Genomic DNA, 72,089 nt, shown 5'->3' with positions numbered 1-72,089 from the left:
CTCCATGTGTGTGATTTACTTGGGAGCTGGGTGGCGTGACCCCCCCCCCAAAAAAAAAGAGCAAAAATAAACAACAACAGATGAAAATTCATTCTTGCAGCTGGCTCCAACCTCCAAGACTAGGCAGAGACTGATGAAGTCAGCTGTGGTCATTGTTGACATCCTGTCTACAGACTTTCTGTAAAGTATGCTGAATATGCAGGTCAGTAACATCTCTCTCTTGGTTAGCACCCAGAACCCTGCCGAGGGTCTCAGTTTCAGCTCTGTGCTTTGTGTTTTTACTTTCTTGTTTGAATTGTTACTCTGGGTGGAAAATAAAAGTTCCTCATACTTTCCTCTCCTTAAGTTCAACAAGGAAAGTCTGAGGAAAAAGAGGAGTTGAGGGGTTGAGTTACTGCAGTGGGCCAGAAAGGGGTGTAGTGGGGTGAGGTCCACATTGGGATAGGAGTATGGAAGCTGAACAAGTCTTCTACATGTCTGGAGGAAAATGAGCATGTATGAATTTATACAATGGAATCCATATTCATGGTGCTTTAAATAAATTCCCTTTTATGCTGAAGCCATGCAAAAGGAGAGGTTGTGGGAGGCAGTGCTTCTATTGATCGGTTAATTGATACTCTTAAAAAACTTTTTCTTAACTGCTAATTGGTATAGGAGGCCCACACCTGCTGTGGGCCAGGGCTGTAAAAGAAAAGAAGCAACCCAGATGAGGCAAGCCAGTAACCAGCATTCCTCAATGCTCTCTGCTTAGGTTCCTACCTCTAGGTTCCAGCCTTGTGTTCCTGCCCTGCCCTTCCTCAGTATAAACTGTTACCTTGGGGGTGTAAGACAAAATAAATCCTCCCCAAATTGCTTTTGGCCATGATGTTTATCCCAGCAACAGGAAGCAAACAGGAAAACCTTTTATGCCAGATGTCTTTCACTTTATCTGTCTCTGCTCCTATCTCTCTCACACACACACTATCTCAATCATTTCCTATCTTCCTGACAGGTTATACATTTATTATTATTTTTCCAGTCTGACTGTGATCTCGGCAGGAGTCTCTCTCGCCTGTGTTGAACACTTTTGCAATACCACAGCAAAACTCTGTTTGGTGTACAGTAAGTATTAATAAACACTCATTGAATGAACAAACTAGTGATTTAAATTGAGCTTTCAAAACGTTCCTCCCTGCAGGTGGATATTCTCGAAATGTGAAAAGTTTCAGCTTAATTTACCCAGCTTTTAATGTTTGCATGCACTACTTTGCCTTAGGTCACTGAAAAAAAAATCATTTTTGCATTTAAAGTTTGTTGTTAACATTTGAACTATTGTATATTTTTAGATGCAGCAGAAGATTTTGAGCTCAGAAGCAGACTTTTCTTCTTGCAGCAATCAGGAACTATGATTATAGAAGGACGCAGGGAATTGGGCAGTAAAGGAAAACACAGGTCATAATTAGCTGTCTGTCTGACCTGAACATTTGGGGATGGGAATGTTTCCATAACTCTGGACACTAACTAAACCGAGTATGTTGGACATGTTTAGCATGTTGGGTTCAGTTTCCAAATCTAGCAATAAAGAGTCAGTCATATATATATATTTATACTTCTGTTTAAAATATTTTTATAAATTGATACAAATATAAAATAATATCTGTCATAATATATGTATGTTTTACTTCTGTTTAGAATATTTTGTATATTGATACAAATTAAGGATATTTTTGTCATATTACACTTTACATTTCCACCTCTGATTAAGATAAATTTTGTATATTATCACATATTCATGGCCATTGTTTTTATTCTGTACATCTATTTACAGATTGTTTTTTTTATATGTGAAGCCTTAGTCTTTAAGCTATATACATTGATAAGAATTACAGATTAATAGTCACCCATATTTGTCAAACTTACAGTCATGTTAGTTAGGTTTTCTAGATAAACAGAGATATATTTCAGATGGATAGTTAATCTTCAAACACTTCAAAGACCCAGAGAATGTGGCATTTAAATGTTTTTTTATTAAGATTTTTTTCACTCATTTTATAGATCAATCAAAGATCCCCCTCTTCCCTCCTTCCACCACCCCCAGATTCCCCCTCCTAACCTACCCCCTACTCCCCACCCCATGAAGGCAAGGGCCTCCTATGGGGAGGCACATCCAGTAGAGGGAAGCCCAGACCTTCCCCCTGCCTCAAGGCTGCACGAGGTGTCTCATCATAGGTAGTGGGCTCCAAAAAGCCTGCTCATGCCAAACCAAACTAGTGGGAACTCATTAAAGTTGGATCAATGGCTGTGGAGCCTGCATGGGACTGGACTAGGCCCTCTGCATTTAAATGTTTTTAATAAACTTAGGATTCTGTTGATGTGAGACACAATTGCTCCTGGCAGCACCGATCTACTCCTGAGAGGACGATGGGCATCAAAGACACTTCATATGGAGTTTGTCTTCTTCTTGGCAAACTGGCTGATTGGGCACAGAACTGCCCTTGCCTTGACTGCTGATAGAAAGCACACTGTCCAATCTGGACAATCAGGACACAAGGAAGAGCAACTATTAAACCTTGTCAAGCCAGGTAAGACAGCCTTTTAAACTTTCCTGCTTCTGATAATGGTCTCTCAGATATTCTAGGCCATCAGCCAAAGTAGGATGCCCCAACATTTCAGAGAAACATTGGATGACGATCCAGGCAGCTAGCTGTTTCCATCATTTCTTGCATTTTCAGAAGTTGCTTGCTTGTACTTTCTGCTTACTCAGGTATTATTATTTTCCTTCTCCTGTCTTTGATGGAGTTGAAGACTAGATAGCTATAGTTACAGACTTCTTGAACATGTCAGGTACAAGACTTAGATTCTTCAGGATAGGACAGCTATTAGAGTAATCTCTATAATTTGCCAATTACCTATGTCTGGACATTTAGTATGTGTTTCTTGCTTGATGTTGTTCTTATAGTTCCATTTTTGTTTATGTTAATACCTTTTCTTCTGGGCAATACTTGATAATTGTTCTTTTTATACATAGCTTTCTGTTAGGATTAGAACCCTTTAATTTAGACAAAAAGGGGAAGTGCTGTGGGAATTCCTTCTGTTCAGCCAATGGCTTTGGGGGTAGAAAGCCCTAGGACATGGTACTGTCTGTGTATGTGACCACTTAGGAGCAGAGGAATGGGGGTCATACACTCTCTTGTGTGGTCAGAGGAGAAGCAAAGCTTGCAATTCTGCACCTGGGGCAGAATGACAGGACAGCAGCAGCCGGAGCAGCAGAATCAGCAGTGGCATCTTCTTGTTCTGTATTAATGAGTCTGTATTTCCATTGCACCCCTTAATTATTAAATAGACTTTTGTGGGTTCACACATAAACATGGGACTGTTTTATCTTCTCTGCTAACATCGAATTCTTGGACATCTCTATTTAGGAACACAGGTCTACATCCTCTGGGAAGACTGCCTACTTTCCATGTAAACTCTTCTAAAATGAGAAGTCTCCCACATCAGACAAGAGATCATTACTGTCCTCAAAAGATGTGTGTCTTTCTAGAGCAATGGATGTCGATAGGTGACACCATTGTTCCCCATACAGTGCCACTTGAAGATGACCTTCCTAGTTGTCATTGTGTAGAGCAGTCAGGGGCTTCTCCTTTCTCACTTTCCCAGGAAGAAGGAGGTGATGGAAGGTTCTGCTGTGTGGACCAACAGGCAGACTAGCTTTTTTGTGTTGCTCCCCCTGCCCTCTTAGGGTCTGGTGACACCCAGGCCCTGTCTCTCCACTGATCTGGTGCTGTCTAAATCACATCTACTGCACACATATCTCATGGCTGCTGTCTCTGTCCTATATCAGCTACTAAGACTTTAGATCACCATGGACTATTTCTTCCTTTTCTCTCTTGTTCCTCTAATCTAAGGAAAACTAAAGCAAAACCTAAACCAGAACACTGGAAGAATCAAGAAATCAAAACTGTAGATTATCCTAAAACATAGGCTTCAAAGTATGTTCCATGATAAAACAGCTTTTTGGGATATTAATAGGAGCTAAATAAAGATAGGATCAAATATTAATAGTGGTTACACAGAGATAAGGCCAATGTGTAGGAGACCAGAATCGGGCTAACTTACTTAGCATCAGACACCCGCAGGTGTAGTAAGTCCTGCAGAGAACTGCAGGTGGAAGCAGTTTCCAAACCTACTTCCTCCCTGAGAGCAACTGATTTCTAAAAATCCCCCAAATGCCTTCTGACTACTGTTATTGTCAAAAACAGTAAGCTGGATAAACTCTGTACCAGAGGACAACACACACCTGATTTAATAAAAACTTAGGCCTTTTATATAAATTAGCCTTAAAACGTCTTTCATTTGGGAAGGATATTTAATCAGCTGGGGAAAATGACAAAGACTTAGGTAGGTTCAATGGGAAATTGTTCTCTTTAATAAGAATTGTCAGCCTTGTCCAGTCATCATTAGAGGGGCCTCCTAGGGCATAAGATTGGAGCAGATGCAGAGACCCACAGCCAGACATTATTCTAAGAGTCTACATTGGAGGTCTTCATAGGGTCCCTCCCCTCAGAGCTTGGGGAACTCTGTGGAAAACAGGGAGGAAACACTGTAGGTGTCAGGGGATGGAAGACACCAGGAGAACATGCTCCACTGAACCAACTAAGTAGGGCTCACATGGACTCACAGAAACTGAATCAGCAAGCACCAGGACTACATGGGTCTGTACCAGGTCCTCTGCATATATGTTAATGTCTGTTAGCTTGGTGTTTGTGGGACTCCTAATAGTGGGAGTGGGTGTATTTCTGACGTTTTTGCCTGCTCTTGGGACCCTTCTCCTCCTATTGGGTTGCCTTACCCAGCATTGATAAGAAGGCTTTTGCCTTATTTCATTGTATTGTATTTTGTCATGTTTGGTTGTTGTCTCTTGGAGGGCTGATATTTTCTGAAGGTAAGTGGGAGGAGAATGAATGGGGGACAGGGAGAAGAAGGGGGAGATATGAGGACTGGAGGAAGGGGAAATTGTGGCTGGGATTTACTGTATGAGAGAAGAATCTATTTTCAGTAATAATAATAATAATGATAATAGTAATAATAATAATAATAATAATAATAATGGAAAATAATGGAATTATCAGTCCTTATAAGGTCCTGAATCTCAAGAAGAGATCAGTTAATGATACTGCCTCATTCAAAATCAATATTTTTTTCCTGTTCCCTGGTTTATAAACTTGAGATGCCAGAAGACACTGACTAGCCTTTTTGAGTACTTAATGAAGATGAAGATGATAAAACCCAATAGTAAAGACACACAGAGGCAGAGAATGAGCAAGGACTTTACCTCTTCAATTCAAGGTAAGCAGATTATTGGCCCCTGATGCATGATAACTCTATCTCTTCTTAGCAAGTAAGAGTGAGTTTGATGGGACCCCATTGGAAGCAGCAACTGAAACCTCAAAGCAGAAACAAATAGATAAATAAACAATCAGGGTTAGGCGGGTTAGAGAAAGCTGCTCATAATCTGTTCATATGGGAATGGATGATGAGAATTTCCCATCTGTGACACCTTGTTATGCTTAAAAATATATTCTTGGTGTCTTAGAGAGGGTTTATTGCTGTCAAGAGACACCAAAACCATGACAGCTCTTATAAAGGAAAACATTTAATTGGGGGTTGATTACAGTTTCAGAGGCTTTGTCCATTATCATGATGTCCAGAAGCATGGCAATGTGCAGGCAGACATGGTGCTAGAGAAGGAACTGAGAGTTCTACAACTGGATTGGCAGTCAGCAGGAAGCAAACTGGCTTGAGCTTCTGAGACCTCAAAGTCCACCCCTAGTGACACACTTCCTCCAACAAAGCCACACCTACTCTAACAAGACCACACCTCCTAATAGTGCCACTCCCTATGGGCCTATGGGAGCCATTTTTATTCAAACCACTACATTTGGTATGATGTTAATGAAGAGATTGCATACATGGCTGACTTTGATACTTTCTATGTGAGGCAGGTGGTGAATTTATCATCTCTCAGCAGGAAGCAACTCTGAGAGTAAACATGATAGCCCTCAACACAACAAAAAGGGAAATGTTAAAAGTCTTCTAACAATATGTGACCTTAGATTGATGAAAAGTGAGTCTGTTCATAGTAAATTTCTTAACCCAGGGCCTTTTTTATACTGTGTTTCAAGTTTCATAACTTTTAGAATTTGATCAAAATATAGAACAGGACTTTTTTCTTCTGTATTTGATGAGCAAATTTATAATTAGCCTCCAAGGTGAAGCTAGTATTGTCATCAACAGCTCATCCTGTAAGTCCTGTCTTTGTTCTTAATTTCCTAAAGGTCAACAGAACCCACTTCAGCAGTGCTTCCAGAGTCTCTAACGTTGAAGGTATGGTCATTTAATCTTTCTGCTATAGTGGCTTCTAATAATTTTCATAACCAAAGTTTTCCAACATCTACAAAATAATATTAGGACTATTTTATTTTTGAATCATAGTGATGAAAGTTTATAATGGGATTTTCTTAAAGATGATCATATTTTTACAATTTACCATTGAGAAGAATGAAGTGTCACTGTGTCCAGACCATGGGACTGCAGTAGAATATTATTTTAAGGTGTGTTACTTTTGTTTATGTTGCATTTGTTTAACAGCTTTGTGAAGCTGTGTTACTATGCCTGTGCAAAACACCTGATTCTTAATAAAGAACTGAGTGGCCAATAGCAAGGCAGGAGAAAGGATAGGGAGGGCTGGGAGGCAGAGATAATATATAGAGGGAGAAATCTGGGAGAAGAGAGTGAGGAGCCAGAGAAGGAGGAGGACATCAGTGGCCAGTCACCCAGTTACACAGCAAGCCATAGAGTAAGAGTAAGATTTACAGAAATAAGAGAACAGGAAAAGCCCAGAGGCAAAAGATAGATGGGATAATTTAAAGTTAAGAAAAACCAGCTAGAAACTAGGCCAAGCTAAGGCCCGGCATTTATCATTAAGAATAAGACTCCATGTGTGATTTACTTGGGAGCTCAGTGGCAGACCCCCCACAAAAGAGCAAAACCAACAACAATATGGGACCTTGTTTGTGGGGTTCCCAAAAGTTGAATCTCTTCTTTCTCCAAAGGCTGCTTCAACTGCTGTGTCTGCTTCTCTCATGGACCTTTCTAATCCTCATACCCACTAGGCTTTGGATAGCAGTAGCTGCAGTAGCCTCATGCCTTTTCTTCATGAAGTCTGAATCAATCCATTCTTAGATGTCTTTATTTCAATATTTTATAAGAAAATGTTAATTGCATATAATTATGGACTTAATTTTCATATATGTACATAATATATTTTAATCATGTTCACCCCTGCCCATACACTCTTTTGTCTCCCTCTAATGCTTACAGATATCTTCTTCCTAACTAGTCCACCTTCTACATTCATGTCTTTAAAAAAAATTGACTCGATGAATTTTATTTTGCTTAGTGGAGCAGAGGCGAAAGTTTGTTTACAGGACTATAGGTACCTTACCAGTGAATATACCACTGAAGAAAATGTCTCTCTCACCCAGGTCAACCTTTACTACATATCAGCACTCAGGGAGTGATGGGGAGCCATGAAAAACCTCTTACTCTACTATGGGATATTGATGACCTAATATTATACAGATGTTGTGAAGTTAATCATAGATGCTATGAGTTTAAGTATGTAATAACAAAGTCATGCTCAGAAGCCATCGCTCTATGCTGTCCCAACCCACCTGCACCTTCTTCTAGTTCTTAAATTCTTCCCTCTCCTTCCATGATATTTGTTGAGACTTGTAGAAAGTGATATCTGCTAATAGAACTAAGTACAGAACAATAACTTATTCTCAGGACTTTGACCAGTTATGAGTCTTTGCAGTTACTGATAACCACTCCACAAGAGAAGCTATTAGTACCAAAGTTGACAACAACTAATCTGTGAACATAAACATAGTTATTTACAATGAAATGTAATGGGCATGCATCAACTTACCAGAGCATCTCCTCTTATGGCAACCCAAGCTGTTAGCCTTTGATCAGGTTTAGAGTACCAGATGCAAATTCCCTCATGTGGATAGGACCTTCAATCCAATCAGAAAGTGGTTGGTTACCCTCATTACAGATTTACCACTATTACACCAATATGAACATCTTGGCTGGCAAACATTAGTTTTACACTTAGGGTTTACAGCTGAGTAAAACTGTTGACAACTCACTCCCAGTAGCCTACATGGCACCTTCCAGCATTATGAGAGCTTCCACATAGATTTTGACACTTCCATCAACAGTGAGTGAAGATTTCACATCCTTACCAGTATTTCTTCCATTTGTTTTCTTGATGATAGCCATTTTGACTGCAAAAGATATGGAATCAAAGTACTTTTAATTTGTATTTTCCTGAAGGCTAAGGATGTTGAACACTAAAAAAGATTAAATAGCCATTTGTATTTCTTCTATTGGTAATTCTGTATTCATTTCATTAACTGAAGTTGTTATTGTAATGGGTTTTTTTGTTTTGGCATTTCTTTGTTTGTGTGAGACAGGGTCTCACTCTACAGCACTGGCTTATCTGGAACTCACTATCTAGACCCAGTTGACTTAAAACTCACAGAGATCCATTTGCCTCTGCCTCCTTAATGTTGGGATTAAAGGCATTCACCACTATGTCTGGAGTTATATAGCTTCTTTAGTTCTTTGTATGTTCTGGAAATTAATTCTTCTGTCAGACTTGTCAACTGGCAAATATTTTCTCCAATTTTGTCTCTTTAACTCACTTGTCTGTTACTGTTCTGTCCAAAAAAATTTCAATTTCATGAGATCCCATTTGTACAATGTTGAGCATATTTCCTGAGCTAATGGAGTCCTACACAGAAAGTGATTTCCTGTGCCTATATTTACATGTGTGCATTCTATTTTTTTCTTCTGGCAGTTTCAAAGTCTTAAATTAAGGTGCTTTGTCTTTTTTGGCTTGTGTTGATAATGAGTGATAAGGTTCTGGTATTGTTCTTACACGTTTTTACCTACACAAGTGTTGAACATGCTATCTTTGGCATCTTTGCAGGACCTCAAGTGGCTGAAGCTCTATAGGCTGATATCTAGGCCCTGTGTTTTAATGGGTTTATATGATTTCTAAGATTGATTTTTCCATTTATCTTAAGTGTACTATTGACATTTTGATTGGGATTACATTAAATGGAAAACTTCCTTTGAAAAGGCAGCTATTCCACAATTATTAATTATTTCAATAAATGAACGTGAAGGGGCTTTTCATCTTCTCTCTTCCATGTTTAAATGTTGTTATTGTAGAGGTCTTTCATGCCCTGAGTTAGTTATGTTTTATTGAGATTTACCTATTCATTTTTATTTTATGTGTAGGAATGTTGCCAGAATATATGTGTGTATGTATGTGCACCATTTACATGCCTGGTGTCAGATCCTCTGAACCTGAAGTTATGGCCAATTGTGAGCAGCCTAGCAGGTGCTAGAGTCAACCTAAGTCTTCTGCAAGAGCAGCAAGAGCTCATGACTGCTGATCCACCTCTAGTCCCATCCTTGGTTATTTTTTTATTCCAAAGTCAGCCTCTTTCTTTCTTTTATTCCTTTCTTCCTTCCTTTGTTCCTTTGTTCCTTTCTTTCTTTCTTCCTTCCTTCCTTCCTTCCTTTCTTTCTTTCTTTCTTTCTTTCTTTCTTTCTTTCTTTCTTTCTTTCTTTCTAAGAGTAGAGACAGTAGGCATCCTGGTATTGTTCTTGACTTTAGTGGAAATGTTTTGAGGTGTTACCCATTTAATATAGTGTTAGCTATCTGTTGGTTATATATGGATTTTATTATGTTGTGATATGTTTCATCCAATGCTAATCTGATCTGAACTATTTTACTTTTGATGAAGGATGTTGAATTTTGTCAAAGGCCTTCCTTACATCTATTGAAATAATCGGGTGATATCTGTCCTTAAGTTTATTTATGGAACATATTGCATGTTGTGGTAGTTTGAATGTAATCCCCCCCCCCTCGCCTGCATAAACTCGTGGAGAATGGCAGTACTGGGAGGAGTGGCTTTGTTGGAGTAGGTATGGCCTTGTTGGAGGAAGTATGGAAGCGTGACATTGTGGAGGTGGGTTTTAGGGTCTCATACATGTTCAAACTATGCCCAGTATCTGAGTTCACTTCCTGTTGCCCTTGAAAATGTAGAACTCTACAGCACCATGTCTGTCTGCACACTGTCATGTCCTACCATGATGATAATGGACTGAACCTCTGAACTGTAAACTTCCCAATTAAATGTTTACTTTATAAAAGTTGCTGTGGACATGGTATCTCTTCACAGCAATAGACACCCTAACTGAGACCAAAGTATAGCATTTCTGGAATGCATCTAGCTTGATCGTGGTGATCTTTAATCAATTGGTAATTATTTGAGAAGTTTTGCATTATATTCATTATAGAGAACAATCTCTTAATTACTTTTTGTTGTTGTTGTGTTTTTATCTGGTTTTGATACCAGGATGATAAAGGTATCATGGTTGGTTTAAGAGTCAATTTGCCATGAATTAGAATCTTCTGAGCATGGAGCCTCACCTGAAGAACTGTTCCAGTTCTCTTCATTGATTTAGGAAGACCCACCCCAATTTTGGCTGGCACCTTCTGGCAGCAGCACTACAGGAGGAAGTTCATCCTGCCCTTTTCTTGGCCTTCCCTCTGGCTGCAGAGTTGGCTCATACTGTTGTTGCTGCTTCTGATTCCACTGATGGTGGCAGAATCACCAATTCCAAACTTTCATCCAAGAATAAGCAGCTCTCCATGAACTTCCCAGGCTTCTGATGCCAAAGTAGGACTACTGAAGCTTCTTATCCCTTTTTGACTGAGTAACTAACATCATTGCTTCCACAGAGAGAAAGCCACGATGGGACTACTCTGTTTTGAGGCATACAGCCTCAAGGACCAAGCAGTTACCTGGTTCTCAATTTCTCAGGTGTAATTTAGCTATGTTCCTATTTTAAAGCTCACTTAATAGATTATAATATACATAATATATATGTATACATATATGTTTATATATATGTGTTTATATAAATTCTTGTATGTGTATGTATGTATTCATGCATGTATATTATCCTTGGCTTTGCTCCTCTAGAGAACTTCACTAAAGCACCTGGTTTAGTAAGAGGAGCTTGGAAATGGAGACTCTTTTCTATTTTATGGAAGAATTTGAAAAAGATTGGTGATACTTATTTAAAGGTCTGGTATAATTCTGCAGTGAGTCTATTTGATTCTAAAACATTTTAATTGGGAAATTATTTTTATTAATGCTTCATCCCATTTCTTGGTATTAATCTGTGTCAGCTATTCATCTCATCTTGGTTTAATTTGGTAGGTCATATTCACATAGAAATTCATCCATTTCTAATTTAGTGGAATATGTGTTATAGGCATGCCCTTGTAATTCTCTGTGTTTCATTGGTATCTGAGGTAAAGTCTCCCTTTGCACTTCTAACTGCACTAATTTGGCTCTTTTTTGTTTGGTTTGTTGTTTTGTTTAGTTTTGCTAAGGGCATGTTGATCTTGTTTGTATTTTTCAAGAACCAATTCTTCATTTCGTTAAATGTTTGTATTGGGGATTTGTTCATTTGTTGTTTCTGTCTCATTAATTTCTACCCTGTTATATTTATTTATAGTTATTGCTCTTAGCCTGATGTTCATCATTGAGTTATTATTTGAAGTATATCTGATGTGTTAAAACATAGGCATATAGCTATAAAGTTTATTTGAGGAGTACTTTCCTTGTATCTTAGCTCTGTTTGGTAACTCTACCTTCATTTTCATTTAATTCTAAGATTTTTTTTCAATTTCTTCTTGTTTTTTCCTATGATCCATTCATCATTCTGTGTATGTTTACCCTCCATAGGTTTATGAATTGTCTCATGTTTCCCCTGTTGTTGATTTCCAATTTTATTCCATTGTGATATAAGAAAGTATTTCAAATTTCCAGTATTTGTTGGAACTTGCTTTGTCTCTTGATTTTTGATCACTTTTAAAGAAAGTTCCATAACCTACAGAAAACAATGATATTCTGCAGTTTGGGGAAGAAATGTTCTCTAGATGTCTGTTAACTCCATTTGATCAATAATGTCATTTAATATTTCTATATTTATCTTTAGTTGAGATGAACTGCCAATTGATGGCAGTGGGGTATTGATGTCATCAGCCACTATTGTGTTTGGTTAACCTGTGAATTATAGCTAGTAGTGTTTGCTTTATGTATTTTGGTGGAACTGTGTATAGTGCATATGTGTTTCCAATTGTCATTTCCTCTTGCTGGATTATTCCCTAACCAGTATGATGTGATCTTCTTTATATATTCTGTCTAATTTTAGTTATGTTTCTTTTCCATATATTAGAATAGTTATGCCTTCTTATTCTCTAGTTCCATTTGCTTGAAATACTTTTATCCATCCTTTAACCATAAATGACTATTTGATGGTGATGTGTATTTCTTGGAGGCAGCAAAAAGATGGGCCCTTTCTTTAACTCAATCTGCTAATCTGACTGTCAAACTAATAACCAGAGTTATTATTAAAAGATGTGTATTTACCAGGTGATGGTGATACATGTCTTTAGTTCCAGTACCTGAGAGGCAGAGGTAGGCTAATCTGAGTTCAGAGCCAGCTTGGTCTACAAAGTGAGTTCCAGGACAGCCAGGGCTACACAGAGAAACTATGTCTCAAACACAAATAAACAAAATCCAAATAGAAAAAATGAAAGATATGTGTTGATTCCTGTCATCTTGCTAATTTCATACTAGTTGTTGTTTCCATTATCTTCATATGCTTAACTACTGGCCTAGAATCTTTTATTTTTTCCCTATAGCCTCATGGATATGTTTATCATTTTCTTAATCCAAAGAATCCCTGCCAATATCTTCTGTGGTGCTAAGTTGGAGCCCCACATTCACTTAGCCTGTTTTTATCATGTAATGATTTTCTTTCTCCATTAATTATGACAGGTAGTTTTATACATTCACTTAGCCTGTTTTTATCATGGAATGATTTTCTTTCTCCATTAATTATGACTGATAGTTTTATTAGGTATAGTAATCTGAGTCAGCAGATGTGGTGTCTCAGAACTTGAAATACATCATTCCATGCCCCACTAGTATTTAAAGTTTCTATTGAGAAATCAGCTGTTTTGAAGGACCCACCATTGAATGTGCCTTGCAATTTTCAAAAACACTTTCATTATTCTACATATTTAATGTTTAACTAAAGTGTAAAATGAAGAGTTAGTTTCTTTTCTGGTCCTATCAGTTTGGTGTTCTATGTGCTTCTTATACTTTAATGGATCTCTCTTTCCCTAGGTTTGAAAAATTTTATATTACATTTGTATTGAAAATACTTTCTATGCCTTTTGTCATGGATTTCTTCCAAGTCTTCTTCTGTGCCCTTAATTTGTTGATTTTGTCCTTTTATAGTGTTCTAATGATTTTCCATGTTCCATTTATGTTGTTTTTCTTTTTAACAATTTTCTAAATGTTTTAGTTGAAATAGTGCATTGCTTTCTGCCTGCCTTCCTCCCTTCAGTATGTCCAATTATTCCCCTTCAAACCTCTCCTGCATCCCCAACTCTCAAGTTGATAGCCCATTTCCCTTGATTGTATTTGTTACACATACATATCTCTATAGTCTCTATTTCTATCGTCTCTATCATATCTATCTATCTGTCTGTCTGTCTATCTATATATGTATCTGACTGTCAGTCACTCTGTCTGTCTACCTGACTGTCAGTCTGTCTATCTGTCATCTAGCTCTCTAAATAGATGGAAATAGAACCTGATGAGTCTGTTTCTGTTGTTTATGGGTGTATGGTTTCAGGGCTGCCCATTCTTCATTGGACAACCAATAAGGGGACTCATCCCTGGGAGATGCTAATTCCCCTTTGCCCAATAGTCAACAGTTACCTGTAGTTCTTTGTCTGAAGGTGGAACCTCACAAAAATTTCCTGCTCTCACATTAATGTGTTCATTGATATTTTTGTTGTTTTACTTGATTACCCCTTTCTGAATGCTTCGACTCCTCTACCTTGTTGATAAGCCTTAATTCCTTACTTCCCATTATCCATTCATTTGGTGAGATTTTTCCACTAAGCTTTTGATTTTACTTATTGAAATTTTTATTTTTTCAACGTCATTTTAGCTTGCATTTTCTTCAATACTGCTGTTCATTGAAAACCACTTTCACATCATGTATTTCATTATATTATTATTTCTCATTTCACTCAGCTACTTGTATTCTCTTTGAATTAATTCAGTAGATTATTTATATCCTCTTTAATTTCTCTGAACACATTTATAAATCATACTTTTGAGTTCCTTGTCTACACTTTTATCTAAGTCACTCTCACTTTGGCTCATTACTTTTAGATTGATAGATTTTTGGGAAAACGTTTTATCTTCTTTTCATGTTCTTTGTGATTTTGGATTGGGATTTACATTTCAGGAGTTAGATTGTTGGTTGAAGTCTTTTATTTATTTTGGTGGGAATGTTTGGATGGGTCTCAGTAATAACAGGACTAGCATTTCTTTACCTCTGTTAGACTATGTTTAAAGAATCACTCTATGTATTAAGAGTGAGTCCTCTCTCGAGAGTATAATGCTGTGTGCAATGGTCATTACTGTTGAGTCTATCTACTATAAAAATGGAGTAACCATCAACTAATAATAACCCATAAAGTGCTAATAATTTATAGAATAAGAGAAATGGATAGTACTATGTGATGTAATTGGTTATTGTATGGATGAATGGAAAGGAAAAGAAAGGAATACAGTAAAACTAATTGTTAGTATTGAGATGATAGAAAGTTATGAAGAAGAACATAGAAGAGGGAACTGTAGGACCAAATAATGGAAGGAGATTATGTTGGACCTATAAATACACTGGAAAGAGAGTGAGGTAAAGACAGGGGAGAGAGAAAAAGAAACAGAGATGACAAAAAGAGGTAGAGAAGTATAGATGTAGGACATGGATACTGATTGGCATGATTGCTGGAGTCTCTCCAGATTCTATTGACTCTATTGCATGGGTTCCTCAGATCCCAGAATCCAATCTTGTCACTGGTAGTTCTTCTGTGATCTCTTATTGTTTATTGAGCTTCTGTATTAACTGTTCAATAGTTTGGATTCTTATCTGTCTTTCTAGTGGTTTAATTGTTGATCTTATTAAAGATTTTGTTATGCACATACATATGCATACTCTACTATATCTAACATGCACACCACATACATAACCACATGTATATACCTATGAACACCAAACACATGCACTACACCTCTGTGTACACCACATACAGATACACACATGCATTACATGTATACTCATGTGAAAACCAGAATATGTATGTTCACCCACACACACACACTAATACATTACACACACATATAATTCATATGCACATAAAACACCCACATGTTTACCACATACACAGCACCATGTATGTATACATGCACCACATATATCATCATGCCAGTGAGAACACATGATATCAGGCATTTTCTCTTATAATTAGGTGCTACATAAGCCCAGCTTTGTAGGTATTTATTCTGATATATTAGCCCTCTGTTTATAAATCTATATGAATGTTCTTGCTGAATTTTGGAGATTATGAACCTGACTGAGCTCTGTCACCAGAGTGCAAGGTACCTCAGCTGGTGTTTATCTGTACCAGTCCTGCCCCCTGGGAAAGGCCAAGCCTTTTTTAGGTCCTCTGTCATCACATTCTCCTCCACCTGCTCAGTCCAGCTATAAATACCAACCTTGCTAGGTGAGCATTGTAAACTGTTTAAATGTCATAATGTTTGTTTATCATTATTTAATTATCTTTCCTGAGTTACCACACACCTGTGACCCCACACTCTACTCTGGAGTTGAATCAGACACTGAAATTCTGTCCAGCCTGTCCTACATATAAAAAAAAAAAAAAAAAAAAAAACAACTAAACATACCAAGGACTGTGTACATATCCCATTGATTAAGTCCTTGCTGCATACTATGCATGTAATAAAGCCTGTTCTTTTTTTAGAATATGGAAATGTGCTGAGAGAGCAGACACTTTCACAAAGGTAAACTGAAGACCTGCGTTTAGGCGGATGAAAGTGAGACAGGGATTTCTTGTATCTGTCAATTCTTTTTTGCTTTCAGATCAAAATAATCCTTATATCAAAGTGACATATTCCTATCTTTGAATCTTATTTTCAGCAGTTAAACTGTGTTTACAACTTACTCAGAATGATAGAAAAGATCTACAAAGAACACTGCTTGTAGCTATATGCTAAGACCTTCCCGTTTGTTGCTGTCATTGACTTTGTGACAGTAACAAAGGAGAACATGAAGGGGACTGCACAGAGTGCTTGCTTGAAGCTTGAGGGTAGGTTTCAGACCCTGATGTCTAACAATGCATCCCTGCTCAGACTCTAGTCCCCAGACGAACATGACAGATAGGGTTACATTGTAGAGACTTGAGTATGCTGTCACAGCTTTACCACTTTTACAGCCCTTCAGCAGATAGGTTTTCAATTTTACCTCTTGAGTATATCAGAAATCACAAGCTGCCACATTCTTTTGATAGCACAAGTGGGTTTTAAAAGTCATTATGGCTTTAATTTTTCACTAAATACAACCGTAATTCTCACAAATGATTGTAATCATTTTTAAACATTTAGCTGATATCCAAGGACATTAGGAAACTGATTTGTTGTTTTCCACACCTCGTGACAAAGCAACAAGACTTCTGTGCCCGTTTCACAGTTCTTGTGATTTGCCAACATGAGTTGTATACTGCAACCATTCCCCTCATTCCCACCCTTTCTGCTCAGTTTCAAGCGTAGGCAGCAAATTGTCTTCCTGGGAGCAGTTTCTGCTTTACTCTGCATTCCCACTGAGCCATGAATGACCTTCCTCTTTGATGGAAAACATGACACAGCAGGGATCACTCAGATGATTGAATGTTGGGGAATATAAAGTACACAAGAAGTGACCGCTACAGGAAGGTAGAAAAGGCTACATAGAAATCAAGCTTTGGGTGGCAAGGCTTCGGATGTTTGAGTACAATTCATGGTGGCTTCACATTCCTTGAAATCTAGATCAAAAGATTGTTAATTTTTAGATTACATACTGTATATGACAGGCTACACTGCATCCCTTCTCATATCTGAAGACCTGAGCTCTAATGCCACTGATTTAGAAAACAGAGGCCATGGAGAGGTTATTGAGGTCGTAAGGGTGGGGCCCCAATCTGCTGTAGCCAGTCTCCTTATAAGAGGAGGAGGAAACATCAGTAATGCTCAAGCTAAGAGAATGGCTCATGCAAAGACACAACAGGACAGCAGCTGTCTCCCTCAGGAGAAGGAAAGTCTGTTAGAAACATCTGGAACCCCCATCTCATGTTCCCGAATTTTATTTTAAAATAAATTTTTGTGTTCTCCAAACTTGTTTCCTGACTATGCAGCAACCTGATATGTGTTCGTAAAGAAACAGAAGCAGGGGGGGTTAAAGTTTCTTACCACAATGAAATTATGAATGTTTAAGGAGGTAGAAATAAAAATTACTCTAGCTTAATACATGCATATATCAGGTTCTCACACTGTATCCCATGGATATTTGCATTATGTGTGTCAATTAAAAATCAAGCCCTAAAATCAAGAAAACAAATTATTTTGACTATGAATACTTTCTTTTCTTTTTTATTGAAAACAGATTAATTTTTTTCTCACATACTATATCATGATTATAGTTTCCCCTCCCTCTGCTCCTCCCATTTCCTCCTCATTTCTCTTCCCATTCAGATCTACCCCCTATCTCTTTAGATTAATTTTGGTTTGAAGTCTATTTTGTCAGATATTAAAATGGCTACACGAGCTTGCTTCTTAGGTCCATTTGCTTGGATTATCTTTTTCAGTTCTTTTATCCTGAGATGATGTCTATCCTTGATGTTAAAATGTGTTTCTTGGATGCTGCAGAAATGGATCTAGTTTTTGCATCCATTATGATGGTCTGTATCTTTTCATTGGGGAATTTGTGACCTGAGACCATTGATGTTGAGAGTTATCAATGAGCCGTGTTTGTTGATTCCTGTTCTTTTGTTGTGGTGGTGGTGGTGATGGTGGTGGCTGTGGTGGTGTGTATGTGTATTCCCCCTCTTTTGATATTCCTCACCTGAGATTATTTATTCCTTGTGTTTTCTTGGGTATGTTTAAACTCTTTAGGTGGAAGATCTCCTTTTAGCACCTACTGTGGGGCTAGATTTGTAGACAGATACTGCTTAAATTTGGTTTTATCATGGAATGCCTTATTTTCTCTATTGTGATTGAAAGTTTTGCGGGGTATAGTAGTCTGAGTTGGCATTTGTGGTCTCAGAGTTTGTAGAACATCTGGCTAGGCACTTCTGGCTTTTAGTGTATTAGTTGATAAGTCAAGTATAATTCTAATAGGTCTACCTTTATATGTTACTTGTTTTTATCCCTCACAGTTTTTTAATGCTCTTACTTTTTCCTGTATATTTAGTGTTTTGATTAATATGTACCAAGGGGAATTTCTTTTCTCGTCCACTCTATTTGTTGTTCTGTATGCTTCTTCTACATTGATAGGCATCTTCTTCCTTAGGTTAAGGTAATTTTCTGCCATGATTTTGTTGAAAATATTTCTTGTGCCTTTGACCTGTTTTTTTTTTTTTCTTCTTCCTCTGTTCCTATTATTCTTAGATTTGGTTTTTGCATAGTATCCCAGATTTCCTGGATGTTTTGTTCCAGGATTTTTTTTAATTTAACATTTCTTTGATGGAAGTAGCCATCTCTTCTATCTTGTCTTCAATGCCTGAGATTCTCTCTCCCATATCTTGTACTGAGTTGGTGAGACTTGCTTCTGATATTGCTGTACAAGTTCCTAAGTTTTTCATTTCCAAATTTTCCTCAGTTTGGGTTTTATTTATTGATTCTATTTCCATTCATAGGTAATGGACTGTTTTATTTTTTCCTTCCACCATTTGTTTGTGTTTTCATAGATTTCTTTAAGAAATTCAATTATTTCCTTTTAAAGGACCTTTTCATATTCATAAAGGCTATTTAAAGGTCTCTGTCTTATGCTTTAACTATGTTGCAATACTCAGGGCCTACTGTAGTATGGTTGCTGGCCTCTAGTCAAGACATAATTGTCCTGGCTGTTATTGATTGTGTTTTTATGCTGGTATCTAGGCATCTGGGTTGGGAAAATTATAATTTTAGATGCAGATACCTGCTCTTGTTTTTGCTGGGTGGATGTTTTGCTCCTTGGTTTCTGTTGCCCTCTCTAATTATTAGGAGTGTGTGATGGCTGTGTGTTGCCTGGGGGGGTGGGGGATTCATTTGGGATCCTCCCAGGTGTTGCCACTGGGGGTTCTGGGTAAAATTGGGAGCTGACACTTAGAAATGGTGACCAGTTGGGGGAGGGTTCCTCCCACTGAAGGGAGGAAAGTGGGATATTCCATCAGGATCTGCTTAATCCCCTAGGAATGGGGGCAGAGAGGTCTGCATGAGACTCACTCAAGGAGTAGGTTGTTTTATTTATTTCTCCTGAATTGAAACACTCCCTCTTGGAGTGAGGGAGCTATATAAGCCTCAAAAAGCTCACAAACTAATGTGACTAAGGGAGTGTAGACTGTTTTAAGATTTCATGAAACCCTTTCCTGAGGTTCTGTAAGCAGTAACCAATTCCAGGGCAAATGAAACATTTTCATGAAACTGCCTTTGTGTTGTGCAGAAATTTGGAGGGAAGAGGCTTCCATGAATTGTTAACCATACTGGGGTGGACTTTCCAAGTGATGCAGATAACTTTAAGTCACCCATGCTCCAAGTTACTCCTTACCCAAGCTTCTGTAAGTAAACCAAATAAACTTATTTGTCCACTAAGCTAAATATAAGGGAAATAGTTCTGTTGATCTGTCTCCTCTCATGATAGCAGTCTTCAATGGCCTGTAGCTCCTTAAGTAAGAAAAGGACTTCATGAGCCCCCTTTTTTACTCATATTTGAATTGAGAAATACTTTCAAATAAGAAATAAAAGTGACTCTCAGGACATTGTTTCTGAGACTGTGGGTCATAGAAACAGATGAACTCAACTGAGTTTCATAGAATCAGAGAACTGAGTTAAATAAACTTGCATCCCTCTGGGATACAAAGGCTACATAGTCTGAGGGAAACACAGGGAAATTCAGTCTCAGAAGAGAACTGTTTCCTATGAGGTCATTGAGAAGACTTGGTTATCACTAGATGAGGTGGTCATGAATATCTGGTACTTAAAAATAATAGAGGGAAATAAGCCATTATTAAGGAAACTGGGCATGAGAGAAGCAGTTCGATGGCCAATTCACTAGGCCTCCTAGGCCTGTGTTCACTTCACAGGAGAGTTAAGAAAGAAGTTAATTTGTCAGTGATTTCAAGACTGGCATAGGCCTTACTACTTTGTGCAGCTACCTGGTAGGATATAAGGTTTATGAACTAAGAGAGGCTCTGGGGAACCTGAATTATTTAGACAAGTATGTAACTTAGTTTTACTGAAGTGCTAATACAATCAAGATGTGATGAGAACAGGGCAAAGAAAACAAAGCGATGTTCTGTGGATGTAAATGTGGCAAGGTGTGTGTCAAGTCAGTGATACACTGAGAACTGACAGAATAGCCACTGCTATGCTGGTAAGTTTCTAGAAGGACATAGCCTGAACTGCAGGTCACTAGGAGTAAGCTAAGGAGTAACAAAGCACTACAGTGAAAAAGACTGGGCTTGTCTGGGATGAGAAGCATCCTCCAGAGTAATCCATAATCTGAAAGAAAGTATGCCAAGGGTGGAGTTTGCTCACACATCCAATGGTTCTTTTATAAGCTAGGTGTGACTAGTGAAAAAGCAATGACCACAACACTAGCCTGGAGCCTATGGATCCCAGGACCCAGGATGAAGCCACAGAAGGCAAGACGATAACCCTGCTCCATGACCTCATCAGATCACCAAGCTAGACTTAGGCCAAATTGTTTCTTTGATGTTCTGGTATTCTATCTGGGGTGAATAGACATTTGTTTATATCTCCCAAGGCTTACACATAAGAGAAAATGATTTCTTTCATAGGAAAAATCATAAAACTTTGGGCAAGCAAGACATGGTAAGCAAATATTAGGGATATGTTCTAAACTGAAATCCCAAGTTTGTTGATTTTAGAATTAACATTGATGATAACAGATAAAATTTAATAATAATAAAATATAATGGGATATTTCTAGACCAATCAGAGACACATAGAACTAATAGAAAGAAGTTAAGGAGCAAATAAAATTTAGTGAGTTATATGATACCTAAAGATCTGCTACTTTTCCAGAGTTGCCTGGTCTGAGCATTGGTCACAATAATCTAAGACACATCTATAAAAATCTGTGAAGTAAAGAGGCTGACGATAGGTAACATAAAGTCGTAGGAGACAATTTTGCAGAGCTTATGAGGGACTATAATTCTCAGATCTAGAAATGCGAAAATAAAATTCAAACCTGAACACATGCAGAACAAAATAGTCCTTATAGCAAATGACTGCTCAGTAAAAACTGGAAGTCAATGAAAGACTGTAAGTGATTCAGTGAGGAAAGTTAATTGTCAACTTTGAATTGTATATTAAGGCATGCTACTTTGCTGAAGGTATTTGTCAGCTCTAGGAGTCTTCTGGTGGAGTTTTTAGGGTCTTTTATGTATAAAATCATATCATAGGCAAATAAAGTTTCTTTGACTTCTTGCTTTCTTGCTTGCATCCCCTTTATTTCCCTCACTTATTGTCCTTTCATATTACACAAAACTTAACTCTAAATGTCTTTTCGTTCTAGTTAAGAAGTCAGGTACTATGCTGAACAGGACTGGGGAGAATTGATATCTTTGCCTTGTTCCAAATTTTAGTGGAAATGCTTTGAGGCTTTCCTCCACTTAGGGTGATGTTGGAAGTGGGCTTTCAGTATATTGCTTTATTATCTTAATATATAGCACCTATAGCTCCATTCTCTCCAGAATTTTTATCCTGAATGGATATTGAATTTTCTCAAAGAACCTTTCTTCATTTAGCGAAATGATGTGCTTTATTCTATTTATGCAATTGCTGTGGGATGTTCTGTATGGCAAATGTGTTGCTGATTGGTCAATAAATAAAACACTGATTGGCCATTGGCTAGGCAGGAAGTATAGGCGGGACAAGGAGGAGAATAAAGCTGGGAAGTGGAAGGCTGAGTCAGAGAGACACTGCCCACCACCATGATGAGAAACAGCATGTGAAGATGCCATAAGCCATGAGCCACGTGGCAAGGTATAGATTTATAGAAATGGATTAATTTAAGCTGTAAGAACAGTTAGCAAGAAGCCTGCCACGGCCATACAGTTTGTAACCAATATAAGTCTCTGTGTTTACTTGGTCGGGTCTGAGTGGCTGTGGGACTCACAGGTGAGATAGATTTGCCCTGACTATGGGCCAGGCAGGAAAACTCTAGCTACATGCAATTGATTATTTTTATTCATTTAATTATACTGAACTATCCCTGCATATCTGGGGTACAGGTGAGTTGATCATGATGAATAATCTTTTTGATGTGTTCCTCAATTTGATTAAAAAGTTTTTAATGAGGCTTGTTCCTTTTATATTCATCGAAGATATTGGCTTCTGATTTTCTTTCTTTGTGAGTCTTTTTGTGGTTTTCATTATCAGGTTAAATAGACTTAGAATTAGAAATTAGAGTTAGAATTAGAATTTCTAACTGGAATTAGAAAAATGTATCTCCCGTTTCTACCTTGCATAATAATTTGAGGAGGAGTGGTGTCAGTTCTTCTTGAAGGTCTTGTAGAATTCTATGCAGAATCTATCTATCTGGTCCTGGGCTTTTCCTGGTTGAGGGATATTTGGTTGTTGCTGCTATTTATGGGTCTGCTCAGGTTGCTTATTTCATCTTGATTTTGCCTTGATTGAATGTATATAAACATGTATAATTTAGGTTTTCCAGCTTGGAGGAAGTACAGATTATTAAAGTTTGTTCCGGTTCTTCTCTGAGTTTCCTTGATGTCTGTTGTAAAGTCCCCCTCATCTCTAATTTATTTGGATCCTCTCTCTGTGTCATTTGGTTTATTTGGCTAAAGACTTTTCAATCTTGTTGGCTTTGTTTTTTTTTTATGATTTCTATTTCATTGATTTCAGCCCTGGGTTTGAATATTTCTTCCCCGATATTCTTTATGGACATTATTTCTTTTTGTTTTCTAGAGCTTTCAGATGTGTCACAAAGTTATTAATATGAGCACTCTCCAGCTAATATTTTTTATGTAGGAATTGATTGATAAGAACTTTCCTCTAGAACTGCCTCATTATATCCCTTAGGTTTGGGTGTGTTATGATTTTATTTTCTCTCAAGTAAAAGGTTTTTAATTCCTTCTTGATTTCTGTCATGACCCTATTTTCATTTGTTAGTAAATTGTTCATTTTCCATAAGTTTGTATACTTCCTGTTGTTTTTGTTGTTAATGTCCAGCTTTAATCTACAATGGTCAGAAAGGATGCAGGATAGTGTTTCAATTTTCTTTTATATATTAAAACTTACTTTGTATCCTAATATGTGGTCAGTTTTGGAGAGCGTTCCATGAGCTTGATGGTGTGGTGTGTTTCTTGGATTCATCAGAAAAACAGATCTTGTTTTTTCTTTCAATCTGTTATTCTGTGTCTTTTTCTAGAGTAACTGAGACTATTAATGTTGAGAATTATTAGTAAGTAGTGATTTTTGATGTCTGTTACATTTTGGTTTGATGTGGGTCCACCCCCTTTGATTTACTGTTATGTAATTTTTCATTCCTTGTGTCCTCGTGGGTGTAATTAACCTCTAAAACTACAGTTTTTCTTTTAATGCCTTCTGCAGAACTGGATTGGTGGATATAAATTTCTTAAAATTGATTTTATCATGGAATGATTTTTTTTTCTCCATTGATTTTGATAGATGGTTTTGTCAGGTATAGTAGTCTGGGCTGACATCTGTGCCATCTCAGAGCTTATAGAACACGTATCCTAGCCCTTTTGGTTTTCAGAGTCTCCATTGAAAAGTCAGGTAATAATCTAATGGCCCTACCTTTATATATGACGTGGTCTTGTTTTCCTTGAAGTTTTTAATATCCATTCTTTGTTCTGTACACTTAGTATTTTGATTGCTAAATGTTCATGGAAATTTCTTTTCTGCTCCTGTCTACTTGGTGTTCTGCATGCTTCTTTAACCAGGGACTTTTATTCTATAATCTTGTTAATATTTTCTGTTCTTGACCTGGGTTTCTTCTACTTCCTATATATCTATTATTTGTAGTTTTGGTCTTTTCATGGTGCCCCATATTTTTCTGGGCACTTATTTGTGCCTGAAATTTACCTTACTAAGAATTCTCTCCCCCATGTCTTTTAGTGTGTTGTTGAGGCTTACATCAGAGGTTTTCATTGGATATCTTAAGTTTCTCATTTCTAGTTTTATTTCAGTTTGGGTTTTTTTAAATGATTATATTTCTTTGGTAAATTATATTTTTGCATATTGAAGTGTCTCATTTCCTCAACTGTTAGTGCTTTCATTAAGGCATATATAATGTCTTATGATGAATATTCATATGTTCTTTTAGGTCCTTGAACAGATTCATAATGGCTATTTTGAAGTCCTCATCTTGTGCTTCAGCTTTTCTTCAAGCTTATTCCAACAGGGCTGCTGGCTTCTAGAGGAGGGATATTGTCTTAGCTGTTTATGTTTGTGTTTTTGCTCTGCAATCTAGGCATCTGAAGTTTAGATGTTTGGAGTATTTCTTTGAATAACTATTTGATGCAATTTTTTGGGTGGCGGTTCTGTTCTTTGGTTGCTGCTGCCCAAACTGGCCACTGAGCATCCCTGGTAGAAAGTGTTTCTGTGGATCAGTAAGTAACACAAAGGAATGGACACAGTCTAGAAGGAAAGCCTGAAAGGGGCAGGAAAAGAGCTAGGGGTACATTCAATCCAATCCATACAAGGAGGCAGAATCCCTAAGGCTTTAAGGTGGTGTTGATCATCCATGGGAAGGTCTATTTCTTAGAAACAGCAAATAGACGGATCTTGTTTTCAGATTCTTTCTCTTAGTCTGTGTGTCCTTATTAGGGAATTAAGACTACTAATAGTAAGAATTTTTATTTAATAATGTGCATTAATTCTGGTCATTTTGTTGCTTTTGAGGGTGTTCTATTATAAAACTTTTGATTTGGTATTTTGGAATAGTTTATTTTTTGAATCTTCTTAGGTGTGTTTTACTTTGTGTTCAGACCTCTTTTACTCTTCCAGTATCTTCTATAGAGCTGGTTTGGTGGTCACAAAGTACTTAAATATGTTTCTAATGTATATTTTTTTCTTTTCTCCTTTTATTATGACTGGTATTTTGCTGGGCATAGCAGCCAAGTCTAGCATCTGTGGTTTTTTTTTCACAACTTGTAGAACATTGGTCCAATCCTTTTTGACATTCATGGTTTCTGTTGAAAAAAATCTGCTGTTGTTTTAGTGGGCTTGCTTTTCTATGAGAATTCATTTTATATCTTACTACTTTCAGGGTCTTTCCTTTGTTCTTTGCATTTAGTGTTATCACTACTACATGATGTGGGGAGTTTCTTTTCCGGTCCTGTCTATTAGATATTCTGTGTGCCTCTTATATCTTCATAGGGATTCCTTTACCTAGATTCAGGAAGTTTTTTTTCTATGACTTTGGTAGAAATATTTTCTATGCCTTTGAACTGGGTCTCCTTTCTTTCTCTATGTAGTATTTGTTTGTTCATTCTTTTTATACTTCCAAGATTTTTTGTATGTTTCATTATTGATTATTTTTGTTATCGTCATTTTTCACTGGACATTTTCTTTGACTGAGTAATCCAGTTCATATACCTTGCCTATAAGATATGATATTCTCTCTTCTAGATTATCCAATCCATTAATGAGACTTTTCTCTGATTTTTTTTAATTTCTGATTTTTGTCATTTCAAATTTTCTTTCATCTTGTTTTTTTTTCTAGGTGATTCTATGTCTTTATTAAATTCTGTTTTTATACCTTGAATTTTTTTCATTATTTCACTCAACTGTGTTATCATAGTTTTCACTTTGGCATTTATTCATATCCTCATTGAGTTTTCTAGTCATTGTTATTTTAAAATCATTGTCATCTAAGTAACTTTTAACTGGGGACATCACTACAGAAATGAGTTTTTTTGTTGGTGACTTACTGCTTTGATTATTCATGCTTGTGTATTTGCAATGGGACCTGAGCATCTGGAGTAAAGTAATTGGTACTGGTTTTTGGTATAGAAATCTTGTCTATCTTTTGATAAATGGCTGTTTGAACCTCTTTGCCTGTTACCTCAATTTGTCATGTGACTGTCTAGATCCATGGAGCATAAGGATTAGTCTTTGGGCATTTCAGTGTTGATGTTTGAATAGACTTTCTGAAATAGTTGGAACTAAGTAAGGTTTCTGTTGGAGACCGACTCCGGACAGCTGTGTCTTGAATTTTGTGTGACCTTCCTTACTTTATCAAACCTTGCAAAAAACAGGTTCCTGGCCTAACCGCGGGCTGTACAACTTCCTGGAGTAGGTGCTAATCAGCCAGCTGCAGGGGCCTGGGACCAAAGCGACCTCACCCTTCCTTAGGAATTTCCCATTCTTCTCTCCTTTTGCTTCCTCTGCTCCCCCTCCCTGCCTGAAGCCCTGCTTATAAGCCTCAATACCCAGTCAATAAACGAGACCTTGACGCGACTCAGACTGACTCTGTCTTCCCTTATGCGCCTGGTCTCCTTTCTCTCTCGCCCCCATTGATCTTTCAGGAGGTGCCTCCTCGGGTCTCCCCAATAACCTGGCCCGCGGGACGGGTCAGGTTTCTAATACCAGGAGCAGATCTTCTGGGGTGATGTATTGTGTCCCCCATTTTACTGTGCCCACCAATAAAATTTACCTGAAGATGAGAGGGAAAAGCCAGCTACTATAGTAAACATGGAAGTCGGGCAATGGCAGCACACGCCTTCAATCCTGTCACTTGGAGGAGGCAGGGGTCTCTCTGGATCTCTGTGCGTTCAAGGCCACACTGGGAACAGAATCAGGCATGTGATACACTCCTTTAATCCCAGCAATAGCCATTATTGAGGTCTGAAGGTCTGTACAGACAGGTAGGAAGTGACAGAACTGGGCAGGAAGAAGAAATGATGTACCTGGGCTGAGAAAGCAAATGGGGGAGTAGAACAGAAAAGCATGTAGGCAGTATAGAGAAAGTAGTTCTCTTTGGAAGCTGCAGAGTTGGTGAGGTGAGGTTAGCTGTGGCTTTCCCTGTTCCTCTGATCTCTCAAGCTTCAACCCCAATATCTGGCTCCATGTTCTTTATTTAATAAGACCTTTTAAGATTCATCTGCAAAGCCGGGCGGTGGTGGCGCACGCCTTTAATCCCAGCACTCGGGAGGCAGAGGCAGGCGGATCTCTGTGAGTTCGAGGCCAGCCTGGTCTACAGCGCGAGATCCAGGAAAGGCGCAAAGCTACACAGAGAAACCCTGTCTCGAAAAACCAAAAAAAAAAGAAAAAAAAAATTCATCTGCAATCTTCTATAGAATTTCTGGATTCACAAAGTCAATCTTCAAGAATCTGAAGGAAGTATTCACAACGTTTCTGCAGGTAAGGGGTGTTGGTGGTTTTGGTATGAGTCTAGGATTCCCTACCTGAAAAAGAGGGTGTGGAAGGGGTAGAAGGCAGATGCAGAATACTTGGTTTTCAGGTAAGACTTGGGGTGGGTGGAATTGCTAGTTTGTGGGTCTAGTGCTCCTACATGAAGGCATGGGTCAAGGAAGTAAGTGTAGTTGGTGGAACCTCTTGGGAACCAGGCCAATCCAAAGCTTTCTCAGAAACTCTGATAAAAGGACAGGGCAATGGGAACACTAATTCTTTGTCCTTGCCCAGAAGCAGACTTAGCAAGGTCCTTTCTCAGTCTTGTTTCAGGGCCTTACAAGTTAAAGTTTTAATTCCTGGAAATCTGAAACCCTTCTCCTGAAGGGCTGTGGTTATCAGGTCCTAGGCTGTTGTGTACTTGCTCTGAAATGCACCTGATATACCCTGTGTTCCCTTTGTGCAACAATGCTTGATTAGCTTCCTGCTACCTTTGTCCCATCTTGGGACAGTTTTCTAGTGATTCTGGCCCAGTTCCCCCTGCAAACAGTATATAAGATGCTGTGCTTGTCAATAAATGGGCTCCCTAGAGTGATCAACTCATGCAGACCTCCTGATCCCAGCTTTCTGTCATCTTTATTTTCTCATCCCTGGCCCTCCCCCTTGACACCAGGACTGATGCTCACAACCCTTATTACTATGAGTTCAGATCAGAACCAATGTGCTGTCTGCCTCATTGATATATGTGGAATGGTGCTCAGAAATGTGAATGTTTGCTTTTATAAATGTTCATGACATCACAATATTTTCACTAATATAACAAAACAACAGCTTATCACTGTGTGCGTATATTGTCATGCTAGTGAGTCAAACTCAGAGCCTAACTCATGTTAGACAAATATTTTATTACTGAATCACTTACCCAGCACTTTGGTAATTATTTTTTAAAGCTAATTCATTGAACTGCAAATTAATTAGGCTTTTTTAGCATTATTAAACACTGAGAAAATATAGATCAAAGAAGATGTCTTTGCTTATTATTTTTCTGAAACAAGTATTGTAGCAACAATTTAAAAGAGCCATTTACTGTTAAATATTACTCATGTATCCTAGGAAATTTAATTCGTGGTTCAGTGAAAAATGTAATTTATACGAAAACCACAGTAAATGAACTTAGCAGGATACATGCTCTCGAGCACACACACACACACACACACACACACATACACACACGCACACACATGCACACACATGCACACACACAGGCATGCACATGCATATGCATGCATGTGCACACAAACACATATTTATTTGAGAGGGAGTGAAGGGGACGTAGAAGGATTGGAGGAGAGTCAGGGAAGGAGTGAGTGAAGTTATGTATTTGTATTTAATGAGTTTTTCAATAAAAATAAAATAAATTAATATTATTTAATGTATTATAGGATGACCGGAATAGAATTGCCCTAACATGTGAAAAATGCCAAATTTCTATTCCTTCCACTCATGCTTTCACCTTCAAACAAGACAGATACCTTGGTGGTTTGTCCATCAGGATTTTAATGAATAAAGACCTGTGTTATTATTTTGAAACCCTTTTGTTCAAGCAGCAGTTGGAGGAGGTCAGAGATTCCAAAATGCCTAGCCATATAAATGTGATCCCCTGACTGTTCACAAGGTTCTGAATCTCTGGATCCTTGCTTCTACCTTAGAGCCTGGCTTCATCTGCAATTCTGTCATGAGCTGAACTCTAGCCTATTGAGTCTCAGAGATTCTTTCCTGGTTCCTGCCAGTGTCTTCATTCTAAAGGCTACTGTGTTAGGGGAAATATTCTGTTTTCACTTTATAGACCTGCAAATCTTTGGGCCAAGGACTTAAGATGTCTCTCAAATGATATATAGGAACATAGGTCACCATATCCTTCCCCTATGCCTTTCATGGATGCTTGTCTAATGCAGATACAGTTGGAGCTAGCTCTTGTTTGGACACTGCTAGTGATGTAAGGGTTAAAGCTATGGTAGGTGCAGAGCGCTGCTGAATTCATGCCACCCCAGCACCTAAACCATGTGCTATACACAGGGGTTCATATGTACTATCACAATTAACTGGCACAATGTGTGGAGGTTTTGAAGACTGGCGCACTCATATCTCAATAAGCTGCCCATGTCATCCGAAATTCTGCTCATTGAAATTCTTTCTTAGATTGCTGTAATTGTGCTTGGGCCTCTTCCAAAATTATTAACTCAGAGAAATGAAATACTTATTGGCTCTCATTTCACATTCAGTGGTATCCTAAGGAAATATGACAAGGCAGGGCCAGTCTTGTTTATTCATTCTGAGTATGCATGTGTGATGGAAACTGTGAGACTAGTGTGAAGCACAGAATGAGCTGATGCTCAATAAAAAATACATTTGATGAAACATAGTGACAAAGATATTTGTGTGCTTTCCAGTCTCGGGCCTATTGAAAAGCTACAGCTAGTAGTCACTTTTTTTTCATTTACTTTTGAGAATTTCATACTTGAACACTGCCTTTACATCATATGCATATACATGTAAATTTATAAATATCACATTATTCAGGGTTCATTTAATGCTGCTCACATATACGTGTGTTTAGGGATGACTACTTGAAATTGAATAAAACCTATCCAGTTGGCCGGGCGGTGGTGGCACACACCTTTAATCCCAGCACTCGGGAGGCAGAGGCAGGCGGATCTCTGAGTTCGAGGCCAGCCTGGTCTCCAAAGCGAGTTCCAGGAAAGGCGCAAAGCTACACAGAGAAACCCTGTCTCAAAAAACCAAAAAAAAAAAAAACCTATCCAGTAGCTCATCTGTGGAGAACAGATTCTCCCCATCTCAGCAATCATTAATCAAGTGGCATGGTGGCATTTCTTGAAGAAATGATGTCCCTTTGTCCAGAGTATCCAGGATGTATACACTGCCCGGTATTAACAGCTCAGCAAGAGCCAGGTTATCTAGCAGCACAATATTCCTGTTACTTTTTGTTTGTTTGTTTGTTTGTTTGTTTTTTTCGAGACAGAGTTTCTCTGTGTAGCTTTGTGCCTTTCCTGGATCTCGCTCTGTAGACCAGGCTGGCCTCGAACTCACAAAGATCCACCTGCCTCTGCCTCCCAAGTGCTGGGATTAAAGGCGTGCGCCACCACCGCCCAGCGTTCCTGTTACTTTTATTGAGCCTTTAATAACCTCAAAGCACAAGACTAGTGGTGCACTAAAGACGATGAACCAAAAGGAGCTGTGATGTTTGTCTTTTGCAGTGAAAAGGTAAAAGCCCAGGAAATGTATATAAATTATACACATAAATTATATATGTATATATTATACATATATAAAAATGTATATAAACTATACATATATAAAAATAATATATATATTTCCTATAAATTATAGGAAAATGTCTAGCATGTATTAGGTTCTGTACTCCCCATGATTTGGGGACCTCTTCTGGACATGGTAAGATGCTATTTTCTGTGAGTATAACGTCTAATGTTCTAATAGTTTGAGAGAAAATATTCCTTGAAAGTCTTAGTGAAATGTCTAGTCAGCAAAACTTCCTAAGATTTGGACAGAAACAGTGAAATTCTTGCAAATTGAAGTAAATGAGCCCCTGTGTGTCAGAACAGATGACAGCAAGGTAGCAGGCCAGGGGTGCTACTCCAGAAATGTGACATGAACAGGAGAAAGTTGTTTTAGAAGGGGAACACAGTAAGTGGACCACTCCCACCTCTTCACCCCACTCCCCACTCTGCCCTTTAACTGTACCAGGCAATAAAATAAAATTGTTCTCTTTTCTCTTTCAAAGAAACCCAGAAGAATCCATGTGAACCTCTGTCCATGTAGTCATTGTTCCTCTCTTCCAGGAACTCCAAGTTTTAGCTTTTGTTGGCCTGGACATGGCATTTCATGACAACATACACATATCTGTACATAATGTATATGATTTTATGAATCACAAGTAAGAATGAACATGGTATGTGTTTTTCAGATACTGGCATAATTCAATTACCATGATTATCTCCAGTTGCATCCATTTTCCTTCAAAAAAAACCATAACATTGTTTTTCTTTATGGCTGAAAATTATCCCACTGTGTATGTATATATTTCCCTTATCCATTCCTCTTCTGTTGGACACGTAGAGTAAACATCACTGGGCACTTAGCTCTGTATATGCTGACTAAGGGATAAATACCCTCAGTGGTATAGCTTGGTGACCTATTGTTTTTTGCTTTTGTTTTTGTTTTTTGAAAGGGGACTCCACATAATTCAGTGAGGGCTGGACAAGTTTACAATCATACCATATGTGTATAAAGGTTCCCTCTTCTGTGTATATCATTCCTAGCATTTGATTTTTGATTTTTTTTCTTAATGATTATCATTCTGTGAAGACTGGCATTGGGAATTTGATGGGGGTTGCAATAACTCTGTAGGTTGCTTTTAGTAAGATAGTAGTTTTCACAATATTATGTCATCTAACCCATGGAGTTCCTTCCATCTTTTCATTCCTTTATCAGTTTTGCTTCTTTTCAGTGTCTTAATATTTTTATTAGAGAGGGCTTACATGTGGTTTGTTAGGTTTGTTCCATGGTAATTTTTCAGGCCGTTATGAATATCATTCTTTGATTTTTCTCCCTCATTGTGTTTTTAACTGATATATAAGAAAGCTAGCATTTTTATATTAATTTTATACCCTGTCACTTTAGGGAAAATATTTGTCCACTCTGGGGCTTTTCTGGTGGAATCTTCAGAATCACCCTCTGCCAATAAAGATATTTTAACTTCTTTATTTTTTATTTTTATCCATTTATTTTTTTCACTTATATTACTGAGAAAGATTAGAAAGACTGGGATGCTTGTCTTATAATGGTATTATTAAAACTTTTTTGAATTTTTATCCACTTACGATGTTTTTGTGGAAGCGTGCAAGGCAGGAACTTAGTGAGCACAGTTTTACTTCCTTCTCACGTCCACATTTAATCAGGAACCGCCTGCAATCAATTGCGCATGCCCATATTGGACACTCCTCTATCTCAATTACAACAAGGCATCAAATGTAGAGGGAGACCTTCAGCTTGAGTCATGTTGCTGCTGAGGACGACTGGTAAGCACCCTTTTGCCTAGCACTAGGGCAGCCACTTCCTAACATGTTCTGTAATGCCAGTAACAGTGTTGCCTATCAACACTGTTGTAAAATTCTCTCCATTTCCTAAATTAGAGAGCCAAATCACAGTGTCTTATTTAGGGTTGCTATTGCTGAGATGAAACACCACAACCAAACGCAACTTGGGGACGACAGGATTTATTTCACTCACAGTTCCTTATAACAGCAAGAGCTGGAACTCAGCGTAGTAACCTGGAGGCAGGAGCTAATGCGGAGACCATGAAGGAATGCTGCTTACTGGCTTGTTTCACATGCTTTCTTATAGAACTTAGGATCACCAGTTGAGGGGTGGCCTCGCCCTCAATGGGCTACACCCTTCCATATAAATCACAAATTAAGAAAATGCCGTACAGGCTTGCCTACAGCCCGATCTTATGGAGGCATTGTCTAAATTGTGGCTCTCTCCCTTCTGAAAACTCCAGTTTATGTCAAGTTGACATAAAACTAACCCAATACACATGGGAATAACAATTCATTTTTAAAAGCAAATCTGAGCACTCAGAAGGATACAAAACCTAGTCTCCTACCTGGTCCATCCAAGAGCAGATGGTAAGCATTTCTATAACTATATTACACTGATGAATTACACTTGGTCCTTGACCAAGTTTTGAATATAAATATTTTCCCTTTCCCTTGGGGTAAAAATCTAAGTTGTTTATGATGGCACCAAACATGTGGTTCAAATTCAGCCCTCGCCTAATTCCTGGTTTTGGTGGTTTGAAAGAAAATGCCCCCCATAGGGAGTGGCACTATTTGGAGTTGTGGCTTGGATGGAGGAAGTGTGACCTTACTAGAGGAAATATGTCACCGTAGGGGTGGGTTTTGAAGTCTCCTAGGCTCAAGTTCTGCTCAGTGTGACACATGGTTGCTTCTGTTACCTGCAGGTCAAAATGTAGAACTCTCACCTCCCTTCCCAGCACCATGCCTGTCTCAATGCTACCATACTCCCTGCCATGCTGGTAATGTATTAAACCTCTGCAACTGTAATGTTTTCCTTTATAAGAGTTTCTGTGGTCATGGTGTCTCTTCACAGCAATAGAAACCCTCACTAAGACACAGGACAACCTCACATAACCTCTGTTTATGGTTCATATATCTGAGCAGGATTGTGATACCTTGCCTAAAACAAGCTGCTGCACATTCTTCTCCATCCTCAGAAAGTACATCCTATACCAGTTTTACATCCTATACCGATTTTGTTTGCCTATTTTCTAATTATTCTTCAAGTGAATATTAAATAGTAATTTTCCTTGGGTAGAACTCTCCTGACTGATCTCCCTTTTCAAATTATTATAAAGAACCTTCCTTCTGATTCCTCTGTGTCTTATGTTTGCCACCGGTTCTTTCTGGACATGCTTTCTGACCACACTATTCCACTCACACTAAAGAATGGAGGGTTTGCAGTCAGGAAACCTAAATCACAGAAGTTTCTATATAATTAAATGTCATCATTAAGCCTAACTAGGAAACAGAGTTCACTGAGAACAGGTAATGTAATTAGTGGTGAGTAATAACAGGTAAACATAACTATGGTGATGGGATAGAATTGGGTAAGTGGTTGGTGGAATTGTAACTGTATGGGGATTTTCAGGTTTCAAATAGGCAGAATCAGAAAAACGCATGCCACTGAGTAGATTGCAGTCTTTGATGAATCCCAGTGCTTCAGGCTCAGTGATAGATGCATCAGTCTTAGGAACAGAGGCTGTGGGCTGAGGGACCAGTTTATACTCCTTTCATTTAGGCCTTGTATAAGGCTATCAGAACAGTAAGAGAGAGGTGTTAAAAATTTAGTGGATGACTTCAAGGAGAATAAAGGAAATCTATATTCATTGACTGTAGTGGTTGAATTGTTTTCTGTTCTCTGACATGCATTAACCTCCTGCACTCTTCCTGTGGCCTCATAAGGAATTCATTATTACTTTTTTTAATGATAAAAGTGTTTGGACCAAGTGTTTCATTAGAAGGACAAGCTTGAGCAAGTCCCAAGCAGAAAGCTTTCAGCTCTATAAAGTAGAAAGTTAATGTTCAAAGGAATTCTTATGACCTTTGTATCCAAGTGAAGGACAATAGCACATTAGCCATGTCTCAACCTCATTGGAACTGGGGTGCATAAGAAATAGGAAGACAATAAAAGACGCAGTTAGTGCCCTATCACTGTAGTCTATGGGGTTCTGGGGAAAAGCACTATGTTCAGTTTGGCATTCATCAGCCTATTTAAATATCTCTTGATTAATTCTGCATAATAATAGACATGTCTAAAAATTTCAGAACTGGAAACACATTTGAATAAAAAACCTGGAGCCTACAGAGAACACAAGATGAATTTAATGCCTTGAAACCTACCTTCCTCACTGTCTGGTGTGGTCTTTTCCAAGAGGCTGTTAAATTTATCATGACAGGAAGGAAATTTATTACCTTCTCAATGCATCCCTCTCCTTTTCTATACCATTTAACCCCAAGAAAAAGAATTAATCAGTTCATCCTCTGTGCTCTCTCTATTCTTTGTTTAAAGCACTAATGCTCTGTTTGACTGATGACCTTGTTAAATATAAGTCGAGTACCAATTGTCTATTATCCTCTCAGAAGATTGTGATAGACTGTAACCTCTGAGCAAGGCTGGGATTCATTACTCCATGTATGAAATCTTGTGCATTACTGAACTTCAGAAAATGTTTAAAAAGGAGGATAGCTAAGAAATGGCCCTAGTTACCATCCTAATCAAGTTCCTTGTACCAGCTCACCTATTGCATACAACTGTCATTTGAAGTGAGCATCCTGTATTAGATGATAGAACTGAAGGCCATGTTGATGGGGGAATGTCTTTCTTCACACTGAAAATATGTGTTGCCCTGATTGGTTGATAAATATAGCCATTTGGCCTATGGCAAGGCAGCTTAGTGACAGATGGAAAATTCAAAGGGAGAGACAGGAAGAAGGACAAGAGTGACGCCAGCCAGCCGCCCAAGGATCAGCATGTAATGGCACACAGGTAAAGCCACGGAACATGTGGCCACATATAGATTAACAGAAATGGGCTGAGTTTAAGAGCTAGTCAGTTGTTAGCCTGAGTTAATGGCTGAGCAGTTATAAATAATAATAAGCCTCTTTCGATTATTTTATAAGCAGGCCACGGAACTATGGGGGCCTGGTGGGACATGGACAAACACCATGTAGCCAGAAATAGGATGCTCTAGGGTTAAAGTCCACTTGTGCAACTTGATCATCTCTATCATTCTGTCTATAATACTGTGTTGTTGTGTCCTACAGAAGTTTTTCAACTATTCAACATTTTCTTCTCTCTCCACCCCACTGCCATCCCTCAGGAGAATTCTAGTCAATACCTCCAGAAATTGCTACTAATTGGATTACCCCCTTCTCCCAGCTCAGTGCTTGATTTGTAAATGGGCAACATATATTTAATAGATCTTATCTGAAAATGTTATGTAGTGAGGCAGAGAGGTCAAGGAGAATTGACTCCTCCCTCGGTCTTGGCTTTGGACCTCATCTCCTATTTTTCTGGTAACACTAGAAAGGGAAACATCTGACTTGCTATTTCTTAAAGTTTAAAATACCCCATAAAAAGTTGGGTAAATAAAGGCTTTGTTGAGCCCCATTAAAAGAGAAAGCTAATTCTTCCTGGTCCCAAGAAGGAAACATACATGCCATTCTGATCTACTCAAAAGATTAGAATATTGCATAATATTGTTTCTCCCCAAGATTTAATCCAATCACACGACCAGGAATCTATCCATTGGGAAAGCTTATTCACCATAAGACATGCTAAGGAGATGGGGAGAATATTTATTATCTTAGTGAGATTATGAACTTATCCTTTCCAGAAGCCTCTCTTCCGTGTGCCCACCTCTGGAGCCTTCATCATGAAATCTGCTTAATTTTCTGAATAATAACAACAAAATAAAACAAAAAAAACCCACATAATTTTCCTATTCCTTATCTCCATTTCTTTTAGTTTTGAATACTGGCTACAAGACTAGGATCCTTTCCCTGGCACTCTTTCTCTCAAGTCTGCTCCTGCCATGAAGCTGCTTGCTGACCAACACTGCTAAACCTGCCTGCTTTCTTGGACTCTAACTCAAAAAAGGCATGGCTTCTCTTTTCCTTCCTCTTCTCCATCTCCTTCTTCCCTACAACTGCCAAGATTTACAGCTTCACTTTCTTGTTTTCTCTCACACCCTAATAAAACTGCCCTTGAGTCTTCTTTTGAGCCCGTCTCTAAATTTTATTATCAACAACACTAAGAACTCATAAGGGAGCCCCGATTTCCCTGGTAGTTACCTAGTAGTTGTAACATTACAGGTAATGAATAATCAATATCTGTACTTAGTTGCCCCAGCCAGTGGGGTCTCAATGGGGGCGACCCACCTGTGGGAGAGAATGAAAGGGATGGGGAGACATGAAGGAAGACAGTAAGACAATGTTCTGATCAAGCTGCAAATTTTATTCTCCTCAGCAAGGCTTATATAGCATGGGATGGGGAGGGGGCAGGAAGGAGGAAAGGGTTGCAGGACGTGCAGGACGTGTGGGTCGTGAAGCTGCAGGATGTTGTGCTAGGTGATAAGGTCACTGGTCAGGGCCCATTGTTCTGTTGCTATGCTACCTGAACGCGGGATGTTCTTTATCTTTGGGGGTATCTGGTTTAGGGCCTGTGGCTTGTTCTCTGGCCTAGCTAGTACTTTTCCATGGTTCATGTTTGGTCCCTGACACTTATTGATTATTCAATATGTGTAGATAGATGTCAAATAGCTACATTTTAATTAGCAAAGAACTGCATATGCAACCATGGTTTCATAGTTGAGGTATGTAATGGTCATATAAATATGTGCAGATCCAACCATCCCATAAAAACTGATGCACACATTTCAGAAGGGTTATCCTTAGCACTAGGCAATGCACAGTACAGGATTAGATTTCATTTCTAATAACAGGGCAAACACGATGTCTTGAAAATTTCCATTTTGCACACATTGTATCCTTATGAACATTAGAATTTTAGGTTTGCATTTTCTATTTGGTTTGGAAGCGTAAAGTTGAAAATTCATAAGTGGGCTTTGTATGGCCTGGTGATCAGAACACAACCAAACAAACTCTCTGGACTTCATATTGAAATAAGCCTCATAATTGAAATTCTGAAAGACCATGAACAATAAAATAAAATAATAAGGTCAGGTGGCAGTGGCACAAGCCTTTAATCCCAGCATTCGGGAGGCAGAGCCAAGAAGATCTCTGTGAGTTTGAGGCCAGCCTGGTCTACAGAGTGAGATTCAGGACAGGCACCAAAACTATACGAAGAAACCCTGTCTTGAAAAACCAAAAATTAATAAAAATAATAAAATAAATAATAAATACAACAAAATCAAGACTGATTGCTAATATAAAATTTATTGTAATTCTCACAGAGAAAACAGAAATAATAATGACTAATGGTACAATAGATAATATGGTCACAAAGTAAGATATGGTTCAGAAGGTGCAGACATGTTTTCTAAGCATGAAGCATAGTAGTAAATAATGGGAGCAAGATGAACTATGTCTATAATACCAACACTTGGTAAGCTGAGGCAGATGAATCACCTTGAGCTGAAGACCAACCTGTGCTACAGAATGAGAACCTGTCTCAAAAAGAGAATAATAGTAACAGAAGAAATATAAAGCTTAGAGTGATTGAAGGACATCATGAATGCATTTTCTGGCTAAAGAAATAACTAAATATGTGAAAGGATCATTGTGAAACATGTTGGATAGAATGAGAGTTCGAATACAAATTTCAAAAGATATGAAGTTAAGTTTAGAACAGAGAACTATTTACAGATACATTAGAGAGAGATTTCTGTGTTAAAGAAGTCATGCAATCTTAGTTTTAATAAGAACTACTATGATACAAAGAATAAACTAAGGGGAAAGTATTAAAAACATCATAATAAAGCTATTCATAAACAAGGAAACTGAAGGAGCTTAAGCTGTCCCTGAATAAAGACATCACAAGCAAAAGATGTACAATGCAGGCAAATGATGGCTTTCTAAGACAGTGGGAGCTAGAAGACAATGCTCCAATACATCAACAATGGGGAGGAAAATACCCACCAGCCTAACGTTCCTGAAACAGTCATCCAAGAAGAGCAAGGAATGTGTAACAATTCCAAACAAAACTGGTGTGGTCAATAACTGTGTCTTATTAAACTGAAAAGGGAGAATGGTAAGAAAAGCAAACAAATATAGACTAAATGTCTGAAAAACATGAGAAATTACTCAATGTTAAAGAAAATCATAATGAACACTCATTACACAAAAATTAGAGTTGCCCAATGTCCTAAAAATTTGCTTTCTATTGCTGTGATAAAACACCATGACTAAAGCAACTTGAGGGAGAAAGAGTATACTTGGCTTACACATCTGGATGACAGTCAGTCTATCACTGAGGGAACTCAGGGCAGGAACTCAAGCAAGACAGGAACTTGGAAGCAAGAACTGAAGTGAAGGCCATGATTAAATCATGATTACTGGCTTGCTCTCTATATTACTTTCTTTTTTTATTTTTTAAAAAATGTTTGTTTTTCATTTTACATATCAATCCCAGTTACCCCGTCATTTTCTTCCACCCCCCACCTTTCCCAATCCAACCCCCCATCCACTCCTCAGAGAGAGTAAGGCCTCCCTTGGGGAGTCAACAAAGTCTGCCATACTAAGTTGAGGAAGAACCAAGCCTCTTCCCCCTGTGTCAAAGGCTGAGCAGGGTATCCCACCCTAGGGGATGTGTTTCATAAAACCATTTCTTGCATCTGGGACTTAGGCAGCCTCAGACCACCTGCTCAGGGGTGGTACCACCCACAAGAGTCTGGGTCCTTCCACATCAATCTTCAGTCATGCCCACAGGCCATTCTGATGGAGATAGTTCCTCAGTAAAGGCTATTTCTTCCCAGATGACTTCAGCATGTGTCAGGTTGACAAAAAACGATTTAAGCAGCACACTCAAATTTCAGGATAAGTATTATTTCAAGAAAAGTATTTTTGATAATGAATGTAGATGAAAAGCACTGATTATAATTAAAGGACCTGAAGACATTTACATAGTTCAGAATGAGAGGGAAGTGGTCAGTTATCTATTTTACTGGCTTTTTAACTGACAATAAAACTATAAGAGCTGAAATAATAGAACCATATAAATTCCAAACCAGGAGAAGAAAAGTGTAGAATGATAGTTAAACCTCCCTCAACAATAAAAAGGAAACAAAAGAAAATTGAAAACACAACAACCAAGTAAAAATCCAAGGGAAAGGAAAAAAAATCTGACTATGTAAATATTGAATTAAATGAAACTAGGTAGCTTCTTTTTTTCTGGGTAGCTTCTTAATAGATGGCATTATCATATTCATTGATTTTTTAAAAAATCTCTAGTGGCACATTGAGATTTGTGGCATGAGATAATGGCACCATTAGAAAGAGGTAAATACTACAGAAATCATTAGCTGAAACAGATGCTTTAGGCAAAACCAAAATTATATTAGAAAACAATGAGGACAATTACTGGCAAGATATCATGGACTGTGGTGGTTTGAATAAGAATGCCCCCCATAGGCTCACATATTTGAAATCTTGGTCATTGGGAAAGAGCACTATTTGAAAGGTTTAGGAAGAGTGGCATTGTTGGAGTAGGTGTGGCTTTGTTGGAGGAACAGTGTCACTGGGGGTGGGCTTGGAGGTTCAAAAGCTCAAGCCAGGCCCAGTGCGCCTCTCTCTTTCTGCTGCCTACTGATCCAGATGTAGAAATCTCTACTTTTTCAGCAGCCTGTCTGCCCGCATGACACTATTCTCCCTGTCATGATGACAACTAAACATCTGAAATTGTGAGCAAACCAAAGTTAAATGCTTTCCTTCCTAAAAGTTGCCATGCTGTTTCTTCACAGCAGTAGAACACTAACTATGACATGAACTGAATTGTATCTATGCAAAATCTATATCTTGAAACAGTGATCCATTGTGTGGCAGTTTTGGGTGATGCAGCCTTGGGAAAGTAATGAAGTTAAATGAGCTGATGAGATTATGTCTTCGGGATAAAAGCCTTGGCTGCATAAGAGACATTAGAGTTATTCACTTAGTCCCCAGTCACATTAGGATCTCAAAAGAAAGCCACCATTAGATAACCAGGAAGAGAGCCCCAACCTCCAGAACCTCAGAAGTAAACTTCCTGTTGCTTATCCTTTTGGTAGGATTTTATTCAAGAACCCAAAATGACTCTAACTAAAATTTAATGTCTCAAAAGAAGTCTAAAGTAGATGAAACTGTATAAAATTTACAAAATAAAAACTGACATAAAATCAGGGAAATTTTTGAAACATTCACTTAAAATACCTATCCACATATGAGCAAAAATGCCATTGAGGATACAGAAGATCTTAAAAAAGTATTAACAAAGTTGATGTAACAGAAACATACAATGAGTAATTACATGCTTAACCCAAAACAGGGAACCATGACGACAAGGCTGATGAATTAGCTGTCCACCAAACTAGTCAGGAATCCACTGTAGGTCTCCAACCCAAGTTCACTGTCCTTTACTTCACCATCAGCACAGAAGATCTTTCAATTGTGCACAGACATAGAAGAAGAAAGAAAACTACCATTGTTTACAAATCTTGCTTTTGAACAAAATAGCCAATTCAATGAATGGAAAACATAGAACATTCAAGGGCTTTGGTGAGTTTGGTATAAATATGGGTTGTATATAAAAACTGATCTACGTGCTAGGAACAAACGAAATGTACCTTTAAAAAGAAGGTACCACAAACAATAGCAAAACTGTGGGAAAGTAGATAAAAGTTATTAAAAGAAGTGTGGGACCCATGTAGACAAAATATCTCATGAAAATTGGTATAGATGAAAGTGGGCTGAAATAAATGGGCCAGGATGCCTTGTGGGATGGAAATGTATCCGATAGTCACCAATTTTTCTCAAATTAATGTGCAAACCAACATAAATGCAGAGGAGAGGAATTTGCCCAATTCAAACATAAAGAACTTATGGTTTAAGTGCGTGGAAATGTTTGTTCCCTGTGGTTTGATAACACCACGTGTTCATACAGTTGCACAGTCTACCTCATGTTTATGTGCTGTGTCCTTCAAAATACATTTTCAAAATTCACACGTATCAAAATTCCAACAATTTTCTTAGATATCCTAAGAGCTGACATACCAATGCTAGGTTATATGGAAGCGAATACTGGTAAGAACAGCAGAGCACATCTGGACCTTCCCCTTGACCTTGAGCCCTTACCATAACAAACCACAACTAAGGAAATGAACATGGAGCAGAGGGAATGGTCAACAAACTGCACCACACATTGAGGACCATTCACCCTGAAGAGAATGCCACTCAGCAGAAGGAGGAGGTGCAGTCATTTGTCTTGATGGCCTCACTGGGGAATCAATCTCTCATTTACAAAGTAGACTAAAAGAAATTTTATATGGAGAGCAAACCCACAAACCTTAAAAGGAGAGAGGATTACACACACTGGAATGACCTCAGAAGCTGCAAACTTATAGAAAATAGGATATAAAATATTTGGGCTAAGGACATGGCTCAGTTGATAAAGTACTTGTCACACAAGTGTGAGGAGTTGAGTTGGATCCTCAGCACCTGTGTGAAAAGCCTGACCCAGCAGTGCCTGTCTGTAACCACATCCCTGAGGGGAGCAGGGCACATGTGGACAGGCAGATTCCCAGAGCTCATTGAGGAGCTAACCTAGCCAAATTTATTACCTCCAAGTTAAATGAGAGACACTGTCTCAAAATAAAACAATAAATAAATAAATAAAATGATAGAAGATGTCCAGTGTCAAATTCTGACTCCACATGCTTATGCATAAATGTATGTATGCACATGTGTGCACAGGCACACACACACCATGCATAATTTAATATAAAGCTATAAAAGAAAAATATGGATAGATTTTTATCACATAAACATAAAGTTATGCTTATAAAATGTATCAGGGAATATGTGTGTGTGTGTGTGTGTGTGTGTGTGTGTGTGTTTGTGCATGTGTGCCTATGAGACAGAGAGACAGAGAGAGAGATACTGGAATAGGATCATGTACTAACTATAAAAAATACATGTTTTTAAAATGTATAAAAATATAAGATAAATATAAATATTCAATAGGAAGCTGAGCAAATTAACAAAATATGTACATTTAAAGATCAATTTATACTGTTAAACCTCTCAATTTTGTAAATAATCAGACAACTGGGATCAAAACCTAAAGGAATACAACTCCATAGTTATCAGATGAGCATAAAAGGTTAAATCATCAGGAACAAGATTCAGTAGAGCTCTGAAAAATAGGAGCTCTCCCAAACAAGTGTGTATAAATGTGTGCCTATGTGTTCGTATGCATTCATGGGTCTGAACGGGCATATACATATCATACCACCTATCTAGAAGTTAGGAGTCAACTTCGAGCATCGGTCCTCACCTTCTACCTTGTATGAAGCAGGGGCTCTTCACTGCCTTTCCATTGCCTATAGGCCTTACCAAGTGGATTCTGAGCCTACTGGAGATTACCCTATCTCTTCTTCCCAGATCCCTGTAGGAGCCCTGGAATCACAGACATTCACACTACACACTCACTTTTGAAGTGGGTGCTGAGGATGTGAACTCAGGTCCTTACACTTGCATGGCAAGTGCTTTTACCCACTGAGCCATATCCCCAGCCCTCTTGCAATACTTACTAAAGGAAAAGTGGGAATAAAAAAGTTGTTCAGACATTTATCTGAAAGCAGTGACAGGTGCATCTTTGATTTATCTTTTGCAGCTTTTGCAATACATACAAATATAACTGTGAATATACAGAAGGATACAGAGGAATTAATAAAGAACATGGCACAAAATGATAAAAACAATGGAAACATCATCATAACTTCACAAGTAAATATAGCAGAATCCTTGAGCATGACATAGTGTTTAAAGTAATGAAAACACGATCATAAGACTGTGAGTAAATACATCAAAATCCTTGAGTTTGTAGAGTGCAGATCATATAGGTGAGAAAAAGAAGATGCAAAACAATGCATTTAATCAACATGGATCACATCACAATATGTAGACAGAATAATGTAACTTTTAAAATATAAAGTTTTAAAACACTGAGAAGGATACCCACATCTAGAAGAGTTAACATAACACTTGGGTATTATACTGAACTGTCATTACATGTGGGACAGAAGCATTGTCAACTCTTACTAGATATTTTCTTCTTTTTAGCTGAAGTTAAATCTCCTGTATTTTCTTAAACTTTACACACAAAGTGGTGGGTTTCCTTGTGGCATTTTCATTCATATATGATGTTGTAGTTTATGAACTCCATTTCTATTTAATATGCTTCGTAGGTCCTCGTCATCCCAACTAAGGGAAAGGAGTGAAATAGGAAACGAAACAGTTAACTGAAATAAAGCTAGGGAGACAACAGAGAAGAGAAAAAGCAAGAAAAGAGAAAGAGGAGAGAAGTAAGTACGTGTAAACTTTGAAAAGTAAAAAGCAAAAGAGGTGTTTGCAGGGTGAATGACTCTGACCCTTGGGCTCTCTGGTTCTAGAGCTGGAGCTAAGTCAACAAAGTCACAGGTGAAAAGATTGGCATGTGGAATATGAACCACTTTTCTACTTGCAATAAAACTAAAGATTTGAAATGTTACAATTGTTAAAATTATTCTGATTTTTTATAAGGTTCTATGTAGACTGAGATAAATGGAAGCACAGACCATGATCATATATTGAGTATTATTCACGTGCTAATTCCTGTCTGTGCTCATCACATTATTGTCACTACAGCAAATGCCTTAAATAAATAAAAGAGCCAAGTTGTATTGGGCTCACAAGTTTTGAGGTTTCAGTTGATGATTGATTAATCCTACTGCCTTGGTTGAACAAAAAGAAACACAGAGGAGTCTACTATCCCATTCAAGGACACACCCCCAATGACATAAAATCTCCCACTAGATATCACTGCTTAAAAGTTCCACAGTAAAAGGTTACCCAGTAGTGCCAGCCTGAGGACCACACCTTTAATACCAGGACTTTGGAGTCATTTCAGATTCAAATTACGGCACCTTCCAGATTGTTTGATGGATTCTGTACAAGGCTAATCAGAACTATATCAGACTGTTTTAAAACTAAAATGGCAGAATTGGCAAACTAAGAGTAAATTTTATATGGAAATGCAAACTACCTCAAATAGCAAACACTCATGAGGAAGAGTAACATTAAAGAGGACTTGGGCTTTCATATTTCCTGGCTGACTCTGAAATTGCAGCAATAAGCAGCATAATATTTGCAAAAGCAAATGCAGCAGATGGGTGGAAATGAGGAGAGGCTAAAATTATATACTCACACATGCCACAGGCTCTTCTAGAGAAATCTTAAAGGTATTCAACAGGTAAGAGTATCTTCTCAACACACCATGCTGGGAAAGTGGGTTATCCATCAAGTAGTATGCTGAAATAATTATAGGTATCAACTTTGGAATACACAGACACACGCGTGCACATGCGCACGCACACGCACGCACATTTAACATGGGAAAGTGAAATGTGTGTTCATGAAGGGGCTGACTTTCCTTCATTATTTTCTCTGGTTGTCTTTTCCATGCTCTACTTTTCTGACTCAAATATGTCCTCATGCCCTTGAGCATCACTGTCCTTCAGGAGAAGTTTTCTAGACTGAGACTAGCTTTCAACCAGGAAATGTTTACAACAAAGCTCATTCAGACACAGCAAAATTTGAACAACCTCATAACTCCAAGGAAAAAGAAATCTCCAGATTACTGGGCATTGTGGTGAAGTCCTTTAATTCCAGCACTTGGAAGGTAGAAGCAGGTGGATCTCTGAGTTTAAAGTCAACCTGATCTACAATGCAAAGTCCAGGACAGCCAGAGTTACATAGAGAAGCCTGTCTCAGTGATCAAAATCTTCAGATTTGCACGTTTTATGGGAGAAAACTACCAGCATATAAGAAATTACTTTGAAATCTTTAGTCTCCTTTATTAAAGACAAGAATATTGATTTAGTAGCATACTAGAAGTTCCATTACATTATTCTGATAAGGAGGATGACGATGACAATGGTGGTGGTTGGTGGTGTTGATAGTAATGATGATGAGGAGGATGATAGTGATAATAATGATGAGGAAGAAGAGAAGTAGCAAGATGGATGACTGTGGCATTGATGATGAGTTTGATGGTGGTGTTGATGAAGGGTTTGATGATGGTGGAGGTGATGATGGGTTTGATGATGGTGGTGGTGATGATGGGTTTGATGATTGTGGTGGTGATGATGGCTTTGATGATGGTGGTAATGATGATGAAGATGACAGTGATAATGATGAGGATGATGGTAATGATGATTATGGAAAATGATAAAGAGGAGGAGTAATAATAATGGTTATGATGATGATGATAGTGGAGGCATGATTGCTCACTTGGAAAATTTCAGTGATTTACCAAACAGAACAAAATTTGCTGAGAAATGATACATGAGCTGGTCAAGTTCACAGGAACAAGATGAGTGTTTTAAAAATAAATTGTATATGAACTAAGAATAAACATGGGACACAGATGCTTTTAAAATATAATGTATAATCCTTCTGAATAAACAAAATATGTATATGTAAATTTAATATAAATGTGCATGCTTTGTATGTATGTAGAAAACCACAGTCATTAGGGAAAGAAACCAAATACCAAGCAAACAAAAAGACACCGAGTTTAATACTGGAGATTTCAATATGGTAAAGAAGTTAGCTTCTGCTAAATTGATGCAGAATCTTGCCAGTAACTTTAATAACATGTTTATATATCTAAATAAGATTAGTAAATAGTGTATATCAAAAGAATGAAAGGGAGATTTAAGCTATGCACTTGTAGACATCATCTGGCCACAGACTCATGGTGCCATGAAATGTAGTGGTGTAGACAGAGCATCAGAGTGGCATGCATCTCCTAGGAACAGACCTGCAGAAATTTGCCCAGAAGCTTTTTGGAAAACATGTAAGAGCACTTCAATGGAAAGGCACAGATTGCTCAACAATCCCACAAATGGTCCTGAAGTGATGGTACATCTGTAGCCACAAGTACATTAGAAAAGGGTCTCGACCAGAGAGCCCAAATTTATCCATGGCAACATCAAATGAGCACCTGGACCATGGCCCTAAAGGAAAAACAGAAAGCACAGAACTATAAAGTTTTGAAGATGCCATGGGGGATCTTTACCAAACACAAGAAGGGCTTGAGGTAGGACATCTAAGTGCCCAGCTTCTTCCCGCCTTTCCCTCAAGCTCAGACTCTGGGTCAAGGAGAAAGAATTCCATTCACTTAAAAAAAAAACAAGTGTAACTTTTTTGTTCAAAATTATATTTTTGAAATGAATTTCTATTAGTATCTATTTCTAAAGTAAATAAGGCATTCATTCTTTTATGAAATATTTCATGGTACAAATAAAACATTTCAGCAAAGCTTTATTGTTTAGCAAACTGGCTGTTTTTAATTCTTGGCTATAAGCCAGGCTATAGTAAACAATCATCTGTCTCCCCGTGGTTACGTGGGCACATTTTCTTTGTGTGAATGAATTGTACCTCCAGAAAAATGCATACTGCATATAAATGCATGTATAAAGTTTTATATATATCTAGTATCTTATCTACCTACTTCTCAATTGCAATCTGAGGGAAAGGAAACAAACATGGAAGACAGGAAGTAGAAACCTAAGCTAGAGAATGTAAATTGTAGCTCTATGAGAAATAACAAAATACACCAACATGCTAGCATCTGTTCAGTATGAATGCCAGGACTAAATATCTGTTTCTTCCAACATACTTTAACACTTGATAATGGGAAAAAAATTGTCCTTCCACCTGAATTTTAGCTATGTTGACAACTGCTGACCATTTTCTAGTTGCCTTTCTAGGCCTACACAAATTGTGTTTCTCAAGGTCCATTTGTACACTCCCATTATAGTTTCTTGCTCCAGTTTCTGTGCCAGTTAGATAGACTCATGTGTCCAGGGAACTATCAGTTAGGCAGCTCTTTAATTCCTATACCAGGGAATCAGCATGGAGGGGACATTCCCTAATCTCAACCTATTTCTAATACAATTAGCTGGAACACATGCAAATTCAAATGAGCAGGATTAATTGGCTTTGTTTTTTGGAAGACAAAGAGTATATAAACAAACAAACAAATAAATAAATAAATGACTATAAGCAAAGACACAGAATAAAAACCCTAAGATATCATTACCCTGTCACTTAATTATGCACTTTTCAGCACAGTCTCTCTCTCTCTCTCTCTCTCTCTCTCTCTCTCTCTCTCTCTCTCTCTCTCTCTCTCTCTCTCTCTCTCTCTTTTTGGTTTTTCAAGACAGGGTTTCTCTGTGTAGCTTTGCACCTTTCCTGGATCTCTCTCTGTAGACCAGGCTGGCCTCGAACTCACAGAGATCTGCCTGCCTCTGCCTCCCAAGTGCTGGGATTAAAGGTATGTGCCACCACCGCCTTGGATTTGATTAAAGCAACAACAGTAGTTTTCCCTTCTTTTTAATTAAGTTTACTTTTCAACTGAGAACCGATCACAGCGGCAGAGGCTTTAATTCACTGAAAGGCCCACTTTTCACTTTGCATTTATCTCCTTCTTGCTTCTGGAAATGTGTACATCAGAAATTGTCCAGGGATGGATGGGCCACACAACAACACTGTGGAGAATACCAATGAGTCAGATTGTCTGCATTTCCCTGCAGGCATGCATTCCCCTTCCTTCACAGCACACTCTGAGAAGCCCACTTATCACTGTCATTTTTTCCTCCCAATGCTAGACACTGTATTAGAATCTCCTTGTGTATACACACAAACGGTGCCTTTTCACAGTAGCATGCCAGTGTTAAGAAAACCAGGGCTAACCATTCAAGCTTCACATCTAGTGCTCAACAGACACGGAGTGGAAGCTTTTCTAATTCTAAAGCCATAGACCACACAGCCATCACTTAGTTCCTTTGAGAAATGTAAACATACTTGTGCAACTAAGAAAAGACAAATGAAGGAAACAATATTAAATCTTTTTTAAACCTATACTGAATTCCTTCCAAACTAATATGGGATCACCTTCAAGATGACTGACAACTTGAAAATCAATTTTTAAATTATCAGTCTAAGCTGGACGGTGGTGGTTCATACCTTTAATCCCAGCACTCGGGAGGCAGAGGTAGGCAGATCTCTGTGAGTTTGAGGCCAGCCTGGTCTCCAAATCGAGTTCTAGGAAAGGCACAAAGTTACACAGAGAAACCCTGTCTCAAAAAACCAAAAAAAAAAAGAATAAATTATCAGGCTGGGGATATGGTTCAGTGGGTAGAACATTTGTGAGCAAGTGTGATTACTGGGTTTAGATCATGAAAACCCAGTTGAAAGCCAGATGAGCACAGTGACCTACCTGCAATCCCAGCCCACAGGAAATTGAGACAGGACAGGGAATATCTGAAACAAACTAGCTAGACAGACTAGCCAAAATGATAAGATTCGGGTTCAGGAAGATGAGGCTTCAATATATAAAGAGGAGAGGGGTTGAGAGAAATACCTGACATCAACCTACAGCTTCCATATGCAAATGTACACACATGTATGTGCACCCTTCCCCCCGACACACACACATACATATATAATGAATATGAGCTCAAGGCCCTCACACAAGGCCATTCATGTCATCAAAACTACTGGCTATCAAACCAAATGTTTTCTGTCTTTCCAGAAATGATTTACTGTTACAAAGAAGAAAGCTTTTGATTCTGCAATGGCAGACAAACTTAAATGCAAACCATTATGTGACAGGTCATGCATGTTTTCTAATAGTTCATCCTTCAGCCATACAAGGATATATATAGGTGGTTAGAAATACAACAGTACCCTCCTCTCTTTGGGGAAAAGGGGGAAATGTGGTTTCCCTGTCTTTTTACTCTAAATTCCTTGGAAGACTTCCTTTTGTATATTCAGGTGAATATCTCATACCTCTGAACAGCACAAAAGCATCCTTTAGTTTCTCCACATTCCAGAAAAAAAGTTCTTTTTTTTTTTTTTGGTTTTTCGAGACAGGGTTTCTCTGTGTAGCTTTGCGCCTTTCCTGGAACTCACTTGGTAGCCCAGGCTGGCCTCGAACTCATAGCGATCCGCCTGGCTCTGCCTCCCGAGTGCTGGGATTAAAGGTGGAAAAAAAGTTTTTATTAAAAGTCCAAAGGGCTTTGGTATTTATGGAAGGTCAAGGTGTTTTTTTTGTTGTTTTGTTTTGGTGGTGGTGGTGGTGGTGGTGGTGCATGTGTACGTGTGTGTGTGTGTGTGTGTGTGTGTGTGTGTGTGTGTGTGTAGCATATTGTAACTTTGAAATCTGGAGTCACAACATAAAGTTATCTGGGAAAAGGAAACTCAGCTGAGACAGCCCCTCCATTAGACTGTCTGCGGGAAAGTTTGTAGGACATTTTCTTCATTAAGGATTGGTGTGGTCACCACTAGGCAGGTGGTTCTGAGTTATATAAGAAAGCAAGCTGAACAAGCCAGTAAACTGAGCGTTCGTCCATGCTTCAATTACTGCCTCCAGGTAGCTGTCCTAAATTCCTGCCTTGGCTTCCTTTACTGACAGAGTATAAGCCAAATAGACCCTTTCCTCTCCAGGTTACTATTTGTCATGGTGTTTTGTCACAGCAATGGGAACCCAGCTAACAACAAAGGGGAGAAACATGAGCTCCTAAGGTTTGCACTGCTGAAAGAATGCAGGGCCATTGAGAAGCAGTATGGAGTCTCTACACCACAGAGAAGACATGAGACACCATAGCTATGAAGAAAAAAAAAACATAACAGGAGACGCTAATATCCGGCCTCAGACATGATACGCGGAGCAGAAGCATACTCCCCTCTATTCTGTTAACTAAGATGCATTCAAGAGAGTAAGAGTGTAAAAACAGCAGAGGGGATGTGATGTAGATCAGCAGATACAAAGGAGCAGATAGTAGGACAGGCAAGCTTAGAGACCTTTATGTAGCGAAAGAACTAAAGTCCTAATTATAGTTTCATTAGGCAGATTTGCTGAATAGGTAGATTGTCGTTACTGCCAAAAAGAGGAAGCTGAGAGTTGGTAGTTTGGCTAATCTGTTTCAGGATATTAATGACCTTTCTTGTATATACTATAACATCATGCAGGAAGTGCAAAATATACATGGAACATTGTTAAATTTTAACAAGTGACCCTGTCTGGCTAATTTCTGTCAAATGAGACCTGCATAGCTACCTGGAACTTCTTATCTCCCATCCCAAGGGCAAGACTCAAGTATGATGGTTCCTTCTCCAGAGCTTTGTATCCTCATAGTATCTGAGACCTCCAGAGAAACTTTCCCACATCAGTGCCTACACATATGTCTGCATTCATTTATTCAGTGGGAGGTTATCCTTAATACAAGATGCCCAAATCATGTAACTATGTGCCAAACCAGGCAGGAGATAGTGTTTAGTGCTGGAAGTCCAACATTGGGTTACATCCATATTTTCTACTCTTGGTAGTAGGCCACTGGATGCCCACCAACAAGCCCATCCTCCAGGGGCACCAGAAGGGTTATTAACATGCGGTATTTTTACAATTAGGACTTAATGTTCCTGTAAGTGATTTACTCTGATGGTTCTGGATGAGTTCCCTTCATTTTTGTCTTTTCTCATTATTGATTTGTAATGTTGCCAGCCTTCCTTACCAGGGTTGTCACCAGCCAATTGTTGCTAGCTGTTATTATAATTATATCTGGATGTGTGTGCATTAGCCTACAAAGAGATCAATGAGGTAAATATTCAGTGCATGGCCAAAACAGACCCTGGATATTTGAAAAATCAAATTTCTTTGCCTATCTAGGATACTTTCCAAAGGGCCCCACACCACAACACTGCATTTACCCCCAAATTTCCTGGAAAATCCTGGACTTTTAAGTATCCCATCAGGGTGTACTCAGGTGATTCGTTATTTCATTTTTTTTCTAATAGCATTTAAAAATTAATTAAATTATATTTACACCATTCTTCATTTCCCCTCTAACCCCTCACATGACCTATGATTAAACCTAGCACTTCTCTCAAATTCATGACTTATTTACACACACACACACACACACACAGAGACAGAGACAGAGAGACAGAGACAGAGACAGAGACAGAGAGACAGAGAGAAGAGAAAGAGACATTCATGTGTACAAATAAATTTATAAATGCAACCTGCTGAGTCCATTTAGTGTTACCAGTATGTGAACATTTTTAGGGATGACTAGTTGGCATTAAATAACCATTTATGGAGCTCATCCCTGAGGAAGACGATTTCTCCCCCATAGCTTGTACTTCTTATCTAGGAGTAGGGCCCCTGTGAGATTTTCCTCATCCACATTGGCATGTCAGCTGGTGTGGCCATTGTTAAGAACTTGATCAGACAGCCAAATTGTTGAAATGTCATGAATACAGCTTTGCTGTCATATCTAGAAGACACAAACTTGTAGCAGACTCCTTGGTCCTCTGTCTCTTACAGTCTTCTCACCCCCTCTCCACTGTGTTCCTTGGGCCTTAGCGCAGGGCTTGTTTGTAGATCTATCCGTTGAGGCTGGACCCCACCGTCCATTGCTCTCTTCATTTTGACCAGATGTGGCTTTCTGGATCTGATGTAAAAGCCTCCTGTCTGAGCAGTAGCTTTCATTGCACTAGAAGGTGATATGCAAGGTTTTCAGAGATAAAAGTAATCAATAGTCCTATCTCACCATGATATTTATGAATCACAACAGAGACCATCATGGTAAGAAGTCCTTAAAGGTACAACAATGGCACTTATATATAGGCAGTAACTCCAATAGGAGTATAATTGGGACTTAAGGTCTGCACAAGAGGAGGGATCATACCCAGCACTGAAAATATAGGCAACTAGCTGTGGCTAGTGATGTCATGAATCTTAGAAAACATACTACTGCTACTTTCTTAAACCAGTATAATTTCTAATTGCCTTCTAAATACTTATCCACATACTTACAGATGAGTTTAGCTCTCATCTCTTATATTAGTTAGGCTTCTCTAAGGAACAAGACTGATAAAATGAGTATGTTTTTATTTATGATAGAATGATAGCTATAATGAGATATAATGAGAGAATATATATGTATATGTGTGTGCATATGTATATATTATATATGCACGCATACATATACACACACTATATATATATATATATATATATATATATACACACACACATACATACACATAAAACACATAAAGGGTATTTATCAGATTGTCTTACAACATGTGGTCTGAACTATGGCTGTTTCACAACAGAAAGACAGATAATCTGGTAGTTATTTAATCCACAAGACTGAATGTGTAGCAGTACCCATTGGTGCTAGACTTCTGAATGTAGAATCTTGAATCTACACTGGAATCTCAAAAAAGTTAGTTCTAATACCAGAGGAGGAATGCCTCAGTAGTAGGATAGATGAACTTGCCGGCCAGAGTGAGGGAAGGCTGACAAAATGCAAAATTTCGTCCTCCCATTTCTTTAATCTGGGCTACCACCACATGATGTAATGTAGCCCATATTTAGTGTGGGTCTTCCTTCATCACATAATCTAAGAAAATATCTTGCAGGAGTGACCAAGAGATTGAATTTTAGTTGATGCCAGATGTAGTCAAGTTGACAACCAAGGTCAGTCATCACGTCCCTTATCAAAGAAGCTTCTTATTGGGTTAGAGAGATGGCTCAATGGTTAAGAGCCCTGTCTGCTCTTCCAGAGGACCTGAGTTCAATTCCCTAGCAACCACATGGCAACTCACAACCTTCTACAATGGGATCCAATGCCCTCTTTTGGAGTGGAGGCATACAAGGCACTCACATATATCATAAATAAATAAATCTTTAAGGCTGGAAGGATGGCTCAGCAGTGAAGAGCACTGGCTGCTCTTCCAGAGGACCCAAGTTCAATTCACAGCACCCATATGGTAGCTCACTATGGTAGTCTTTAACTCCAGTTCCAAGGTTTCTAACACTCTCAGACCAATGCACATAAAATATGATTAAATAATTTTTTTTTTGGTTTTTTGAGACAGGGTTTCTCTATGTAGCTTTGGTGCCCTTTGAGGCCCAGGCTGGCCTCTAACTCACAGAGATCCGTCTGCCTCTGCCTCCTGAGTGCTGGGATTAAAGGCATGCACTGCCACCAACTGGCCAAAATATGATTAAATGAATTTTTAAAAATACCTTTTAAGAAAAAGAAACATCTTCTTACAGGGGGCAGAGACTATTGAAGGACTCATTATTCCTAGAAATAAAATGGGTAACAAAAAGGTAGGATAAATATATTTAACTAGAACTTTAGACTTTTAGCTTTCCTATGATTCAACTTGTTTTCATATGTTTATTCATCACACTGACTTTTACCTCTCTAGTGTTATCATGGGTGTAAAACTCTCCCTCTTTTTTGTGAAAAACACTAGCCTGGACCATGATATTGACAATTATGAACACAGTTAAGCAAATGTCCTTGTGGTATGATGGAGCATCCTTTGGATATATACCCAGGAGTGGTATAGCTGGGTCGTGATGTTGATTCCAGTTTCCTGAGAAATCGCCATATTGGTTTCCCTTTGGCTGTAGAAGTTTTCATTCTCACCAGCAATGGAGGAGTGTTCCCCTTGCTCCCCATCCTCACCAACATGAGCTGTTGCTTGTGTTTTCAATCTTAGCCATTCTGATAGGTGTAAGATAGAATCTCAGAGTTGTTTGGTTTGCATTCTGATGGCTAAAGACATTAAACATTTCTTCAAATGTTTCTCAGCCATTTCAGATTCCTCTGTTGAGAATTCTGTTTAGATCTGTACCCCACTTTTAAATTGGATTATTTGGTTTGTTCATGTCTAGTTTATTGAGTTCTTTATATATTTTGGAAATCAGTCCTCTGTCTGATGTGGGGTGGGTGAAGATCTTTTACCATTCTGTAGACTGCCATTTTGTCCTAATGATGGTGTCCTATGTCTTACAGAAGCTTTTTAGTTTCATGAGGTCCCATTTATTAATTGTTGATCTTAGTGCCTGTGTTATTGGTGTTCCATTCAGGAAGTTGTCTCCTGTGCCAATGCATTTAATGTTTCTCTCTACTTTCTCTTCTCTCAGGTTCAGTGTATATGGTTTTATGTTGAGGTATTTGATCCACTTGGACTTGAGTTTTGTGCAGGGTGATAGATGTGGATCTATTTGCATTCTTCTACATACAGATATTCAGTTAGACCAGCATCATTTGTTGAAGATGCTTTCCTTTTTCCATTGTATAATTTTGGGTTCTTTGTCAAAAATCAGATGTCCATAGGTGTGTGGATTTTCTTATGTGTTTTCAATTCCATTCCATTGATCCATCTGTCATTTTATATTAATACCAGGTAGGTTTTATTACTGTAGCTCTGTAATAGAGCTTGAAATCATGGATCTTGATACCTCCAAAGAAAGCATTTCTTAACCAGGAAAGTTCATAGACTTAGAGGTAAAATTAAACAGAAACCCTGAGATCTCTGTCTCTCTGTCTCTGTATCTGTGTCTATCTCTCTCTCTCTCTCTCTCTCTCTCTCTCTCTCTCATCTTTCTCTCTATGTCTTTCTCTCTCTCTCAGGGCAGGGTTACTCTGTCACACTGTTGACTGAAGAGTTGCATATAGAACCCAAGTAGACAATCTTCCAACAGTAGTATGAAGAGGAGGGAAGCTAAGCATGTCTTTGAAATGTTGCTAAAGGAATCTTGATGCTACCTTCATGCACATCAGAATAAATAAAATGTTGGTAAAACATTGTGAATAAGAGATGAAAAAAGAACAAACTACTCAAAGGAATTTTAGCTAAGAGGAGATAGAGGGAGGAGAGGAAGAAGACCGATAAAGAGGATGTGGTCAAGACTCTGGATACAGTACGAAAGTACATAGTTTAGATTTTCTATAGTAAATATCTTCTCATTTGGTAAAGAAACTCACCACAAAAGAACAATTTATTACATAATTACATAAATATAACCTCAAAGATAGACAGAACAAAACATACAAAGTAGAAGATTTTCAATGTAAGGCTTCAAATTCTATGAAAGCAGCACAGGGAGCCAGTCAGCAAACCAGAATTAGCAAGTGGTGGAATAGATGCTCTGAGAAAATGTAGGGGAGAAAGCGTATTAGTGAACATAGTGTGACAATAACAGAACTGGACAGAGGAGCCACTGCATGATGATCTAAATGAAAAGTAGCCAGCACACAGAACAGAAACATCATTAAATAGCAGAAACCATCCCAGTCAGTTAGATAGCCTGCTTAAATGATTGGATGTCAAGAACAATGAAATATATTTCAGGTGGTTTAATTGAAAATACTTATGAGATGTAGCGAAGAAAGGAAATGTGTAAATAAATTAGAAGTAACAAAACAATAAATGTAGGAAAGATGAGTCATAGAATGACAGGGTCAGAAAATTTGGAAATGTATATGATGAACAGATAGACAATGCTGCTTTGGACATAGGAATCATGGTACCAGGCCAGTGGGTTTCCAAAGATGTATCACAGGATCCACAAGACTATTCCTGAATTCTTTTCGTAATGTCACTAAGACACTGTTGGCCTCTTTCACTGCGTTGACATTTGAATTGATAACACAAAATGGCAGATTTTACAATTGGTTGTAATATTGTCAAATGGGATTGTGTGGTAATGAATAATGAGACCTATCAGCTTTGAGAGAACATTGTATAGCTCAATGAATAATATTTTCCTAGTAACCACTGCTTAATAATGCAAAAACAAAAATAAGATACAGTTAGACCTAGACTGGAGTGATTATTTTAATATAACAGAGGACAGTGTGCTTAATTTCAGACTCCACACTGACCCCACCTTTCAGTCCACTACTCTTGGTCATTTTGGTTAAGAATAAAGGAGTCTTACTAACTGTCTAAAACTGACTATTGAAATCCAACTCTTGGCCCTCTTTCCCCACTGCTCTAGATTCTAGGGAGATGGCAAAGGTCACAGAGAGTTAGTATGTGACTTGGGAACAAAATCAAGAGAAAATGCAGAGGAGAAAACTCAAGAAACAGTGACCAAAGTATGGAAATTGGAGAAGAATTTGTTAACGATCATGATTCTAAGCCTGGGAATGATACTTGTTTCATTATGAGCAGGCAGTGATTACAGCCCTAGACTGTGGTCTGGATGACTAGGCATTGTTTTTGTCTTCAAGACTTAAGAATACAGTTCCCTGACAAGCACAGAGTCAGGTGGTTGACAGCAATGTGATTGAAAGCCATGCAAAGATATGATGATGCTATACAGCTGTATGATTGAATTTTGCAAGAAGTTCCAATTCACACCACTGTAAGAAAGCACAAGATTGTCATTTGAAAAGCCCAGGGGGAAATGTGGAGGCCATTTGAGAGCTGAATAAGTATCTTCTGGAACAATTTGTTGGAGATCATGAAGCCTGGCACCAACTTGCAAAACTTAATAACAGCGAACATAGCTATGCCAAAGCAGTCTTGCTTAGAGGCACTAGTGATGACTAATCCACATAACGATGCATATTGTCAGCAGTATGCAGAAGTCAAATACACCAAAGTGAACTTGAAAACCTTGAGCTTTCAAGAAAGTGATTTGCACAGGCACTGAAACTCAACAACAGAAACTTGAGAGCTCTCTGTAGGCTTCAGTTTGCAGGTTGAAGTAAGAAGGAAACCAACTACTCTCTTAAGGCCATTGAAGACACCTTGAAAACTGCAGATCAGTCAGTCTTAAGGTAACAGAAACTCTTTGACATTAGGTTTCAAAACTGTACAATAGAACTTCTTGGTCTGTGACTTATTTACTAAATGCCTAGTGCCATTTTGTATTGTAATTTTCTGTTATAAAGAATGTGTTTATATAAGCCACAAATTGCCTGTACAGCTAAGCAGGAAGATGAAGGAGATGCATGGAAGAAAGATTTAAGATGTATTGATTGTATCAGTTTTCATATCACTACACACATACCTTGTTAAATAAACCATGATGATTTATTAAACTAAAAAAAATCCAACTCTCTTTTCAATTGTCTCAAGGAAGCTGAATTTTCATATCATACACAATTGAAATAATACATCACAATGAACCGATTGCCATGAAGTGGGACTCCCAATGCATATTACTAAGTCAGCATTAGCAGATGTAGATAAATGTAAAATAAAATCAGTCTTTGCAGCATTTTTCTTTGTTTTCACAGAGTATTTTAGGAAAATAAAAAGAAATTGCCACTGCTGAATATATTTTTTTATTCTGCAGGAACTAATAAGCAGTTAAGTTTTGAATTCTTAATGGCCAAGTACAGGTAAATGTAAGCAAGATGGGCCAATAGATAGTTATTTCTGCTTTCCAAAATTAGTAAGTGTGTAAATAGGTACACATGAGAATGTCTGAGAAATGCTATGCTGGCAACAGATAGGGATACAAACAAGAGAGAACCCACATCAGTTTGAGAGCATTGGACACACATAAATTATGGTGTTATAGTTGTTGAGTCTTAATCTCTATTTTTGAAACCTATAAGAGACTTCATTAAAGCAAATATCTTTATTGAAAAATTAATCTATAGTCTTACATTTATTTTGAATGACCCATCATTTCTCTTTTTATTTTATTAACATTGGATATATTTTTACTAAATTCAAGTAAACTAAATGTTAAATATTTTATTAAAAGGAACATATCTTGCTGCATTGACTTTTGTAAAATTACTTCATCTACTTTTTAGCATAAAGCTAATAGTTGTTTTCTTAAGTGTGTCTAAACAAATCATCTAAAAATACGTTTAAAATAAGTTATAAAAATTGATCAAGTATTAGCCCTAGAAATAGAGATCTCTCCTTTTAAACAAGACATGAAGATTTTTACCCATATCTAATACCTGCTGTCTCTCTCAGATGAAGAATTCCTAAGTTTTACCTTATATAGAATGATGCCAATAAGTCACTATAAGTACTTCTAAGTATCTACCTACCACTGAAGAACATTGAAAATCAAATCCTCAAATCATCTTACTACCCTGGTTATATAAAATAGATAATAGTTCAGGTGTCACACATGAAAAACCACTGCAGTATCAGTAAATTATACACAATTTCCTAAGTCTTTCCATTAGAAAATGGGAATTTTAACTCTTTGTATTTCTTGGAATGCACATGGATCACCCTACTGACTTCAGGTGCTTCTGTTATGCAGGAAAAAGTAAGTATTGCAAGTGTTCAGTCATTGTATTTCTATCATGTTTTCCCAACACAGCAATCATCAATAAGCCAAACATTGCAGATAAGGAGGTAGAAAGAGTATGAGGCAAAGAACCTGGCCAGGATGCTTGCTGTGAGATAGTGTCTTCTTGATATCACAGAAAAACTGTGCTGATGAAATATTAACAATATGGTTGCCTAAACAAAACGTGCATAAGGACCACACCAATGGACATACCAACATTTGTGAATGAAGTTTCACAAGGTCCTAATCTTGGTGAAGAGGTGCAGGTAATAAATACATGGTAATGGACAGAGGGAGAATCCATTTCATCCAAGGACAAACTCCACAATAAGTTTTCCAATCCCCTAAACACATAGAAGCATAGGAGCAAACTAAATGGTCTCAGCAGATTATACACACACACACACACACACACACACACACACACACACACACACACACAGCTGAAAGTTTTTCTGGTCCTGCCTGGCTCCTGTGGCCCCAAGGTCCTGCAGCTGCTTAGACCCAAGTAAACACGCAGAGGCTTATATTAATTAAAACTGCTTGGCCATTAGCTCAGGCTAACTACTGACTAGCTCTTACACTTAAACTCGACCCATTTCTGTTAATCTATATGTTGCCATGTGTTCCGAGAATTTACCTGTGTGCCTGTTACATGCTGCTCCCTGGACAGTGGGCTAGTGTCTTCTCACTCAGCCTTCCTCTTCCCAGAATTCTCCTTGTCTGTTTATCCCACCTATACTTCCTGCCTGGCTACTGGCTAATCAGCATTTTATTAAACCAGTGTACAAGGGCATTATCCCATAGCGTGTGTGTGAGCACACACATACACACACACACACACACACGTATGCATGCACATACACAATTATATAATATATACACAGACACACAAACTTAATATATTAAAACATATGCACATACACACATAACAAATAATAGATACATGCATATACATATATACTACATACACATATTCTATGTAATATATATTAACACATATATATGTGTTAATATGTATATGTGTGTGTGTGTGTGTGTGTGTGTGTGTGTGTGTGTGTATTCTGAGCTTTGCTGTATTTCTCTCTGAGTGGTGTACCTGGTGCTTTTTCTTTTTCTTAGATTTGCGGCCCCTTTGAACAATTTGAGCCTTTTTGAACTTTTTTCTTGCTACTGTCATTCAGTGACTACCTTTATCTCTTGGACTTCCAAGCTGTTTTGAACTACTTGGGCTATTACAGTTTCTGTGACAGGCCTTGTCAGCTTGAAGGTTCTTTTGGACAAATTTGGAGTTCTGTTGAGCACTGAATGTCTCCCATGTGGAGGGGAATGTTAAAATGCATTTGTCTTTTTGACTCTGCTGAGGTATTAAGTTTCTGTTGAAACATTTGAGATAGAGAAACAAGGGTTTTGAGATGTCTATTGTGATTTGTGTAACTATGGAAAATGTCAAGTATATACTATCTTGATGCCTTCAAGGGAGAATTCTGACTCTTTTTTTTTTGTAAAGTTATGATTGATTCTAAAGTAGCACTTGGTATTAAAGGAGTTGGTTCTCTCCTTCCACCATGTGGATCCCAGGATCAAAATCGGTTTACCGGCTTTTACCCACTGAGCCACCTTGCCTGCCCTTGATCTCAAACACTGACTCTTACATCAACACTTCTGGAATTCCTAGGAACTCCAAGAAAACTAGTCTACCCCCATGAATTCTTAAAAATAAATGAGTAACAAGCCTCTGGCCACTCATTTTTAAATCTCTTTCTGAACTTAACCACATGTTAAAATTCCTATTCTTGGTATGTCTAATCTGAAGCGGGTCTATGAATGTTTTAAGGATGATTGTTTCATTACACTAGTCTATGAGCTGCGGCTTCTGAATCAGTGTTTTCTTTGTTTTCCTCTATTTTCTGGCTTTGAAGAAAATGCAGCTAGCTAAAGTGTAGAAGTTTCTTCATTGATTGTAGAATTGGAGACAAGAAAGAAAGAAAGAAGAAAAAAACAACTTGTTATATAGGTCTTTACCTCAGGCAGGCCTAAATGTTAACTAATTTAAGTATGAATTTTAAGATTTCTTCCTAGAGGAATGGGTTGCAGCTAGTGCTTTCAACTGTTAATTCTGGAAATGGAGATGGGAAAAGAAATCTCTCAGAGGATTCATAAAAGATCTCCGGTCTTCTAAAGTGAATATTTTGGGAAGAAAATAAGAATCTAAAATATTTCACTAAGGTACAGTTAATTTATATACAACAATATTCATTTTAGAAATGAGATTTGTTAGGTTACAAAATTTTGTATTTCTTATATAAGTTTTTTAAGAATTTTCTTCCAAATAGATTCTAGAAAGGTATTAATTATTGCTATTTTTTCTTTGTCAAAGGTAACAGTGTGCAGACATATATTTTCTTGTAAAATGATCAGAAAAATTTTAAACTGATTTAAACCTTTTTAAGTTTAAATTAAATCTAAACTGATTTAAATCATTTTAAATGCCCTGTATGTAGAGACACTTCAGTCCATACAAAATATATGTATATACACATACAAATATATATTCAATCTATATAGTCAATATTAAGATGGGTTAATTTTGTTATTGGTAGAGTTGCTAATGGTAATGTCTTTAGTTGTAAATAATGTTAAGAAATTGTATGTTTTACTATGCAATTTGATATATATATCAAAAAATTATCAACATTTTATGTTTTATTAAGATAATTACCTATATTTCCTGCTGATCTTGTCATCTTTTGGATATCTAGAAGACTGTATCAACAAAGCCAACTTTTTTGTTGTTGTTTAGCCTTCTCTAAAGAACCACTTTGTAAACAATTATTTCAAGGTGATTTTAAGACATTAATAACCTATATATCCATGACCAGAAGTATTTAGAAATATGTGCCTGAACTTTATGTATTATGAAGAAGTTTGTGAGTTAAAGATATATGACTTTATTATTAATACATTCAAAGAGGCCCATGAATTTTCTGCTTTATACAATATGCATTCCATCTGTGCTGTCAGTCTATAAAATGGCCAAGGAAATTCTTTTGACATTTCCTGTATTTTTAATCAGTACCATTCAGATGAAAAAGCTGCCATTTGGGGAGTTCTCTTTGAAACTCTGGCTACGTCTGCTTCTGTGTATGTAAGATGCATGTATATGGCAGAAAATGAACCTGTGGTCACTAGCACTGCTCCCTAGATTTGTAAGGGACTTGGAGCTTTGATCTCTAGTGGTTATTCTGTGTGATGATGATAATAGCTGCTACTCTCCTGTGTGTATTTATGTTTTGTGTATTATATAAGCTTCTCTGATGCAAAGTTTATGAATCCACTTTCCAGATAGGTGTTCTTCAACTAGAACTGTTACTGATGTAACCCTCATTGAACCTGTGTTCATGTGTATGTAAATGTAATGTGACCACTTCCTTTAAGCAAGGATAATTAGATATGCTCTAGCTCTTCCCTACTCCCAGCAGCACCTTCTATTAATTAAAAGACATTGGACACTGGTCACTGAAGGCACATATCTGTCTTAATTTTCAACTAGTTTAAATGTTCAGACTCACTGGTTATGGTTTTGTAAAGCTTTGTAATTGTTGATTGTTATCATTCTACAGAACTATAGATTGTTACAGAACTGTCTGATAAAAAGAACCTGAGCAATGTTCTTGAGGTGTTAAAATCACCAAGAGGAGAGAATTAAAATTCAAGAATGTACTCGTGGTAAGTCTGACCTAAGACACACTCCTTCTGTACCTTAAAATTGATCACACAGGGTTTTCCTGGTACTAACTCTTCATCTGTCCCTTATTCCCAAAGTGGGACCAGATTAGACTAAACCAGGACTTATCTCATCTAAGCAATGAAGGACAGTCAAGATTAAACTGCCACATAGTTAATTAAGAATGTCTTCAGGGAATATTGTTCAGAGACAAAGGAGGAAATCATCAGAATCAAAGTGAATTCACACTGAGCAGGAGAGTGGAAGGATGAAGCAAAAGGTTTGTAAGTTTGAGTCTCGTGGAGTGTTCACAACAAAGCCAACAACGGATTTGGAGTCGTTTGTTCCAGCCCTTCAGAAAATGATTGAAGTCAAAAGGGTATGAAGAAATGCTTTTATACACTGTTACGTGGCACTAACCTTGCTTCCTACTTGTATTTTTGCTGTTGTTGTTTTTGTTTTAGACACAGGCAAAGTTCTTGTCAAGATTAACATATAAAAACAGCGGGGAAAAACCTGTGTCCAAGAAAAAATGAAGATATTCTAAAGCGACCCTTGCTCTGCTCCCTTTGGGTATCAAATGATTGAAACAATAGACCTCAAGATATTAGAACTTCTTCAGGAGTCTCATGATGGCGGACAAAAAAGGCTGGGTGTGCCTTTGTGCCAGTCAAGCTGGGTGCTCATCTCTCAGAAGAAGATTTCACACAGTTCTGATAATTTTTCAGACCTCATTGGAGGAGAGACTGGAGCCAAGTCAATGATGATGGGGTACCGGCAGTCCAGGACTGCTTAGTTATCACACCTCTTTCCCTACTCTGAAACCTGAAGCTCTTGTCATGACCCCAAAAGATGGAGGTGCTGGGTTAGGGGATACACTGGATGTCTGTTCCTTTCCCTAACATGGCCCATTGAACAAACCTCTGTTTTCTGCTCTCCTCTAATACTTGTTTGTTTAATTGGCTGTTGAATGTGTGTGCAGAACCTAGCTTGTTAGGGCTGCTGGTGCCCATGCTTGGATCCTCACAACAAGGTAACAGTCCCATCTCAGTTAACTCAATCTGGAAACTCTATCACACAGATATACCCAGAGGTTTTGTCTCCTGTCTAATTCTAGATTTTGCCAAGAGGCATCACTATTAGCCATCTTATAACACAAAGTATTTTTAAAGAAACCTTATCCAATCTTTAATTCAATTTTCTTTGCTTTTATGTCTGCAATATCATTTCGTTTTTCCAAAACCTTATCAGTTGCTGCATATCTTTCATTATATATATCTGTTTGGGGAAGAAATACAATAAATGACTTTCCCCTGAAGTGAAGAAAAAACAATTCACATAATCATATGTACACTCTGAAAACATACAATAATTCAGAGGAAGCATAAAGCTCAGTTATCAGTAATTGAGTTTCTGTTCTCCATACTTGGAACTAATGAAAACTATAGAAGGCATTTTGTGTTTCCAGAGGATAACAATCACTTGGTTGAGCTAATTTGATTTAAACCCCAAGAAGCAAGAATCTAAAAGGTAGCTATGTTTGATATAAACTTTATTTCAAGAAATAAATGCATTACTGATTTATCATTTTGAATTAGCACAACATTTATAATACCAAATAGAGTAACTAAGGACTGTTATAGAGCAACATGGACTTGAATTATTGCTACTGGGAAGATGACATAAGGGGGGAAAGAATAGTGTTACTGGAGACTGTCACTCACCTCTGCTCTTTCACAAAGAGAAATAAATATATTTTAACACATTTCTGATGAGAAATGGTTATTTCTATCTTATAGTATTAGAATATTATATCCTTCCAATTCTCCAACTGCTCATAAATGTTAATGTCACAAAGAAAACATACACATCTAGTTAAGACCACTCTACATAGACATTTAAAAAAAAATTCAAGTGGGAACAGTTCTGAGGTATTCACTGAGCTCTACAGACCCGAGCTTTCTGGACCTCTTTCTCGGGGAATGGCAACCAGGGTGTGCAATAACGGATTTGAAAGCTATGGCTCCTCCACCTACGGAGGAGCACGTGGCTACCAGCAGTCCCCCAGCAGCTTCCGGTCATCCACATCTTTGCAGGCAGAGAAGAAATCGAGTCGGAGCCCAGCACATTGTGCCCCGTACTGTATCTCAGCTGCTTTCTGCTACTCTGGCTGACGAAGTGTTCAAAATTAGAAATGTTGAGATTTCACCAGTCATTATTGTGGAAATGATCAGACATGCAGAGAAGGCTTCAACAAATATTGTTTACAAAATAGATGACGTAACTTCGGCACCCATGGAGGTTTGCCAATGGGCTGACACAGAGGACGCAAGTGGTGAAAACATTGTGGTTACTCTAGAAACATACCTAAAAGTGGCTGGATATTTCCAGGCTTTTCAGAACAAAAAGAGCCTGGTTGCCTTTAAGATCATTCCCTGGAAGATATAAATGAGTTCATTACACATATTCTGGAAGTGGCCAATTCACACATGGTGCTCAGCAAATCCAACAACCAGCCCTCAGCAGGGATGCCTTCTATCAGCAACCCAGGAATGGGTGAACCAGGAAACTGCAGTGAGAATAACTTCATATCATAAAATAACCTCACTATGGTCCAAAACCAGGTGCTGAATTCTATCAAGGCTTGCCCAAGACCAGAGGATTGACAGGATCCCAGGAACCAACTCCAATACTGTAGCCTCAATTGAACAAGCAGTGGATTTTCTGTGCAAGGAGGGGCATATTTATTTTACTGTGGATGATGATCACTTTAAATCTACAGATGCAGGGTAATTGGAGCTCATTGGGTACCTGAAATATTTCTAGCTGGACCTGTTTTCATCATCTGTTGTCTCTAGCTTTGCAAGTTTTGGCCAGTGGATTCTAGGGCAAAAGTTTCATATAGAAGTCCTCTTCAAACTTTGAGCTGATCTGTTTTCTTGTTTGTTGTTTATAGGTTCAAAGGAAGGTAGATAGTTGAGAAGGAAGTAAACCAGGGTGGGATTTCTTTTCTTTCTATTTTTATCTTTCTTTTTTAAAATTTTTTGGGGATGGGCTTTCTCTGTGCAACTCTGGATGTCCTGGAACTCACTCTGTAGACCAGACTGGCCTCGAACTCACAGAGATTCACCTGCTTCTCATTCTTGAGTGCTGAGATTAGAGGCATGTGCCATAACTGCCTGGCTCAAGGTGGGATTTCTTAGACATTTCAGATCAGCTAGTTAGGACTCCAGGATGGATGGACTGGATAAATGCTACCAAGAGAGCAAGGCACAACCATATCATGCTTGTGAGCTTCTGTTCTTGAAAGACTTCTTGCTGAAATGATGGACAATTTAGTGCCAGGACGCAGAAAAGGAACCCACCACCTTCTGCCTATTTTTATTTCACACTTGGGTCTGTGGTGTTACTTCCAAAGTTACACTTTCCTTGCCCATCTTGTCTTGCCTGCAGCTAAAAGTAGGTTAAATTGAGCATGTGGTTCTGGCATGGTGGCCTCACAGGACAGAGAGGAAGAAATGTTACTGCATTGTTGGTAAACATAAATCTCCATATGTTTAATAAAATAGTTCAATTGCAATAGCAGAAAAAAATTAATTTAAAAAAATTTCAAGCAGTCAATAGGTTTTATGAAAATCAGCTCAATATCAAGAGTATCACAGAAATGCAAATAAAAACCACAAAAACTTACAATTCCATGCCTGTTATAATGGTTGTCATCACAAAGACAGAGCATAGAAAGAGTTAAAAAGGGCATGGAATACAAGGGACACATACACTATGGGTAGGGAAGTAAATTAGTATACAGGCTAAGGAAAACAATACAAATGTTTCTCAATAAAAGTAAAAATGGAAAGGTCATATAGTCCACTACTCCCACTACTTGGTGTATACACAAACGACTTGAAATCCACAAGGTGAAGACACATCTGCACATCTGTCTATTGTGGCACTATTCACAACTGCCAAGTGGAGTCCACCTATTCTCTTAAACCAATGAATAGGTTAAAAAAAAAATACAGTATGCCCATGCTCTGAACAGCACTCACATTCAGAAACGAAAAAAAAATCCTTCCAATATTAATGAACCATCAGGAACTTACATTAAATAAATGAGTCAGTTATGGGGAAAATGCTACAGGATGATTCCTTATGAGGCCTCTCAGACATTCAAAGCTATAGATAGATGTAGAATGGAAGGGTAGCTACCAAAGCATGGGGAGATAAACATTGGGCACTCGCTTAAAGGGTGCAGAGTTACAGTTATACAAGAGAGTATGGAGTACCTAATTAACAATGGGCATTTCATATTTAAAATTGTTAAGAAGGTGAATCTCACATTAAATCTTCTTAAAATGCACTGTGTTAAGATTATTTGGATATGGTAAATAATACATAATTTGAATGTAATATTAAATATAAGAAAACTTTGTGAGGTGAAGAGCATGTTGAATAGATGTATTATACTGGTGACAATATAAATTTATATATATGCACAAACCCACAGGAATTATGTACAGTTTCTGAAGTTCTAATTTCTCCTCAATAAAGCTGGAGGGATGGTTTTCATACCAGCAGCGTCACGTCACTGCAGCTGACTGGTTTCAGAACCATTGTTTGGGTGGCAGTCCATTGTGTCTCTCTCATTATGCCTGCATTCCACTGATGCTATTGCACTTGACACTGAAACTGAAGTTGCCTCTGTTTATAACTGAGGAGCCTGAACAATCAAGGATGCGTCATACTCTGATATCTGAGAGAACAGTACTCCTAAACACAGGTATGTAATAATTTACATGCATGTTAATACAAAGCCTTGCATATTCTAACATGCTATTAGATTCTAAAAGCACATGTATAGACACACACACACAGATACACAGATACACAGACACCTAGACATACACACATACACACACACACACACACACACACACACACACACACACACACACGCTACATACCACAGACAATCCCCTTTTAACTAGAGGAGCTCCACATTTCCACAAATTAATAAATAAAATTGGTTTAATCATTAATATTAATCATATATCCACTGAGATCTTCTTTATTTGAATAAACTTTAACTATATCACTTTATGGGGGAAAGCTAGATTTTTAATATTAACTAACAAAATAAATACTTGCCTGTGTATCAATGAGGGCAGTAAGATATGCTGGTATACTGGCTGCTGCCCTCTACAAACCACATACTGAAACCTTTGTTGTAAAAGAATTCTATAATCTATTTCTTCAGATAACCAAATTGAGTTGAATGTCTTCTGTTGTTTGTATCCTGGTATGTGGCATCTAATCTACTCAGAAGTCAACAGTCTCTATGCACAAACAAAACCTTGAAGCGCTGTCATTACAGCATATGCGTGTAATGCAATCATTCCCACAGTGATACAACACAGACTCATTTTCCCTAAATTCTCTGGCTAATAAAAATATTTGCAGCTAATATTAATTTGGTGTTTGGAATTATGTCAAAAGCTGCGCCACATGCTCAGTGAATTGACAAAAGCTGCTATCATTTCTCTCAAGGCAAATCATTTTGAACACCTCGTCAAAAAGCTGTATTGAATTTTTCAGGATTCCTTCAGGGAATGAACAGCTCCTGTTTGAACAGACTCCTTAACAAGGAAGCTCACTGGCAACAATCACAGCTCTGTGATTCTTGAAACAGAAGATCGCCCGTCACCTTTTCCAATGGTGGGGACAATGATTAATCTAGGCTGTCAACCTAATTGGACCTGTCATCAGCTGAGAGTCATACCTCAGGCCAGTTCTGTGGTGGTCTTTTCTAGAAGGACTGAGTAAACAGCACCTTTTTAACAGTCGGCCAAATTATGAAGAGGTCCTAGAGAAAAGGCATACTGCCCTTGCCTGCCTCATTGCTCCTTGCCGGAGTGTGAGTACATGTCACTGCTGCTGCTACTGCCACCTTTCTTCATTAGCATCAAAACGGTCTTCAGCCTTCAGACATGGACTGAAGACTAGCAGCTCCCCAGAAGTCCCCTAGGCCTTCAGAGCCAGGCTGGGACAACTGAGGCCTCTAGCTTTGTGGACTGAACATCTATTAGGTTCTCAGCATCTCTAGCATGCAGATAACCATCGTTGGACCATCAGGACCATGTTGTGTAAACCAGTCTAATCCATCAATCTCTTTTGTAAGTTGTATTTCCTGTAGGTTCTGTCTCTCCATAGAAACCTGACTAATTCAGTAAGGCTTGATTTACTTTGGTTTATTCTAAAGGCACTTTTACTAAATCTCCTCTCTCTGCTATCCATTCTCTTTCAAGCTAATGGCTAAAATGAAAAACGAGGTGGACTCTTCACAATTCTCCAGTATGCTTTCAGAGAGATGGACCAGCTGATATTTATAGTGTTCTTGTTATTCAACAGTCCTTCCCTGTTTGTGTACCAGACAGTCTTGTTGCTTTGACATTGGAGTGGGATTTCCAAAGTTCTACTTTTCATTTTATATATCAACCATGAATTCCCCTGTCCTCCCTCCTCCCACCCCCCAGCCTTGCCCCCAACCCACCCCCCATTCCCACCTCCTCCAAGGCAAGGTCTCCCATGGGGAGTAAGCAGAGCCTGGTATATTCAGATGAGGCAGGTGTCTCAGCATAGGCACTAGGTTCCAAAAAGCCAGCTCATGCACTAAGGGCATGTCCCAGTTTCACTCCCTGGGGCCCCCTAAACAGTTCAAGCTAAACAACTGTCTCACTTATCCAGAGGGCCTAGTCCAGTTCCATGGGGGCTCCTCAGCTATTTGTTCGCAGTTCATGTGTTTCGACTAGTTTGACGAGTTGTCTCTGTACTTTTTCCAGTCATGGTCTCGATATCTCTTGCTCATATAATTCCTCCTCTCTGTGGTCAATTGGACTCCTGGAGCTACACCTGGGGCTTGGCCATGGATCTCTGCATCTGCTTCCATCAGTCACTGGATGAGAGTTCTATCATGACAGTTAGTGTATTCGGCCATCTGATCACCAGAGTAGGTCAGCTCAGGCACCCTCTCAACCATTGCCAGTAGTCTATAGTAAAGTCATCCTTGTGGATTCCTGGGGGCCTCTCTAGTCTTCATTTATCATGGTATCTCTTTCCTTGTTCTCCCACTCTATTCCTAGCAGCATTATTTGTAATAGTCAGAACCCAGAAACCAACCTAGATGCCCTTCAACTGAAGAATGGATAAAGAAAATGTGGTGCATATAAACAATGGAGTACTACTCAGCAGAGAAAAACAATGACATCATGAGGTTTGCAGGCAAATGGATGGAACTAGAAAATATCCTGAGTAAAGTAACTCAGACTCAGAAAGACAAAAATGGTATGTGCTCACTCATAAGTGGATACTAGATGTAAAGCAAAGGATAACCAGACTGCAACTCACAGGTCCAGGAGGCTAGCTAGTAAAGAGGACCCTAGGAAAGACACAGGGATCGCCCAGTGACAGAGAAATGGATGAGATCTACATGAGTAAACTGGGGGTGAAGGGGAGCAATGATGGGCAAGGGTTGGGGGAAAGAGAGCTTAGAGGAGTTGGAGGTCCCAGTTGTATCAGGAACAAAGTCCTACTTTTAAATTAATGAACCAACTAAACACTTATACGAAAATAAACGTGTGTCTGCTCTCTCTCTCTCTCTCTCTCTCTCTCTCTCTCTCTCTCTCTCTCTCTCTCTCTCTCTCTCTCTCTCTGTCTCTCTCTCTCTCTCTCTGTGTGTGTGTGTGTGTGTGTGTGTGTGTGTGTGTGTGTGTGTGTATGCAATGATGTGAGAAGGGTGAATGTGTATACTGAGAGATAGAATGGTAGATTAAAAACATCACTTGCGGAAATCAGACCATTCCTGGTATCAGGGCTCTGAGAGCAGGAAGCAGTAATAAGACCGTATAGAAAAGTTGTAAAGAGGTTCCTGTGGACTGATGACTTTCATCAAAGAACTCATCAATTCAAAATGGCTGTATCTACAGACCCTGGGGATGTATCTCAGCCTCATTCTTCTTTGCTCCTTATTTGCCATTGGTTAATTCAATTAGAATCTGTAAGATGGAGTCATATTCCTCCCACTGAACTTTACAGGTAAAAGTATAACTGTGTAAGAATGGATCAGAGATGTACCAAATTTAAAGATGTGACTTCATTAGTGTGGCTTATAGCGTCCTTGCCATGGATGGATTCTCAGGACTGAGAGGAAAGCAAGAAGCATGTACCAGAATAAGATGTGGGCGCAGCACTTTGAACGTGCTTTTCTGTGTCACTGTTGAAGTTGTAACAATAAGCAATTATCTATATTAAAGCCTGATCAATAAATCTTCATCATTCTCATGGACTTTGTCAAACAAACCCAGGTAAACATTTAGAAAACAGAGCTTGATGCCCTCTCCAGTAATGATCAAAACACAGGTTTCAGAAGCTGATGAATCATGATCTGACAGGGCAGAGTAGACTACACCACAGTAAACTAAGTCCAAATTATGTCACAAAGAATATGCCAGAGATCAAGTCCAATTTATTAATGTATCTATAAAATATCTAAGGCTAGGCAATTGTATACATACTTTGTTTTCTTTTAATCTCTATAGTATTGTTTAAACATTTTGCTTGCTTTCAGATAGTTATAGCCCTTGTATAATGCTTGTTTACATTTATTATGCTATGTAGGTATGAATGAATGTATGTGCACCTCTTACTATTTTTTAAATTATTTTTTCATTCATTTTACATACCAACCACGGATCCCCCTCTCATCCTTCCTCCCACTCCCTCCCACCTTCCCTCCCCCCCCCCACCACTCTTCATCCCCTCCTCCAACAGGGTAAGTTCTCCCATGAGGGGACAGCTAAGCCTGGTACATTCAGTTGAGGCAGGTTGAGGGGCCCCTGGCAGTGTGACCAGGATCTATACCTGGTGCGTGAGCCGGCTTTCTCGACCCCATTACCTAGGGTTGGACACCTTGCTCTTACTACTTTTAATACAAATTAGAATAAAGTTTTTGGTTGTTTATACTTTCAATTTCTAGAAGACAGAAAGCATTAAATGTCTCCTAGCTGCATCGACACCTGGTACTTCTTCAAGCTTGCTCTTCTCAGAGCAACCCAATCAATTTATCAGAACCACTTGTTTGGCAGAATTCTCAGCACATGTTT

General features: G+C 38.3%; 2 pseudogenes; both read left to right on the top strand.

Moving 5' to 3' along the window:
* Window positions 1-46,043: 46,043 nt before the first annotated feature.
* LOC128114703 (ER membrane protein complex subunit 2-like) lies at window positions 46,044-57,721 on the top strand (annotated as a pseudogene).
* A 7,192-nt stretch (window positions 57,722-64,913) lies between these two features.
* On the top strand, window positions 64,914-65,724 carry LOC128114701 (replication protein A 32 kDa subunit-like; annotated as a pseudogene).
* Window positions 65,725-72,089: the final 6,365 nt, after the last annotated feature.

Source organism: Peromyscus californicus, unplaced genomic scaffold, assembly GCF_007827085.1.
Source record: "Peromyscus californicus insignis strain IS unplaced genomic scaffold, ASM782708v3 Scaffold_19__1_contigs__length_69161282, whole genome shotgun sequence".
In the NCBI taxonomy this organism is placed as follows: Eukaryota; Metazoa; Chordata; class Mammalia; order Rodentia; family Cricetidae; genus Peromyscus; species Peromyscus californicus.
The sequence above is the reverse complement of the archived record's forward strand: the minus strand, read 5'-3'. Positions and strand labels throughout refer to the sequence as shown.